General features: G+C 46.3%; 1 pseudogene; it reads left to right on the forward strand.

Annotated features, from left to right (window-relative positions):
* Window positions 1-43,266: 43,266 nt before the first annotated feature.
* On the forward strand, window positions 43,267-43,375 carry LOC137379304 (U2 spliceosomal RNA; annotated as a pseudogene).
* Window positions 43,376-72,089: the final 28,714 nt, after the last annotated feature.

Genomic DNA, 72,089 nt, shown 5'->3' on the forward strand with positions numbered 1-72,089 from the left:
CCATGACTCATGGCCCTCCTGCCTTGGGCGCTATGGCATGGGAAGGATGAATGAGAAAGGACAGAGACTGCTTGAGTTGTGTACCTATCACAACCTCTGCATCACCAACTCATTCTTTCACACTAAACCCTGTCACCAAGTTTCTTGGAGGCACCCAAGATCACATCGTTGGCACCAGCTGGACCTCATCGTCACAAGGCGAGCCTCTTTAAACAGCGTGCAAATCACACGCAGCTTCCACAGTGCGGACTGCGACACCGACCACTCCCTGCTGTGCAGCAAGGTTAGACTCAAACCAAAGAAGCTACATCACTCCAAGCAGAAGGGCCGCCCGCGCATCAACACTATTAGAATCTCTCATCCACAGCTGTTACGTAAGTTTCTAAATTCACTTGAAAAAGCCGTTCAAAACATTCCCACAGGAGATGCAGGGACCAAGTGGGCCCACATCAGAGATGCCATCTATGACTCAGCAATGACCACCTATGGCAAACGTCTGAAGTGGAATGCAGACTGGTTTCAATCTCACATTGAAGAGCTGGAACCTGTCATAGCCGCTAAGCGCATTGCACTGCTGAACGACAAGAAAGCCCCCAGCGAGTCAACATCCGTAGCACTTAAAGCTGCCAGAAGCACTGCACAAAGAACAGCCAGGCGCTGCGCAAATGACTACTGGCAACACCTTTGCAGTCATATTCAGCTAGCCTGTGACACAGGAAATATCAGAGGAATGTATGATGGCATTAAGAGAGCTTTTGGGTCAACCATCAAGATGATTGCCCCCCTCAAATCTAAATCAGGGGACACAATCACTGACCAATGCAAGCAAATAGACCGCTGGGTGGAACACAACCTAGAACTGTACTCCAGGGAGAATGTTGTCACTGAGACCGCCCTCAATGCAGCCCTGTCTCTGCCAGTCATGGATGAGCTGGACGTACAGCCAACAAAATCGGAACTCAGTGATGCCATTGATTCTCTAGCCAGCGGAAAAGCCCCTGGGAAGGACGGCATTACCCCTGAAATCAAGAGTGCCAAGCCTGATATACTTTCAGCACTGCACGAACTGCTTTGCCTCTGCTGGGATGAGAGTGCAGTACCACAGGACATGCACGATGCCAATATCATCACCCTCTATAAGAACAAGGGTGACCGCGGTGACTGCAACAACTACCGTGGAATCTCCCTGCTCAGCTTAGTGGGGAAAGTCTTCGCTCGTGTTGCTTTATGCAGGCTCCAGAAGCTGGCTGAGTGTGTCTATCCTGAGGCACAGTGTGGCTTTCGAGCAAAGAGATCCACCATTGACATGCTGTTCTCCCTTCGCCAGCTACAGGAGAAATGCCGTGGACAACAGATGCCCCTCTACGTTGCTTTCATTGATCTCACCAAAGCCTTTGACCTCGTCAGCAGACGTGGTCTCTTCAGACTACTAGAAAAGATTGGATGCCCACCAAAGCTACTAAGTATCACCACCTCATTCCATGACAATATGAAAGGCACAATTCAGCATAGCGGCGCCTCATCAGACCCCTTTCCAATCCTGAGCGGCATGAAACAGGGCTGTGTTCTCGCACCTACACTGTTCGGGATTTTCTTCTCCCTGCTGCTCTCACATGCGTTCAAGTCTTCAGAAGAAGGAATTTTCCTCCACATAAGATCAGGGGGCAGATTGTTCAACCTTGCCCATCTAAAAGCGAAGACCAAAGTATGGAAAGTCCTCATCAGGGAACTCCTCTTTGCTGACGATGCTGCATTAACATTTCACACTGAAGAGTGTCTGCAGAGAATCATCGACAGGTTTGCGGATGCCTGCAATAAATTTGGCCTAACCATCAGCCTCAAGAAAACGAACATCATGGGACAGGACGTCAGCAATGCTCCATCCATCAATATCGGCGACCACACTCGAAGTGGTTCAAGAGTTCACCTACCTCGGCTCAACTATCACTGGTAACCTGTCTCACGATGCAGAGTTAAACAAGCGCATGGGAAAGGCTTCCTCTGCTATGTCCACACTGGCCAAGAGTGTGTGGGAAAATGGCACAGAGGCACGGAACACAAAAGTCCAAGTGTATCAAGCCTGTGTCCTCAGTACCTTGCTCTACGGCAGTGAGGCCTCGACAACATACGTCAGCCAAGAGCGACGTCTCAATTCATTCCATCTTCGCTGCCTCCGGAGAATCCTTGGCATCAGGTAGCAGGACCGTATCTCCAACACAGAAGTCCTCGAGGCGGCCAACATCCCCAGCATACACACCCTACTAAGTCAGCGGCGCCTGAGATGGCTTGGCCATGTGAGCTGCATGGAAGATGGCAGGATCCCCAAAGATACATTGTACAGCGAGCTCGCCACTGGTATCAGACCCACCGGCCGTCCATGTCTCCGCTTTAAAGACGACTGCAAACGCGACATGAAGTCCTGTGACATTGATCACAAGTCGTGGAAGTCAGTTGCCATCGATCGCCAGATCTGCCAGGCAGTCATAAAGGCGGGGCTAAAGCGTGGCAAGTCGAAGAGATTTAGCAGTTGGCAGGAAAAAAGACAAAACGCAAGGAGAGAGCCAACTGTGTAAAAGCCCCGACAACCAATTTTATCTCCAGCACCTGTGGAAGAGTCTGTCACTCTGGAATTGGTTTTTATAGCCACTCCAGGCGCTGCTTCACAAACCACTGACCACCTCCAGGCGCTTACCCATTGTCTCTCGAGACAAGGAGGCCAAAGGCAAGGCAAAGGCACAGGATGTGGGCGTCGCTGGTCAGTCCAGGATTTATTGCCCATCCCTAATTGCCCTTGAGAAGATGGTGGTGGGCTGCCTTCTTGAAGCGCTGCAGTCCATGTGGGGTAGGTACACCCACAGTGCTGTTAGGAAGGGAGTTCCAGGATTTTGACCCAGCGACAGTGAAGGAACGGCGATATAGTTCCAAGTCAGGATGGTGTGTGACTTGGAGGGGAATTTGCAGGTGGTGGCGTTCCCATGCATTTGCTGCCCTTGTCCTTCTAGATGGTAGAGGTCGCTGGTTTGGAAGTTGCTGTCTAAGGAGCCTTGGTGCATTGCTGCAGTGCATCTTGTAGATGGTACACACTGCTGCCACTGTGCATCGATGGTGGAGGGAGTGAATGTTTGTAGATGGGGTGCCAATCAAGTGGGCTGCTTTGTCCTGGATGGTGGAGAGCTTCTTGAGTGTTGTTGCAGCTGCACCCATCCAGGCAAGTGGAGAGTATTCTATCACACTCCTGACTTCTGCCTTGTAGATGGTGGACAGGCTTTGGGGAGTCAGGAGGTGAGTTACTCGCTGCAGGATTCCCAGAGAAGATTCTCAGAGAAGTAATTCTGTTCGAGGAATTTAAAAACTCTCTCCCACTCTCAATATAGTCCCATGTAGAGGAGCAGCCGGTTCAGGGAGCCCGGCAAGCAGCCATTCTGTCCGATGAGTTTGCTTTGATATATCAGTTTCCCAGGTGAGAACCTTTCCTAATCACCCCCAGAAATCCGAAAAGGACAAAGGGCAGGAAGGTGATCTCCACCCAGGCAGTCCTGGGAGAGAAAGGAAAGCAGGAGACACAGGAGGCCCTCCTCCTGCCAAAATGGAAGGTGCTGTGAGCAAGAGTGAGTCCCAGAGACCTGTGTGCTTCCATTGTAATAAGGCAGGGCATTTAAAAGCTGATTGCTGGAAACTAAAGGGAAAATCTGTCAGGTTAATCAGGGCACACCCACTCAGTGAAGAAGGGGCCCTGATGTAAAGCACAGAAGAATCTGTGACTTTAACTGCAGTAAGGGTGCAACCCAGGAAGCTTACTATGGCCAGTACAAGAAATGTTAATAGGATTCCTGAAGGTTATCAGGGTTTTGTGTCTGAAGGGAAAGTAACCCCATACCTCTCGAGTGGGGCAAGCAAGCCCATAGGCGGAGATGCCTTCCAAGGCCTCAGGACATCCCAAAGTGCTTTACAGATAATGAAGTATTTTTAAAGCATAGTCACTGTTGTAATGTAGGAATTATCAATCAGATATTGCCTGATTTATTATTAATCATCAACATGTGATACCAACCATGTGCCCGCTTCAATTTGTACACACACTAACCAGTCTATCCATATGCATGCAAAGTTGATAACCACAGTGAGAGTTCTGCTTGGATGCCTCCTTAAACTCCGCAGCCTATGAACAGCACTGAGAATACTCCTTTAATGAATGAAAAGAGCTGTTAATTGAAATGAAGTATGAACTTCAGTCAGCTTCTGTACTTAATGAAGTGCTGTTCACTGCATTAAGTTTATTTCGTACCGAATTGTGATGTGTTAGGTGGCCTCCAACAGGAGAACATAATTAGTGGATTGGTGCAAATGTTGTCTCTAGTTCCTGTAGAATAAAGCAGGAACCATAAAGAATGCCTGTCTACATCTATGTGTGATCATTCACTAAACAAGATAGAATAGTCTTTGGAGTCCTTGTCTCGAGAGACAACAGGTATGTGCCTGGAGATGGTCAGTGGATTGTGAAGCAGCGCCTGGAGTGGCTATTAAGGCCAATTCTAGAGTGACAGACTCTTCCACAGGCGCCGCAGATTAAATTGGTTGTCGGGGCTGTTACACAGTTGGCTCTCCCCTTGCGCTTCTGTCTTTTTTCCTGCCAACTGCTAAGTCTCTTCGACTCGCCACACTTTAGCCCCGCCTTTATGGCTGCCCGCCAGCTCTGGCGATCGTTGGCAACTGACTCCTATGACTTGTGATCAATGTCACAGGACTTCATGTCGCGTCTGCAGACGTCTTTAAAGCGGAGACATGGACGGCCGGTGGGTCTGATACCAGTCACGAGCTCGCTGTACAATGTGTCTTTGGGGATCCTGCCATCTTCCATGCGGCTCACATGGCCAAGCCATTTCAAGCGCCGCTGGCTTAGTAGGGTGTATATGCTGGGGATGTTGGCCGCCTCGAGGACTTCCGTGTTGGAGATACGGTCCTGCCACCTGATGCCAAGGATTCTCCGGAGGCAGCGAAGATGGAATGAATTGAGATGTCGCTCTTGGCTGACATACGTTGTCAAGGCCTCGCTGCCGTAGAGCAAGGTACTGCGGGCACAGGCTTGATACACTCGGACTTTCGTGTTCCGTGTCAGTGCGCTATTTTCCCATACTCTCTTGGCCAGTCTGGACATAGCAGTGGAAGCCTTTCCCATGTGCTTGTTGATTTCTGCATCAAGAGACAGGTTACTGGTGATAGTTGAGCCTAGGTAGGTGAACTCTTGAACCACTTTCAGAGCGTATTGATGGATGGAGCATTTCTGACGTCCTGTCCCTTGATGTTCATTTTCTTGAGGCTGATGGTTAGGCCAAATTCGTTGCAGGCAGCCGCAATCCTGTCGATGAGTCTCTGCAGACACTCTTCAGTGTGGGATGTTAATGCAGCATCGTCAGCAAAGAGGAGTTCCCTGATGAGGACTTTCTGTACTTTGGTCTTCGCGCTTAGACAGGCAAGGTTGAACAACCTGCCACCTGATCTTGTGTGGAGGAAAACTCCTTCTTCTGAAGACTTCAATGCATGTGAGAGCAGCAGGGAGAAGAAGATCCCAAACAGTGTAGGTGCGAGAACACAGCCCTGTTTTTTTTTATTCATTCAGGGATGTGGGCGTCCCTGGCCAGGCCTGCATTTATTGCCCATCTCTAATTGCCCTTGAGAAGGTGGTGGTGAGCTGCCTTCTTGAACCGCTGCAGTCCATTTGGGGTAGGTAGACCCACAGTGCTGTTAGGAAGGGAGTTCCAGGATTTTGACCCAGCAACAGTGAAGGTACTGGCGAGATAGTTCCAAGTCAGGATGGTGTGTGACTTGGAGGGGAACTTGCAGGTGATGGTGTTCCCATGTATTTGCTGCCCTTGTCCTTCTAGTTGGTAGAGGTCGCGGGTTTGGAAGGTGCTGTCTAAGGAGCCTTGGTGCATTGCTGCAGTGCATCTTGTAGACGGTACACACTGCTGCCACTGTGCGTCGGTGGTGGAGGGAGTGAATGTTTGTCAATGGGGTGCCAATCAAGCGGGCTGCTTTGTCCTGGATGGTGTCGAGCTTCTTGAGCGATGTTGGAGCTGCACCCAACCAGGCAAGTGGAGAGTATTCCATCACACTCCTGACTTGTGCCTTGTAGATGGTGGACAAGCTTTGGGGAGTCAGGAGGTGAGTTACTCGCCTCAGGATTCCCAGCCTCTGACCTGCTCTTGTAGCAACGGTATTTATGTGGCTATTCCAGTTCAGTTTCTTGTCAATGGTGGCCCCTAGGATGTTGATAGTGGGGGATTCAGCGATGGTCATGCATTGACTGTCAAGGGGAGATGGTTAGATTCTCTCTTGTTGGAGATGGTCATTGCCTGGCACATGTGTGGCGCGAATGTTACTTGCCACTTATCAGCCCAAGCCTGGATATTGTCCAGGTCTTGCTGCATTTCTACACGGACTGCGTCAGTATCTGAGGCGTCACTAATGGTGCTGAACATTGTGCAATCATCCGCAAACATCCCCACTTCTGACCTTATGATTGAAGGTAGGCCATTGATGAAGCAGCTGAAGATGGTTGGACCTAGGACACTGCCCTGCCGTGATGTCCTGTAGCTCAGATGATTGACCTCCAACAACCACGGCCATCTTCCTTTGTGCTAGGTATGACTCCAGCCAGCGGAGGGTTTTCCCCCTGATTCCTATTGACCTCAGTTTTGATAGGGCTCTTTGATGCCATACTCGATCAAATGCTGCCTTGATGTCAAGGGCAGTCACTCTCACCTCACCTCTTGACTTCAGCTCTTTTGTCCATGGTCGAACCAAGGCTGTAATGAGGTCAGGAGCTGAGTGTCCCTGGCGGAACCCAAACTGAGCATCACTGAGCAGGTTGTTGCGAAGCAAGTGCCGCTTGATGGCACTGTTGATGACAGCCTCCATCATTTTACAGATGATTGAAAGTAGGCTGATGCGGTGGTAATTGGCCGGGTTGGACTTGACCTGCTTTTTGTGTACAGGATATACCTGGGCAATTTTCCACATTGCAGGGTAGATGCCAGTGTTGTAGCTGTACTGGAACAGCTTGGCTAGGGGCACAGCAAGTTCTGGAGCACAGGTCTTCAGTACTATTGCCGGAATATTGTCAGGGCCCATAGCCTTTGCAGTATCCAGTGCCTTCAGTCGTTTCTTGATATCACGCGGAGTGAATGGAATTGGCTGAAGTCTGGCATCTGTGATGCTGGGGACTTCAGGAGGAGGCAGAGATGGATCATCAACTCGGCACTTCTGGCTGCAGATTGTTACAAATGCTTCAGCCTTATCTTTCGCACTGATGTGCTGAGCTCCCCCATCATTGAGGATGGGGATATTTGTGGAGCCACCTCCTCCAGATAGTTTGATTTTGATTTATTTGATTTAGAGATACAGCACTGAAACAGGCCCTTCGGCCCACCGAGTCTGTGCCAACCATTAACCACCCATTTATACTAATCCTACACGAATCCCATTTTCCTACCACATCCTCACCTGTCCCTATATTCCCCTACCACCTACCTATACTAGGGGCAATTTATAATGGCCAATTTACCTATCAACCTGCAAGTCCTTTTGGCTGTGGGAGGAAACCACAGCACCCGGAGGAAACCCACGCAGACACAGGGAGAACTTGCAAACTCCACATAGGCAGTACCCAGAATTGAACCCGGGTCGCTGGAGCTGTGAGGCTGCGGTGCTAACCACTGCGCCGCCCTAATTGTTTAATTGTCCACCACCATTCACGACTGGATGTGGCAGGACCTCAGAGCTTAGATCTGATCCGTTGGTTATGGGATCGCTTAGCTCTGTCTATCGCATGCTGCTTACGCAATTTGGTATGCAGACAGTCCTGTGTTGTCGCTTCACTTGGTTGACCGCAATTTGAGGTATGCCTGGTGCTGCTCCTGGCATGCCCTCCTGCACTCTTCATTGAACCAGGGTTGGTCTCCTGGCTTGATGGTAATGGTAGGGTGGGGGATATGCCGGGCCATGAGGTCACAAATTGTGGTTGAGTACAATTCTGCTGCTGCTGATGGCCCACAGCACCTCATGGATGCCCAGTTTTGCATTGCGAGATCTGTTCGAAATCTATCCCATTTAGCACGGTGGTAGTGCCACACAACACGATGAACGGTATCGTCAATGTGAAGGCGGGACTTCATCTCCACAAGGACTGTGCGGTGGTCACTCCTACCAATACTGTCATGGACAGAAGCAACTGCGGCAGGCAGATTGGCGAGGACGAGGTCAAGTATGGTTTTCCCTCGTGTTGGTTCCCTCACCACCTGCCACAGACCCAGTCTAGCAGCTATGTCGTTTAGGACTCGGCCAACTCGGTCAGTAGTGGTGCTACCAAGCCATTCTTGGTGATGGACATTGAAGTCCCCCACCCAGAGTACATTTTGTGCCCTTGCCACCCTCAGTGCTTCCTCCAAGTGGTGTTCAACATGGAGGAGTACTGAGCTATCAGCTGAGGGAGGGCGGTAGGTGGTAATCAGTAGGAGGTTACCTTGCCCATGTTTAACCTGATGCCATGAGACTTCATGGGGTCCGGAGTCAATGTTAAGGACTCCCAGGGCAACTCCCTCCCTACTGTATACTACTGTGCCACCACCTATGGTGGGTCTGTCCTGCCGGTGGGACAGGACATACCCGGGGATGGTGATGGCAGTGTCTGGGACATTGTCTGTAAGGTATGATTCCATGAGTATGACTATGTCAGGCTGTTTCTTGACTAGTCTGTGGGACAGCTCTCCCAACTTTGGCACAAGCCCCCAGATGTTAGTAAGGAGGACTTTGCAGGGTCGACAGGGCTGGGTTTGCCGTTGTCGTTTCTGGTGCCTCGGTCGATGCCGGGTGGTCTGTCTGGTTTCATTCCTTTTTATTGACTTCGTAACGGTTAGGTACAACTGAGTGGCTTGCTAGGCCATTTCAGAGGGCATGTAAGAGTTAACCACATTTCACGCCACTCAGGATAGGAAAGGGGTCTGATCCGGCGCCCTAATGCTGAATTGTGCCTTTCATATTGTCATGGAATGAGGTGATGATACTTAGTAGCTTTGGTGGACATCCGATCTTTTCTAGTAGTCTGAAGAGACCACGTCTGCTGATGACGTCAAAGGCTTTGGTGAGATCAATGAAAGCAATGTAGAGGGGCATCTGTTGTTCAAAGCATTTCTCCTGTAGCTGATGAAGGGAGAACAGCATGTCAATAGTCGATCTCTCTACTCAAAAGCCACCCTGTGCCTCAGGGTAGACATGCTCGGCCAGCTTCTGGAGCCTGTTTAAAGCGACTCGAGTGAAGACTTTCCCCACTATGCTGAGCAGGGAGATTCCACGGTAGTTGTTGCAGTCACCGCAGTCACCCTTGTTCTTATAGAGGTTTATGATATTGGCATCGTGCATGTCCTGTGGTACTGCTGCCTCGCCCCAGCAAAGGCAAAGCAGTTCGTACAGTGCTGAAAGTATAGCAGGCTTTGCACTTTTGATTATTTCAGGGGTAATGCCGTCCTTCCCAGGGGCTTTTCCGCTGGCTAGAGAATCAATGGCATCACTGAGTTCCGATTTTGATGGCTGTTCGTCCAGCTCATCCATGACTGGCAGAGACTGGGCTGCATTGAGGGCAGTATCAGTGACAACATTTTCCCTGGAGTACAGTTCTAGATAGTGTTCCACCCAGCGGTCCATTTGCTTGCGTTGGTCAGTGATCGTGTCCCCTGATTTAGATTTGAGGGGGGCGATCTTCTTGATGGTTGGCCCAAAAGTTCTCTTAATGCGATCATACATTCCTCTGATGTTTCTGGTGTCAGAGGCCAGCTGAATATGATTACATCGGTGTTGCCAGTAGTCATTTGCACAGAGCCGGGCTGTTCTTTGTGCAGCGCTTCTGGCTGCTTTAAGTGCTACGGATGTTAACTCGCTGGGGGCTTTCTTGTCGTTCAGCAGTGCAATGCGCTTAGCGGCTATGACAGGTTCCAGCTCTTCAAAGTGAGATTGAAACCAGTCTGCATTCCACTTCAGACGTTTGCCATAGGTGGTCATTGCTGCGTCATAGATGGCATCTCTGATGTGGGCCCACTTGGTCTCTGCATCCCCTGCAGGAGTGTTTTGAAGGGCTTTGTCAAGTGAATTTAGAAACTTACGTAACAGCTGTGGATGAGAAATTCTGCTCGTGTTGATGCGCGGACGGCCCTTCTGTTTGGAGTGATGCAGCTTCTTTGGTTTGAGTCTAACCTTGCTGCACACCAGGGAGTGGTCAGTGTCGCAGTCCGCACTGTGGAAGCTGCGTGTGATTTGCACACTGTTTAAAGAGGCTCGCCTTGTGACGATGCGGTCCAGCTGGTGCCAACGATGTGATCTTGGGTGCCTCCATGAAACCTGGTGACAGGGTTTAGTATGAAAGAACGAGTTGGTGATGCAGAGGTTATGATAGGTACACAACTCAAGCAGTCTCTGTCCATTCTCATTCATCCTTCCAATGCCATGGCGCCCAAGGCAGGAGGGCCATGAGTCATGGTCGACCCGAACCCTGGCATTAAAGTCCCCCAGCAAGAACAGGTGTTCGGTATTGGGGATGCTACTAATGATATTATGGAGTTCCTCGTAGAACTGGTCTTTAGCTTCATGTGGGGAGCAGAGTGTTGGAGCATAGATGCTGACTAGGTGTACTGGACCAGAGGTGGTGAACAGTTGGATGGACAGTACGCGTTCCGAGCCATTTGAGGGTGGCTCTATCATGCTGAGCAAAGAGTTTCTGATGGCAAAGCCCACTCCGTGCTGTCTTGGTTCTTCAGGATCCCTACCCTGCCAGTAGAAGGTGTAGTCTTGCTCTCTTAGAGATCCGCTCGCAGGGAGGCGTGTCTCCTGAAGTGCTGCAATGTCCACATTGAGTCTACTGAGCTCGTTGTTAATGATGGCGGTCTTCCGAGAATCGTTGATTTGTGTAATGTCTTCCAACAGGCCAGGACACATAGTTCTGATGTTCCCGCTTGCAAAACGAAGGGCTGGTACCTTCTTTCCTTTTTTTGTCGTGCTGTTTGGTGCGGTGTTACAGTCCACTTCTCAGGCAATGACCCTGAGCTCCAAACACCCATTGAAGCAGGTGGACTGTGGCGGGACAGAACCTTACTGACCGGGGGCTGCCCGGCTTGAGGCGGGCAGTAGCTGTCCAGTGAGAAGCGATGACCTCTCCCACTGACAAAGGCAACCCGTGGCATCCAATCTCTACGCCAATTGAGCTGAACTTATAACCCGTAACTGCTGCCTTCCGTGTTGTTTTGGTCGCTGTGAGGCGACTATGGAGTGACCTCTCTATGGCGCATGCCTGGGCGGATGTATGGAGGTTGTGAGTTGCCCAAGCGTCAAAACCCCCCTCTCGGCCTTCCTGGTGGGGTCCAAAGGAGTGCAGAGAATAAGTGACAGAATAATAAATCTTCATCAGAGTGGCAGAGAAACTGCAACAAAGAGGATAGTGATTACCATCTCCGGCACAGCCCTGGTGTTGCACTAAACAGTTGAGTGAGGTGGTACTCAGAAGGAGAAGTTCTCCCATTTCACACTAAGAGCTAATGCCACATAAAATTTAAGGTTTCTTTTGGCTTATCAAATTACGAGCATCTCTTCTGTTGTGTATTATTTTTAAAAAGAAAATCTAAAGCGGATTGTAAAGTAGAATTAGATGGGACAAAAAGATTATTGAAACATTTCAAAATATTCTTGGATTAATCAGAAAACTGCAATGTTGCCATGTTTCTGGGGCGACCTTGTTTTTATTTGTTTGTGGGATATGGGCGTCGCTGGCTAGGCCAGCATTTATTGCCCATCCCTACTTGTCCTTGAACTGAATGGCTTGCTAGGCCATTTCAGAAGGCACTTTAAGAGTCAACCGTATTGCTATGGGTCGGGAGTCACATGTAGGCCAGACCTGGTAAAATGTCAGATTTCCTTCCCTCAAGGACATTAGTGAGCCAGATGGGTTTTTATAACAATCGACAATGGTTTCATGGTCACCATGAGACTAATTTTTAATTCCAGATTTATTAATTGAATACAAATTTCACCATCTGCCATGGTGGGATTCAAACCCATATACCCAGAGTATTAGCCTGGGCTCTAGATTACTAGTCCAGTGGCATGATGGCTATACCACCGCCTCCTCACAAAACAGGAGCTTTCTTTTTGCTCTCCTAATGGATGATCAATTTGTTTCTACATGGTTCTCCATCGAGAAAGCAGCCAAGAACCTAGCAAAGCCAAAGCAAGCATATTTGAATAAACTGCAAGCTTGGGACTCCTAACCTTCCAGTTGGGAGCCAAACCCTGAACTGATTGGTCGCCTGGGCCATCAGAAATGGTTGGGATTTGACATCACTCCGACTTAAACAAGAAAAGGTTCATTTAAATTCAAGCAAATTGGAGCATGCTGCAACAAGGAAGGTGAAACAGGCAGCATTAATTTGATCACTAGATTCTGTTCATTTATGCAGCAAAATTGTGGTTAATTTGGAATGCTGTCTGGCAAAAATTCACTCATTAACTAGAAAATAGTGTTTGTGAGAGCATTTCTTTTATGGTATTGTTTGTGCCTCAGAAACAGCCAGGCAAAACATGAGACAAAGTACCTGTCAACCAGGTGTGAACAGAAATTACTTTCATCCTTAATTACTAATGGCAAAGAAAGTGTCAGAACAAAGGTGAATCATTGTGTGACTCATGTATGGAAACACTGTTTAACTGGGTGGGAGTCAATAAAAGTGGTGAAATAGAAAGTGGAGTTAAGGAACAAAAATAATCTACAATCTCTCAAACAATCCATTGAAAATGCCTTTTGGTGAATTAGCTTTCAGGCTATCTCTCGTGCATCCGTAACTCCATTTTCTCCACAATTGCTGGCCGTGCCATCAGCCATCTGGGCACAAAGCTCTGGAATTCCCTACACAAACCCTTCAGTTTTTTTCTCTCTCCCTCTCTCCTCATTTAACACCTTCCTTAAAAGCAATTCCTTGAACTTTTAACTTCAACTTTTCACCTGGATGTTGCCTGGACTGGAGCATTTCAGCTATGAAGAGAGACTGAAAAGGCTAGGGTTGTTTTCCTTAGAACAGAGAAGGATGAGGGGGGACATGATTGAGGTATGCATTGATAGGTTAGATAGGAAGAGACCTTTTCCCTTAGCGGAGGGGGTCAATAACCAGGGGGCATAGATTTAAGGAAAGGGGCAGGAGATTTAGAGGGGATTTGAGGAATTTTTTTCACCCAGAGGGTTGTTGGAATCTGGAATACACTGCCTGAAGTGGTGATAGAGGCAGGAACCCTCACAACATTTAACAAGTATTTAGATGAGCACTTGAAACGCCATAGCAGACAAGGCTACGGGCCAAGTGCTGGAAAATGGGACTGGAATAGTTAGGTGCTTGATGACTGGCACAGACACGATGGGCCAAAGGGCCTGTTTCTGTGCTGTATGACTCTATGACTCAAATCACCTCTCCTAATATTTCCTTCTTTGGCTTGGTTTCAATTTTTATTTGAAGCGCGTTAGAATGTTTTCATAAATTAAAGGTGTTTCATAGAATCATAAAATGATACAGTCCAGAGGAGGCAATTTGGCCCAATGTGCCAGCTCTTCAGAAGAGATATCCAATTAGTCCCATTAATTTTCTCTTTCTCCATTGGCCCATAATTATTTCCCTTCAAGTAGTCATTCAATTCCTTTTTGAAAATTATTATTAAAGCTGCTCCACCACACTTTCAGGCAATGCATTTCAGATCACGACAGCTCATTGTCTAAAAATATTTTTCCTCATGTTGCCTTATGTCCCTTATATACTCTATCAAAATCTGGTGTCATGAAAACCCTACATGCCAAATGGGGAATATTAATTCATTGGTCGGAAACTTAAATTAGACTTTTAATGGAGAAAATCTTACAGTTAATTAAAAAAAAGTGGCAGCCAAGATGGCCACTGCAATTTGCATCAGGAACACCTTTGCACATTACAAGGCTCCAACTGAAGCCAGAAGTCTAACAAGAAGCCCAGCCAGAACAATGCTTTGGATAACTGAGTAGATTATCCAGATCATCCTTATTAGCTGGACATTCAAAGTCATCTCGAGGCATTCATAAGTGGAGACATCCCTCCAGGGGATTAAACATTGGCAACACCACCTGACACAGGTTTTGGGTTTTAGTCTTTAGACCTCATTAAAAACAAAGGGGATTGAGAGAACCATATGACCGTCTGTCCATCTCTGAAAAAACTGGGAGTTTTGTCACACTCAGACGGAGACAAGCAGTAACTGAATGTGCAACAGCAGAGAAAGCTGCGCCCCTCCCTTTCTTTCTCCCTCTCTCTCTCTCTCTCCAGAAAACATCAGATTTGAAAACTGTCTGCGACTGTCGACTCCCCAAGCCTACAGACTGCTACAGCCAGAGACCAGGGGAAGAGAACCTACCAGTCTGCCTTCAAGGAAACCCTGAGCAAAGCAGGCCAGCCACAAAGTACATTTTGACCAACTAACAACTTCAAGAGTATAACTCCAGTCGGACAACCACCGAATCATCCAACCTCAAACTGTGTATTTAACATTTATTTATTCTGGACTTCAATCCAACCAAAAACCTACTTTCCACTTTGTAATCTATTTGTGTGTGTGTGTGATTGTCATATGAAGGTGTGCATGAATGTGTAGCACATTTTTAAAAATTATTTTTAAATCAGGGTTAGATTGTTAAGTATAATAAACTTACATCTTTCTTGTTTAAACTCAAGAAAACCTGTCCGATTGGTTCTTTCAAGATCACAGTCAAGGAGAAAGGTAAAACACTCCACAGAGGTGGTAAGCACAACCACTGTTTAAAAAGAATAAACCCTGTTCAGGTCAGGAAGAGGAAGGGAAAGAGGGGAGCCTGAGACCCCCTCCTCAACTGGCCAAAACACTGGTTATGATTTTGAATACCATTATGAAATCTTCTCTTAAACCACTCTGCTCTCAGGAGAACAACACCAGCTTCTCCAGCCTCTCCACATAACTGAAGTCCCTCAGCCTTGTTGCATTCCAGTATAATCCATCTATTCCTTCTCTAAGGCCTGGATATCCTTCCTAAAGTGTGCGCCCAGACTTAAACAAAAGACTCCAACTAAGGCCTAACCAGTGTTTTATAATGGCTGAGCACAGCTTCCTTGCTTCTGTCCTCCATGCCTGTATTTATAAAGCCAAAGATTATGCTTTTTTAACATGTGTGATGATGATTACTCAAAGGATCTCATTTTTTTCTGAGGGTGCACTGTCACAGGACCTACTGCATGCACCTGTACAAATACTATCATTTTGGTGGCTCTAGTTAGGCAATTAGTAGGGTTTTCAACTGCTGATTCACAGTTTGCAAGCAAGCACAAGCAGACACCGGAGAGTGGTGCAATCCTCTCCAAGCTCTACTCAACAGGACACAGATGCTGAATCCAGGGGTCATCATTGAAAAGGAGATAGAGGTACAGCAGCACATTATCCACAAACGCAAAGAGGATGAGGCAGACCAGCTTCGACAGTAGTGGTTTAATGTCGCAGGTAATCGTGAGAATGTCTGCCGTGGAGGGAGTGGCTGCCCCCATGGAGCTGCAAGCACTGCTCTCAGTCACGGCATGCCCACAGCCATGCAAGAGATGTCTATCATCTTAAACTGGATGACAGATAGCTTATCCGTGGCCTTACAATGCGTTACTGATCTTCACCAAGTAGCTCTTCCGTTCAGCTATCCAGAGGGAGAATAAAGAGCCTTCCCCTCCTCCACCTCTGCATTCCACCCAGAGTTCCAATCCATGTGTTGATCACTCTGTGTGATGGACAGCTTCCTGTCATCATTGCTGAATTTGCCTTTCTCAGGCTTGAACATGTGCCCTATTATCCTTACTGTAATGTATTAATTTGAAGTAGCATTCTGGATATATTTTTTCTATACTGTTGACTGCTTTATGTCTCCATAAGGTCACCTCTCAGTCACCACCTTTCAAGGCTGAAAAGCACAAGTTCCTCCATTCGTCTCCATTCTACTTCCAGCTGGAGAAGAATACAGGGGAATCAATCACCCACAAGCATTGAAAATGTGAGGACAAAATACACACAGAATAATTTTAAAATAAAAATGCTAAAATAAAATATCTACCAACATTCAGTGAAATTGGAGAAATTTGCAATTATTTGAGCATCTTTGCAATTATGTCCCTATTCAGTAAATGCACTGTGCACACTTCCTATGTAATGTATAATGTAATTTTACCTTCTAACTCACCACAACAGCTGCTGTTAATTGGATTTCCTGTTCTGGCAGCTACAAAGCCTGAAAGCAATTAGCTTTTCAAAAATACATGTATTTTTTTCCGTCCCCCAACAACCCCAGTTTCCATTCAGTTGTTTGCATGTAAATTTGAATTTGAATGGCAAGAGAAATACAGTCAGACAAATCTAATCTGTATTTCCCCTGACTTTTAAAGTCATACTTGACTGTTATTATACAATATTTATATTGTACATTTCATTCCCAGGCTGTTATGAAGTTGTGTAAATGATTACACTGAAGTAAGTTGAGCAGTGCAAATACAAATATGACTGGAAGAGAAATTGTCCTTGTACAAGTTAACTTACAGTGAAAGATTACAGTGCAAGGATAGAACGAACACAATATGATACTATAATCATGCAACATACCAATCAGTAATCAACTAGTCATGTGCATCTCAGTGTCCTTAAATGACTGAATATCTGTGCCTGTGCCTGACCTTCTGAAATCAACTCGCTGCCATTCAAAAGCGGCGAAAGTGTAAAACAATGTCTGTCATTAATTTACACGGGACCAAAACTATCTATACTAATGAATTTTGGAGTATTGACATAGGATTCATCCACAAATGGGCGGCCCCTTCCAATGCTCTGGGCTCATAGAAATCAAACAAGACAAACTTGCCATTAAAAAAATATGTGGCCAAATAGGATCTGAGATGTCTGGGCTTTGTGAGCCAAATTGCCCTGGCTTGAAGAAAATAGCGTTGGAATGGCACACACTGCTCACTAGGTTTTCAGCTGCCCACAGACTTTTCATTGGCCTTCGTGGCAATTTGCTGTGATCAGGCCTCTAATACAGTGAAGTGCCCTCTACAGGGGGGTCTGTGGCATGAGCAAGCAGGGCAAGTAACACCGTTGCTTTTCAACCAATCAGATTGAAGAATATTCTCAGAGACACACAGCATGAATTAGAATATTTAATTCATTGTAAAATCATGTACGCAAAGCTAAATGAAGAGAAGGAAATAAAGATGGAATTAAGATAAAGAAAACAGGCAGAAAGTAAAAGTTGTTTTAGCATTTTTAAAAAATCTCCAACAATAATTAAATTCAGAAGGCATGAGACTCCACATTTGTTAAATTAATTTTTTTAGTGCCAAGGAGATGGCATGCAATCTTAACTTCATATGATATGCGCGTGCTCTCACTTCCAGCTATTGAATTCTGGACTTCTGAAGCTGAACTCAAAGCACATCCCTGAAAGAAATTTTCATTCTTATTTATAACATTCTTGAACTTTGAATTTTCCACCCCGTGGATTTATTTCTTCCAGTGTCGCTGCCATCTTTTGCCATGCGAGTTTTAATCCTCGGCACCTGCACTCAGGTGGGGCAGGAGAGGAAGGAAAGATAAAGCAAATCTACACCTTTCTTCAAGACACAGAAATATACAGGGCCATGTACACAGTCTAATACAATCCTAATACCATAATTAAAGATTTTAACATCAGGAAATTGCTTGCCACTGTAACACTAAACTACAAAATCGACATGCCTGGGTAAAACAGAACTACAATTCCCAAAGTGCTTTTCAGCTCAAAGGTAAATTAATTGCAAAGTTGTGCCAGACTAAACAGGAAAAGTGCTTTGTGCTAAATTAAAGCAACAATACATTACAGTGTGCACTGCAATAATTTCAATCTTCACATGGAATAGCACTTAAACCTCTGAGTACCGAATGTACTGTGCAACCATACAAATTACTTGCATTCCACATCCCAGTCATTTTTTTGCATGCAGAATGAAATAGAAAAGGAAAGCTGTGCGGAACCAATTTTTTCTTTCTTTTGCTGTTCCTTTTTCTTAAATCTCCTTTCAATCACTACAGCACCCCTGTTAACAAAATAATAAAAACATAAGGTGCGAAAATTGCACAGCAGGTTCACCAGCAGCTGAGTGACAAAGAGAAACTAATGTTTCTGAAGTGACCCTTCTGAGTCTAACAATTCGGCTAAAGATGAGTGACTAAGTGCTGGTATAAGTCACAATTTTCAATTTGTTCAGAAAAGGACCAGGGCCAGGGAAGAAGGACTATGTAGGCTGACAGCAATATTTAATGCACTCTTTGTGATGAAGGCCAAGAGACTGAAAATGCTTTCATTTTCTCTCCACTTATAAAGGTAACCAAGCCCAGGTCAGGAATGACAAGTCAAAGGTTCCTTCACATTGCCCTGACAATGTGACTTAGCCTCAAAGTTCAAAAATCACCACCCATCCCATTGGACTCAGACATTTGCTTATCCTACATTTTCAATCCTGGTGGCCTCATTGAGCGAAATTGTTGAATTTGCACCAATTAGTGTCAAATTTATGAGCAGTTTAATGCTGTGGACTCGTGCCCTTTGGGAATGGTATTGCAACTGCTGGAATTCATTTAATCTTGTGCAAGGCAACCAGTCGATCCTTTAAAGCCAATTGTTTGAAAGTGAAACACAGACTTTTTACATGATTGATTTTCCCAATAACTAGATCTAACGCAAGCAAAATAAATTCCACTGCTGGTCCTCAAATTACAAAAGTGCTCACTTAGTAAACTAAAGTTAGAATCTATTGTGTACCTTTACCAGAAGCCACTCACATTAGTCTTTAGGGATTTGGCTGTAACTTCTCAATGAAATACAAAGACCATGAAATTACACTGTGTAATATTAGTGAATGAGCTTTAATGCATTTAAATGCACCACTTAACCACCATTTTAATGGAGGCAACAACTGGTTTTAAATTGGTTACCACATCCAGTAAGACAGTGGGCTATAGAATTTCATACAAACATTTACAAGCTAGTATCACACTACACACTCACAAACCAAAATGTGCAAAACATTAATAATTTTTCACACAAAGTGCAGAACTTTAAATGAATAGGATGGGATTTTCAAAAGAAACATTGTGACTTGAATGGAAAATTTTTACTCACATATTTTAACCTGAAAATGGTCGTGAGAAAGTCTGAATCACAACTGCAAGACTGTTCTGTTCATAGGGGCCAATTTCCATCCCTGTTTTGGGGCAGGAATGGGGTGGTAGTTGTCCAAAGTTCGAGGCGCTATACCCCACTTCCATCTCCATCTACCCCACCACGATTTACAACAGGTCAGGATACAGGTGGGCAGCGCGCCTGCCAGAATGAGAGCCTAGCCTTTACACACATGCAAATTGAGGTCCTACGCTGTCTGTAGGATCGCTATGCTACCTTGGTTTTCCACCAGTCAGAGTGGACGTTCCACCCAGTGGAAAGGACCATTGAGCAGCTGAACCAACAATCTTTATAGCGACCACTGCAGGCCACTCAGAAAATGCAGCAAAAATTGTGATGGGATTTTTACATGGCCAGGAGGAGCACTTATGGTAAAAATCAGCACTCTCATTCCCAGTTTCTCTCACCCAAGTTCTGATTTCTGGCTTCGCTCCACCCTCCCTTATCCAGCAGCAGGCAGTTTGCCAGAGTTATTCAGAGAAATGCCTGGTGCCAATTCCATTGCCCACCATCTGCCGAATGTGATGGGATAAATGAAAATTGACCATTATAGTTATAGGAGCAGGTTTAGGCCATTCAGCCCCTTGAGCCTGTTACACCATTCAATTAGATCATGGCTAATATGTACCTCAACTCCTTCTAACCACCTTGGGTCCATAACCCTAGTTATTTTTTAATGCAGTCAAAACCCATCCATTCAGTTTGCCAAGTAACAACTTGCCTTTATGAAGAATTTCTGGCACAGAACTCATCTTTCTCCTGATCCCGATAAATGGAAAATCCTTCAAATTTGAAGGTGTTATAATTAGTGATTCAAGTCCTCCCCTCCCCATCTTCATTTTTGTTCAGCCTTTTAAAGACCTGTACCTGTCAGATTTCAGTTCTGACGAAGGCCCCGCACCTGAAATGTCAAATAATCTTCCTTCAGATGCTAACTGACCTGCTGTATATTTCTGGCATTTTCTAGATTTTTATTTCCATTGCCAATTCATTCCACAATCTGCTTCCGAATTAAAAGCAAGAAAATTTTTGTTTGAAAAAAAAGCTCTTCGCGAATAATTATGCCATATTTCCTCTATTACGTGGGCTAGACAGGGTGGATATGGAATATTTTCACTTGTGGGAGAATCCAAAACCAGGGGCATAAATACGAGATAGTTAATTAATGAAATGGGGAAATAAGGAGAAATTTCTTCACTCAGAGAGCAGTTCGATTGTGGAGCACGCTATCACAGGTAGGGCACGAATTTGGTTTCCATAGCGAAGCTGAAGTTGACATTATGAAAGCCTAGTGTCCTGATGGAGCACACTGCAACACCTACCACTTCTGGCATAGCTCACGTGGCACACCATCGTGAGAAGGGCGCTCACATGGGCACCCCTGCATGCACCAGAAGCAACTGATTTGGAGCTATCCTGACATTGCACAGCCCTACCAGCTGATGTGATGCCCATCTACCAAATTTGTACCACGCAAATCCATTGAACGAATTCGCACATCACTCCACAGAGATTCAGCATTCAGCTGCAAGATCAACCCTGTACCAATGCTATTTAAAGGGCCACTCAACAAGTTGCAGGTGAGGTGCTTTTGATTTACTTTTGCTTAGGCTGAGTTTGTGGAAGTACTACAGTGGATTTTTAAGTTGTTTTTTTGCCAGTTGGTGCTCATAGTCAAGGAGGGCAAAGGATACCTGACCAAGGTATGGGGACTGTGGTTGCAGTGCCTCTTAGTCTGCAACATGACCAGGACATAGAGCAGAAGATGCAGAGAGGGGCAGCTCTGCGAAGAGGGAGGAGGAGGTTGGATCTCCCCTACCAAGCAAGGGTTTTCAGAGAGCACCTCTCTTACCTTCAGCTGACCCAGGAACAATGAGTGAAGCAATTCAGATTCAGCAAGGAGGTAGTTTCTGAGCTGTGCCACGTCCTGCAATCCGACCAGAAGCCTCACACTAGGGCAAGGACGGCGCTGCCAGTGCTTGTGAAAATCACGGTCAGTCTCAACTTTTACGCCTCCAGATCCTTCCAGGTGGGATTGGGAAACATTGCCAATATTTCCCAGTACACCATCTGTTGCTATAGCTGGGAAGTGATGAAGGCCATACACACCAGACGGGAGGAGTTCATCGTCCTCTTGCTCAGGAGGGACAAGCAGAATGAGAAGGCATGTGGCTTCACCAGATGGTGAGATTCCCAATGGCGCAGGGCACCATCAGCTGCACCTATGTGGATCTGTGGAGCCCCCGCATGTGAATGGGGAGGGTTACAAGAACTACAGGTCTTCCATTCAATAAATGTGCAGTTGGTGAGTGACCAGTCCAAGACTTTCATCTTGATGAATGCCCGTTATTTTGGCGGCAGCCATGATGCATTTATCCTGTGCCAGTCGGCCCTACCCACTGTCTTCAACCTTCCACGAAGAACCAAAGGACAAGGCCACTCTACACATGGCTAATGACCTCTTCCGTTATCCCAGCATACGAACACAGTGGGCCTTTAACGAGAGCCACGGAGCCACTCAGAACATTGTGGAGCAGGCAATGAGTCTCCTTAAACTAAAGTTCCACTGTCCTGACTCCTCAAGGGGAGCCCTGTAGTACAGTCCAGAGTCGGTCTTGAAGTTTGTGGTGGTCTGCTGTGTCCTCCACAACCTTGCCATTATGTGAATGCAGCCATTACCTCTAGGGATCCGGAGGCTACCTCAGGAGGGGGAGAAGGTAGAGGAGGAGGCAGGCAGGAGGCATTTGGACCCTCTCAGAGAGTGATTATGAGGCTCCTCTTCTACTGAGACAACTACCGCACATCAACATGGACCCATCATTTCCCATCATCACATCCATCTCAGATGCCCCATCACAGTGTCTCCTTGGTCACCATTCAACAATAAAAACCACCAACAAAAACCTTTACATTATATCTTTATCCAACAACGCATCCAATTGTACAAACAAAAATGAACTATTCACCTTTGTGCATTCCCTTAGTGGCTGTCTTGTGGGTGACATTACCTGGCCCAGTGGCTGCAGCATGGCTACTGGATGGTTGCTGACTTTCACTGGCAGAGACTGCAGATGGCCTTGCAGGAAGCCCTTGAGCAACTCTGGGCCTTGAAGGCCCAGCTTCCGACTGCGCCACCGTGGAAGAAGTCTGGGCTGGCTTCTTGAAGGCAACAGGCAGAGTGGCAGTGTTCGGAGTAAAAATACTGTCATGCTGAGAGAGAGAACATCAGGTATGTGCTCCATGGCACCACTGCCACTACCATGGGGCAGTACCTCAGCAATCCTAGTAATCTGTTGGAGGAGAAATTACTGGACTGCTGTGAAACCCTGCAGGCCATTTTGAGCATTAAGATCCTTTGAGATCATGGCACCAAGCTTAGCTTCCATGGCAACAAACATGGTTCTCATGACCTCAGTCTGAGCTTCCACTTCTGCATTGAGACATTGCCTGTGCTACAGTGGAAACTGAGACAGCAGCCATCAGATGCTCCATCACAGTGGGGTTTGTTAGTGCTGTCATAAAGTTGCCCACACTTTCACAGTGGAAATCATGGACTTCAAGTTCTTCATGATGCCCTGTGCCATGTTGGAGCAGGAAACGGCACCGATACAGTCATCAATGTACCGGAAAAAGAATTAGGGGAGAGGGCCTGAGTAGGACTCGAACAAGGAATGTTCGACATATCCCACAAAAAGACAGGCATAACTAGGACTCATGCGGGTACCCATAGCAACACTTTTTACTTGGAGGAAGTGAGTGGAGTTGAAGGAGAAGTTGTTCAATATGAGAACAAGTTCAGCCAGGCAAAGGAGGGTGGTGGTGGATGGGGACTGGTTGGGCCTCTGTTCAAGGAAGAAGCGGAGAGCTCTCAAACCGTCCTGGTGGGAGATGGAGGTATAGAGAGATTGGGCGTCCTGGAAAACTTTATCAACTTTGCTTCTAATTTCCACCCTTCTCTCACCTTTACATGGTCCACCTCCGACACTTTCCTTCACTTCCTCGACTTCTCTGTCTCCATCTCTGGGGATAGGCTGTCTACTAATGGTCATTATAGGCCCACAGACTACCACAGCTACCTTGACTACACTTCACACACTGCCTCCTGTGAGGACTCCATTCCATTCTCCCAGTTTCTCCATCTCCGACGCATCTGCTCTGATGATGCTACCTTCCAATGACAGAGCTTCTGATATGTCTTCCTTTTTCCTCAATCGAGGATTCCCCCCCCAATGTGGTTGACAGGCCCTCAACCGTGTCCAGCCCATTTCCCGCACATCTGCCCTCACCCCTTCCCCTCCCTTCCAAAACCACAACAGGGTTCCTCTTGTCCTCACTTTCCACCTCACCAGTCTTCACATCCAAAGAATGATCCTCCGCCATTTCTGCCACATCCAGCATGATGCCACTACCAAACGCATCTTCCCCTCCCTTCCCCTGTCAGCATTCCGAATGGACCATTCCCTCCGCGACACCCTGGTCCACTCCTCCATTACGCTCACCACCTCATCCCCTTCCCACGTCACCTTACCCTGCAATCGCAGGAGGTGTAATACCTGCCCAAAACCTCCTCTCTCTTCACTATCGAAGGCCCCAAACACTCCTTTCAGGTGAAGCAGTGATTTAGTTGTACTTCTTTCAATTTAGTATCCTGTATTCGCTGTTCACAATGTGGCCTCCTCTATATTGGTGAGATCAAACGCAGACTGGGTGACCGTTTTGCAGAACACCTCTGCTCAATCCGAAAGTATGACCCCGAGCTTCCCGTTGCTGGCTGTTTCAACACTTCCCCCTGCTTTCATGCTCACATCTCTGTCCTGGGATTGCTGCAGTGTTCCAGTGAACATCAACGTAAGCTCGAGAAACATTTACCGATTAGGCACACTACAGCCTGCCGGACTGAACATTGAATTCAATAATTTCAGAGCATGACGGGCCCCCTTTTTATTTTTAGTTATTTTTTCTTTTTTATGTGTTTATTTTATTTTAGTTTGTTTCTACTGTGCCTACCCACTGTTTTTTTCATATTTGTGCTTAGGGCCAGGCTGCTCAGTTTTCTGTCCATTCACACCCTCTCTGTACTAACGCTCTGACTTTCACCACACCATTAACATACCCTTTACCTTTGCTCCATGACCTTCTGGTGAGTTATTCTCTGTGAACTTGTCCTATCAACACCTTCTCTTTGGCTATCTCTTGCCCCACCCTCGCTTTACTTGCTTAAAACCTTTTACATTTCTATAATCTGCCAGTTCTGATGAAGGGTCACTGACCTGAAACGTTAACTCTGCTTCTCTCTCCACAAATGCTGCCAGACCTGCCGAGTATTTCCAGCATTTCTTGTTTGTGTTTCAGAGTTCCAGCATTTGCGGTATTTTGCTTTTATTTAGGTTAATATGGCAGTTGTACCAAGCATTTTATGAAGCAACAAACAAAGCATTTTCTTTTTCACAATGACAGTATTTTCTTCTCCTCCTTCTTCTTCTTTGGCCTCCTTGTCTCGAGACACAATGGGTAAGCGCCTGGAGGTGGTCAGTGGTTTGTGAAGCAGCGCCTGGTGTGGCTACAAAGGCTAATTCTCAAGTGACATACTCTTCCACAGGTGCTGCAGATAAAATTGTTTGTCGGGGCTGTTACACAGTTGGCTCTCTCTTTTTCCTGCCAACAGCTAAGTCTTTTCGACTCGCCACTCTTTAGCCCCGCCTTTATGGTTGTCCGCCAGCTCTGGTGATCACTGGCAACTGACTCCCACGACTTGTGATCAATGTCACAGGACTTTATGTTTCGTTTGCAGACGTCTTTAAAGCGGAGACATGGACGGCCGGTGGGTCTGATACCAGTGACGAGCTCGCTGTACAATGTGTCCTTGGGGATCTTGCCATCTTCCATGCGGCTCACATGGCCAAGCCATCTCAAGCACCACTGGCTCAGTAGGGTGTATATGCTGGGGATGTTGGCCGCCTCGAGGACTTCTGTGTTGGAGATATGGTCCTGCCACCTGATGCCAAGTATTCTCCGGAGGCAGCGAAGATGGAATGAATTGAGACGTCGCTCTTGGCTGACATACGTTGTCCAGGCCTCGCTGCCATAGAGCAAGGTACTGAGGACACAGGCTTGAAACACTCAGACTTTTGTGTTCTGTGTCAGTGCGCCAATTTCCCACACTCTCTTCGCCAGTCTGGACATAGCAGTGGAAGCCTTTCCCATGTGCTTGTTGGTTACTGGTGATAGTTGAGACTAGGTAGGTGAACTCTTGAACCACTTCCAGAGCGTGGTCACTGATATTGATGGATGGGGCATTTCTGACGTCTTGTCCCATGATGTTCGTTTTCTTGAGGTCGATGGCTAGGCCAAATTCGTTGCAGGCAGCCGCAATCCTGTTGATGAGTCTCTGCAGACAGTCTTCTGTGTGGGATGTTAACGCAGCATCGTCAGCAAAGAGGAGTTCCCTGATGAGGGCTTTCCATACTTTGGTCTTCGCTCTTGAACAAGGTTGAACAACCTGCCATCTGATCTTGTGTGGAGGAAAATTCCTTCTTCTGAAGACTTGAACGCATGTGAGAGCAGCAGTGAGAAGAAGATCCCAAACAGTGTAGGTGCGAAAACACAGCCCTGGTTCACACCACGCAGGATAGGAAAGGGGTCTGATGAGGCACTGCTATGCTGTATTGTGCCTTTCATATTGTCATGGAATGAGGTGATGTTACGAAGTAGCTTTCGTGGACATCCGATCTTTGCTATTAGTCTGAAGAGACCATGGCTGCTGAGGAGGTCAAAGGCTTTGGTGAGATCTATGAAAGCATAGAAACGTAGAGGGGCATCTGTTGTTCACGGCATTTGTCCTGTAGACTGGCGAAGGGAGAGCAGCATGTCAATGGTGGATCTCTCTGCTCGAAAGCCACACTGTGCCTCAGGGTAGACACGCTCAGCCAGCTTCTGGAGCCTGTTTGAAACGACTCGAGTGAAGACTTTCCCCACTATGCCGAGCAGGGAGATTCCACAGTAGTTGTTGCAGTCACCCTTGTTCTTATAGAGGGTGATGATATTGGCATCGCGCATGTCCTGTGGTACTGCTCCCTCATCCCAGCACAGGCAAAACAGTTCATGGAGTGCTGAGAGGCTTGACACTCTTGATTATTTCAGGGGTAATGCCGTCCTTCCCAAGGGCTTTTCTGCTGGCTAGAGAATCAATAGCATCACTGAGTTCCGATTTTGTTGGCTGTTCGTCCAGCTCATCCATGACTGGCAGAGACTGGGCTGCATTGAGGGCCGTCTCAGTGACAACATTTTCCCTGGAGTACAGTTCTAGGTAATGCTGCACCCAGCGGTCCATTTGCTTGAGTTGGTCAGTGATCATGTCCCCTGATTTAGACTTGAGGGAGGCGATCTTCCTGATGGTTGACCAAAAGCTCTCTTAATGCCATCAAACATTCCTCTGATGTTTCCGGTGTTGGAGGCCAGCTAAATACGACTGCATAGGTGTTGCCAGTAGTCATTTGCGTAGCGCCTGGCTGTTCTTTGTGTAGCGCTTCTGGCTACTTTAAGTGCTACGGATGTTAACTTGCTGGGGGCTTTCTTGTAGTTCAACAGTGCAATGTGTTTAGCGGCTATGACAGGTTCCAGCTCTTCAAAGTGAGATTGAAACCAGTCTGCATTCTGCTTGTCACGTTTGCCAGAGGTGGTCATTGCTGAGTCATAGATGGTGTCTCTGATGTGGGCCCACATGGTCTCTGCATTCCCTGTAGCAGTTTTTTGAAGGGCTTTTTCAAGTGAATTTAGAAACTTATGGGTAACAGCTGTGGATAAGAAGTTCTGTTAGTGTTGATGCCCTTCTGTTTGGAGTGATGCAGCTTCTTTGGTTTGAGTCTAACCTTGCTGCACACCAGGGAGTGGTCGGTGTCGCAGTCCGCACTGTGGAAGCTGCGTGTGATTTGAAAGCTGTTTAAAGAGGCTCGCCTTTTGACGATGAGGTCCAGCTGGTGCCAAAGACGTGATCTTGGGTGCCTCCAAGAAACCTGGTGACAGGGTTTAGTATGAAAGAACGAGTTGGTGATGCAGAGGTTGTGATAGGTACACAACTCCAGCAGTCTCTGTCCATTCTCATTCATCCTTCCAATGCCATAGCGCCCAAGGCAGGAGGGCCATGAGTCATGGTCAGCCCCAACCCTGGTATATGACAGTATAATGATGAAATAAACTGGCACCAGATCAGTTCTGATGAAAGGTTACAGACCTGATACGTTAACTCAGTTTCTCTCTCCACAGATCTGCCTGACCTACTGAGTATTTCCAGTAATTATTGTTTTTACACCAGTTCAGGACTTGAGGAGGTGTAATCTCACATCAAAGAAGAAAATGCAAATACAAAGATTTGAAAAGTTAGATCTTTTATCATTTGAACAATGCAGATTATGGGGTGATATAATAGAAGTGTTTAAGATTATGAAAGGACAGATAGAAGCAGACTGCTTCCAGTAGTTGAGGGGTTAAGAGCAAGGGGCCATAGATTCAAGATGAAATGTAAAAAGGTTTAGAATAGTGGGCAGGGAAACCTCTTTACAGAGAGAGTAGTGAGGTTGTTAAGTTCAGCTGCAGAGTTTTATCAACATTCAGAATTAGGTTGGATAACTGGAAGATGGAAAAAGGACTGAAGAGATATGGTAACAGTGTGGGGAAATGCAATTAGAACTATTTGGTCCTGTGGAGGGTAAACATCGAGACAGACTGGTTGGGGCAAATGTCCTGTCTCTGTGCTTGAAGTTTTATGTATTTCTATTTCTCACTGCAGCTTCACATTGGCTGCAGCATTTCTGATGCAATGCATGCAAAGTAATTAAACTTTGAGCTGAGCAGCTTTCCTAACATGACAATCTTTTACCTTCATTTGAGTGCCTGGTTGCAGAGCTCACCACAAACGTCAGCATAATCCAGTTCTGCCCCACTCTGAAAGCAAGTACTCTCCCAAATGATACCCCAGTTTACAAAACCATCAAATCTGTTCTCCAGTTCTCCTGGTCACTTCTTGCAATGTATTATATTTTTTGAGCAAAATCTAGCTCTACGTTTCCCCACAAATGAAAAAATATATTTCATACAGTATGTGGAAATAAAGCATTAGCAGTTGTTAGTGCTGCATGTACAAGTGTTCAAGAGGAAGGACACAATCACTGTTTAGAGAGCTAACAAAATAGTGTTGAATGCTACCACCCAGTGATTATATAATGTAAACACATCCTTATTCTGATAAATTTGTTAAGGTTAGTTTGGCATCTGGTATGCAAAGCTGGGTTGATATGTTTGCCTGTGCATGATGATATTTTAATATACTGACAGTTTACGAAGAGTTTTTCTTCAATCTTGCATCATACCTCATCTTTCATAGTTCTTAATCTGTTTAGATTTTGAAACAGACAATACATTTTTAATTTTAAAAAAAGTAAGTGCTGGAAATACTCAGCAGATCTGACAGCACCTGTGGAGAGAGAAACAGAATTAATGTTTCAGCTCACTGACCTTTCATCAGAGTTCCATTTTTAAATACAAGAGGGTAGAAATCTCTGTCAGTGAATCCGTGAAATGCACTTGTTACCAAATCACATGCAGCTTCCACAATGCGGACTGCGACACCGACCACTCCCTGGTGTGCAGCAAGGTTAGACTCAGACCAAAGAAGTTGCATCATTCCAAGCAGAAGGGCCACCCGCGCATCAACACGAACAGAATTTCTCACCCACAGCTGTTACAAAAATTTCTAAATTCACTTGTAACAGCCCTTCAAAACACTCCCACAGGGGATGCTGAGACTAAGTGGGCCCACATCAGAGACGCCATCTATGAGTCAGCTTTGACCACCTATGGCAAAAGTGCGAAGAGAGATGCAGACTGGTTTCAATCTCATAATGAAGAGCTGGAACCTGTCATAGCCGCTAAGCGCATTGCACTGTTGAACTACAAGAAAGCCCCCAGCAAGTTAACATCCGTAGCACTTAAAGCAGCCAGAAGCACTGCACAAAGAACAGCCAGGCGCTGCGCAAACGACTACTGGCAACACCTATGCAGTCATATTCAGCTGGCCTTAGACACCGGAAACATCAGAGGAATGTATGATGGCATTAAGAGAGCTCTTGGGCCAACCATCAAGAAGATCGCCCCCCTCAAAACTAAATCAGGGGACATAATCACTTACCAACGCAAACAAATGGACCGCTGGGTTGAGCACTACCTAGAACTGTACTCCAGGGAGAATGTTGTCACTGAGACTGCCCTCAATGCAGCCCAGTCTCTACCAGTCATGGATGAGCTGGACGTACAGCCAACAAAATCGGAACTCAGTGATGCCATTGATTCTCTAGCCAGCAGAAAAGCCCCTGGGAAGGACAGCATTACCCCTGAAATAATCAAGAGTGCCAAGCCTGCTATACTCTCAGCACTACATGAACTGCTATGCCTGTGCTGGGACGAGGGAGCAGTACCTCAGGGCATGCACGATGCCAATATCATCACCCTCTATAAAAACAAAGGTGACCACGGTGACTGCAATAACTACCGTGGAATCTCCCTGCTCAGCATAGTGGGGAAGGTCTTTGCTCGTGTCGCTCTAAACAGGCTCCAGAAGCTGGCCGAGCGCATCTACCCTGAGGCACAGTGTGGCTTTCGTGCAGAGAGATCGACCGTTGACATGCTGTTCTCCCTTCGTCAGATACAGGAGAAATGCCGCAAACAACAGATGCCCCTCTACATTGCTTTCATTGATCTCACCAAAGCCGTTGACCTCGTCAGCAGATGTGGTCTCTTCAGACTACTAGAAAAGATTGGATGCCCACCAAAGCTACTAAGTATCATCACCTCATTCCATGACAATATGAAAGGCACAATTCAACATGGTGGCTCCTCATCAGAGCCCTTTCCTATCCTGAGTGGCGTGAAACAGGGCTGTGTTCTCACACCCACACTTTTTGGGATTTTCTTTTCCCTGCTGCTTTCACATGCGTTCAAGTCCTCTGAAGAAGGAATTTTCCTCCACACAAGATCAGGGGACAGGTTGTTCAACCTTGCCCGTCTAAGAGCGAAGTCCAAAGTACAGAAAGTCCTCATCAGGGAACTCCTCTTTGCTGATGATGCTGCTTTAACATCTCACACTGAAGAGTGCCTGCAGAGTCTCATTGACAGGTTTGCGGCTGCCTGCAATGAATTTGGCCTAACCATCAGCCTCAAGAAAACGAACATCATGGGGCAGAACATCAGAAATGCTCCATCCATCAATATTGGCGACCACGCTCTGGAAGTGGTTCAAGAGTTCACCTACCTAGGCTCAACTATTACCAGTAACCTGTCTCTAGATGCAGAAATCAACAAGCTCATGGGAAAGGCTTCCACTGCTATGTCCAGACTGGCCAAGAGAGTGTGGGAAAATGGCGCACTCACACGGAACACAAATGTCCGAGTGTATCAAGCCTGTGTCCTCAGTACCTTGCTCTATGGCAGCGAGGCCTGGACAACGTATGTCAGCCAAGAGCGACGTCTCAATTCATTCCATCTTCACTGCCTCCGGAGAATACTTGGCATCAGGTAGCAGGACCGTATCTCCAACACAGAAGTCCTCGAGGCGGCCAACATCCCCAGCTTATACAGACTACTGAATCAGCGGCGCTTGAGATGGCTTGGCCATGTGAGCCGCATGGAAGATGGCAGGATCCCCAAAGATACATTGTACAGCGAGCTCGCCACTGGTATCAGACCCACCGGCCATCCATGTCTCCGCTTTAAAGACGTCTGCAAACGCAACATGAAGTCCTGTGACATTGATCACAAGTCGTGGGAGTCAGTTGCCAGCGTTCGCCAGAGCTGGCGAGCAGCCATAAAGGCGGGGCTAAAGTGTGGCGAGTCGAAGAGACTTAGCAGCTGGCAGGAAAAAAGGCAGAGGCGCAAGGGGAGAGCCAACTGTGTAACAGCCCCGACAAACAAATTTTTCTGCAGCACCTGTGGAAGAGTCTGTCACTCTAGAATCGGCCTTTATAGCCACTCCAGGCGCTGCTCCACACACCACTGACCACCTCCAGGCGCTTACCCATTGTCTCTCGAGATAAGGAGGTCAAAGAAGAATCCATGAAATGCACTTGTTACCAAATGTTTTCCTCCACTATTTTAGTAGATTAAAATCCCTTTATTAAAGCAGCGGAGAAGCTTTTGGGAAAGGGTTATTTAATATTTGTACAATAAAATCAGCAACTTAAGCTTCTATCTTATAATTATTGTTAAAAGAAAATCCACAGAGAGTTTGGATATTTTGCAGCAATCAGTGCCTGAATTCTTAGAGATTTTAAGTTGCCGGAAGATCCTTTCATTATTTCTTGAAGGTCCAGTACTGGCTGAGCAGAAATTTTCTCCAACTGTTGGGAACACCGAAACTATTCATCTTCGGTCCTTGCCACAAAATCCATTCCTTTGCCTCTGACTCCATCGGTCTCCCTGGCAGGTCTGAGATTAAGCCAGTCTGTTCGCAACCTTAATATCACATTTGACCCCAAGATGAGCTTCCAACCACATATCCGCGCCATCACTAAGACCGTCTATTTCCACCTCTGTAACATCACTATCTCCGCCCTGCCTCACTCACCTGCTGCTGAAACCCTCATTCATGCCTTTGTTAGCTCTCGACTTGATTATTCAAACACACTCCTGGCCAGCCTGCCACATTCTACTCTCCATAAACTTGAGGTCATCTAAAACTCTGCTGTCCATGTCGTTACTCACAACAAGTCCAGTTCACCCACAACCCTTTGTTCGTTGATCTACATTGGGTCCCGGTTAAGCAATGCCTCGTTCTAAAAATTCTCATCCTTGTTTTCAAATCCCTCCATTGCCTCGCCCCTCCCTATATCTAATCTCTTCCAGCCTCATAACCCTGTGAGATGTCTATGCTCCTCCAATTCTGGCCCCTTGAGCATCCCCAATTTTAATTGCTCCACTTGCGGAAACCATGCCTTCAGCTGCCTCAGCCCTCAGCTCTGGAATTCCTTCCCTAAACTTCCCCATCTCTCTACTCTCGTGTCTCCTTTAATTTGCTCCTTAAAATCTACCTCTTTGACCAGGCTTTAGGTCATCTTCCGTAATATCTTTTTTATGTAGCTCGGTGTCACATTTTGCTTAGTAATGCTCCTGTAAAGTGCCTTAGGGCATTTTACTCCATTAAAGGTGCTATATAAATATAACTTGTTGTTGCTTCTGTTATCTTTGTGGCTACGTCTGTTTAATATCACTAAGCTGCACAGAAAGAACAATGCAGAATGGTGAGTGTTGATATAAGTTAAGCTAAAAACAAGCTTCAAGCTTTTTGTTTTCGTGCCAGTAGCCTCACTGCGGCTGACGGCTCAACTATTCAAAGGTGGAACACTGTCAATTCAATGTGTTATAATGAACTGGCTTGCATCAAAATTCTGATTTATTTATTTTAGCAAGATGTCATTCCTATGTTCAGCAAAATAGAACTTGGTAAAGTGCCCCCACAAGCAGTACATTCATTATGGAAATGAGTTGCTCTTAAATAATTCAAGAAATTAACACGGAGTCTGAAACAATGACTGTATGTTGCATGACAAAATAGGTGCATTACTGAAGAAGCTCATGATGACAGAAGTATAAGTACATTGAATGGTCTGGCAGGTTTCATGCTGAAAAGGGAATAGAAAGTATATTAAAGCCTAAGAAGGGACCAGAATGTTTTTATTAACTTCATGTGCCAAACTCTAACATTTACTTCAGATAAATATTCTGGTTTATTTTTCTTCCCACTTTGGACATTAAGAATGTTGAGCATTAGTATGAATGTTTGTTAATTATTTTCCTTCTGAACTCAAAATTGATTCTTTAATTCAAATAGTTTGATTAGAAATTAATAGTGGCTGGTTAATCACCTGGAACCTCATGTTTTACTCAACCATGTACGAATGCCTATTATAAACTGTTTCATATTGGGGAAGGGAACTGAAAGATGATTAGTGCATTAGGCACATTTGATAATCTTTTATTTGAATCACCTCAAGGTCCCCCATTCCTGATTAGAACACACCGAATGTTCTGTATCACCATTGATAGGTAGACTCCAGAAATCACAACAGGCTTTTAATCTACTTTTATGATCGTTCTATTGGCCAAGAACAGATTAAATTAATGATCCATTGACAAATATAGTACCATTCTAGCAAATGTTATGATACAATACAGGACCTAGAGCTGATTAAGGGAGGAAGAACAGACAAATATTTGATTTGTCTCAAAGCCCTCTATACCAGAACAAATCTCACCAGAATGTTTCAGAGTCGTGAGGAGATAACTGCTTCAGCAGTGCAGACTTTCAAACTACCTCAGTGCTGCTATCATTGGCTAATTAAATAGCTCAATTCATTTGTAATTCAACCTCTAACCATCATCAACGCCACAGAAAACACACAACAGTCAGTATGAGAAAGATTGAAATTGTGGAAGTCTCTTCAGCACAACCTTGAAAATTGGTCACAAATAGTCCGAAGGGCATCAACCTGAAACGTTAACTCTGTTTCTCTCTCCACAGATGCTGTCAAACCTGCTGTATTTCCAGCATTCTCTGTTTTTATTTTATATTAAATGGTCATAGTAACCTATTTTTACCTTTTTTTTCTTATTCATTCATGGGATGTGGACGACGCTGGCCAGGCCAGCATTTATTGCCCATCCCTAATTGTCCTTGAGAAGGTGGTGGTGACCTGCCTTCTTGAACCGCTGCAGTCCATGTGAGGTAGGTAGACCCACAGTGCTGTTAGGATTTTGACCCAGCGATAGTGAAGGAATGGCAATATAGTTCCAAGTCAGGATGGTGTGTGGCTTGGAGGGGAACTTGCATGTGGTGGATTTCCCATGCATTTGCTGCCCTTGTCCTTCTAGATGGTAGAGGTTGCGGACTTGGAAGGTGCTGTCTAAGGAGCCTTGGTGCATTGCTGCAGTGCATCTTGGAGATGGCACACACTCCTGCCACTGTGCGTCGGTGTTGGAGGGAGTGAATGTTTGTGAATGGGGTGCCAATCAAGTGGGCTGCTTTGTCCTGGATTGTGTCGAGCTTCTTGAGTGTTGTTGGAGCTGCACCATCCAGGCAAGTGGAGAGTATTCCATCACACTCCTGACTTGTGCCTTGTAGATGGTGGACAGGCTTTGGGGAGTCAGGAGCTGAGTTACACACTGCACGATTCCTAGCCTCTGACCTGCTCTTGTAGCCACGGTATTTATATGGCTACTCCAGTTCAGTTTCTGGTCAATTGTAACCCCCAGGATGTTGATAGTGGGGGATTCAGCAACCATAATGCCATCGAATGTCAAGGGTAGATGGTTAGATTCTCTCTTGTTGGAGATGGTCATTGCCCGACAATTGTGTGGCGTGAATGTTACTTGCCACTTACCAGCCCAAGCCTGGATATTGTCCAGGTCCTGCTGCATTTCTACATGGACTGCTTCAGTATCTGAGGAGTCGCGAATGGTGCTGAACATTGTGCAATCATCCCCACAGCGAACATCCCCACTTCTGACCTTATGATTGAAGGAAGGTCATTGATGAAGCAGCTGAAGATGGTTGGGCCGGGGACACTACCCTGAGGAACTCCTGCAGCGATGTCCTGGGACTGAGATGATTGACCTCCTACAACCACAACCGCTTTCATGTGTGCTAAGTATGACTCCAACCAGCGAAGAGTTTTCCCCCTGATTCCCATTGACTTCAGTTTTGCTAGGCAGGAATGTTATGCCACCCCAGCGAGCCGGATGGTGGTGGTGGGGGGTGGTGGTGTAAAAAACGGCCAAGCAGCAAGCAGGTGTCCTCAATCCAGGAAAGGCCGCCTGGTGAGAGCTGTCAGCCTCTCTGCGCCCCGGGGGGGGCGCTGACAATCGGGCACCAGGCGCCCGCCTTCCCCCAAACGACCACCCTTGCCTTGCCGGGACACGACTGATTACCCCCGGTGAGGCAACCCAAACTTACCTGCAGTCTTGGTTTCCTGTCCTCGGCTGAGCTACAATCCTAGCAGTAACCAGCACTCCCGATGGCACTGCTGGAACTAAGAGATGCCGACCCGATAATTGGCCTGCAGCTCAATGAGGCGGGACTTCCTCCCTTAAGCTGGTGGAAGTCCCGCCTCGGAACAATTAAAGCCCAGGAACCTGTAAAATACGGCACGGATCCCCAGGCTAGCGGAAGCGTGTGCGCCACCGAATTTTATGTCGGTGGCCAGCTCCCGGCCACCTGACATAAAATCCAGCCCTAGGGCTCCTTGATGCCATACTCGGTCAAATGCTGCCTTGATGTCAAGGGCAGTCACTCTCACCTCACCTCTTGAATTCAGCTCTTTTGTCCATGTTTGAACGAAGGCAGTAATAAGGTCAGGAGCTGAGTGGCCTTGGTGGAACCCAAACTGAGCATCACAGGTTATTGCTAAGCAAGTGCTGCTTGATAGCACTGTCGACGACACCTTCCATCACTTGACTGATAATTGAGAGTCGACTGATGGGGCGGTAATTAGCTGGGTTGGACTTGTCCTGCTTTTTGTGTACAGGACATACCTGGGCAATTTTCCACATTGCTGGGCAGATGCCAGTGTTGTAGCCATACTGGAACAGCTTGTCTAGGGGCACAGCAAGTTGTGGAGCACAGGTCTTCAGTACTATTGCCAGAATATTGTCAGGGTCCATAGCCTTTGCAGTATCCAGTGCCTTCAGTTATCATCTGGTCCTAAGAACTAGGAGCAGGAGTAGGCAATTCAACCACTTGAGCCTGCTCCGCCATTCAATACAATCATGGCTGATAGCATCTCGGCCTCAACTCCACTTTCCTGCCCGTTCTCCATAACCCTTCAACCCTCTACTAATTGTTTCTTGATATCACGCGGAGTGAATCAAATTGGCAAAAGACTGGCATCTGTGATGCTGGGGACTTCAGGACGAGGCCGAGATGAATCAGCAACTTGGCACGTCTGGCTGAAGATTGTTGCAAATGCTTCAGCCTTATCTTTTGCACTGCTGTGTTGGGCTCCCTCATCATTGAGGATGGGGATATTTGTGGAGACCCTCCTCCAGTTAGTTGTTTAATTGTCCACCACCATTCACGACTGGATGTGGCAGCACTGCAGAGCTTAGATCTGATCCGTTGATTATGGGATCGCTTAGCTCTGTCTATCGCATGCCGCTTACGCAGTTTTGCACACAAGTAGTCCTGTTTTGTAGCTTCACCATTTTGAGGTATGCCTGGTGCTGCTCATGGCATGCCCTCCTGCACTTGACATTGAACCAGGGTTGATGGTAATGGTAAAAGTGGGGGATATGCTGGGCCAAAAGGTTACAGATTGTGGATGAGTACAATTCTGTTGATGCTGATGGCCCACAACACCTCATGAATGCCCAATTTTGCATTGCTATATCGTTCAAAATCTATCGCATTCAGCACAGTGGTAGTCCCATACAACACGATGGAGGCTATCCTCAATGTGAAAGTGGGAAAGGCGTTTGATAAGGTTCCCCATGGTAGGCTCATTCAGAAAGTGAGGAGGCATGGGATACAGGGGAAGTTGGCTGTCTGGATACAAAATTGGCTAGCCCATAGAAAACAGAGGGTGGTAGTAGATGGACAGTATTCAGCCTGGAGCTCGGTGACCAGTGGTGTTCCGCAGGGATCTGTTCTGGGACCTCTGCTCTTTGTAATTTTTATAAATGACTTGGATGAGGAAGTGGAAGGCTGGGTTAGCAAGTTTGCCGATGACACGAAGGTTGCTGGAGTTGTGGATGGTGTGGTAGGTTGCAACGGGACATTGACAGGATGCAGGGCTGGGCTGAGAAGTGGCAGATGGAGTTCAACCTGGAATAGTGTGAAGTGATTCATTTTGGAAGGTCAAATTTGAATGCAGAATACAGGCTTAAAGACAGGATTCTTGGTAGTGTGGAGGAACAGAGGGATCTTGGGTCCATGTCCATAGATTGCTCAAAGTTGCCACCCAAGTTGATAGGGTTGTTAAGAAGGTGTATGGTGTGTTGGCTTTCATTAACAGGGGGATTGAGTTTAAGAGCCGCGAGGTTATGCTGCAGCTCTATAAAGCCCTGGTTAGACCACACTTGGAATATTGTGTTCAGTTCTGGTCGCCTCATTATAGGAAGGATGTGGAAGCTTTAGAGAGGGTGCAGAGGAGATTTACCAGGATGCTACCTCGACTGGAGGGCATGTCTTATGAAGAAAGATTGAGGGAGCTAGGGCTTTTCTCATTGGAGCGAAGAAGGATGAGAAGTGACTTGATAGAGGGGTACAAGATGATGAGAGGCATAGAGTGGATAGCCAGAGACTTTTTCCCAGGGTGGAAAGGGCTATCACCAGGGGGCATAATTTTAAGGTGATTGGAGGAAGGTTTCGGGGAGATGTCAGAGGTAGGTTCTTTACACAGAGAGTGGTGGGTGCGTGGAATGCGCTGCCAGCGGTGGTAGTAGAAGCAGATACATTAGGGGCATTTAAGCGACTCTTGGATAGGTACATGGATGATAGTAGAATGAAGGGTAGGCAATTAGTTTGATCTTAGAGTAGGTTAAAGGTTCGGCACAACATCGTGGGCCGAAGGGCCTGTACTGTGCTGTACTGTTCTATGTTCTATGTTCATCACCTGCCACAGACCCAGTCTAGCATCTATGTCCTTTAGGACTCAGCCAGCTCGGTCTGTAGTGGCGCTCCCAAGCCACTCTTGGTGATGGACATTGAAGTCCCCCACCCAGAGTACATTCTGCGCCCTTGCCACTCTCAGTGCTCTCTCCAAGTGGTGTTCAACATGGAGAAGCATTGAATAATCAACTGAGGGAGGGCAGGAGGTTGTAATCATCAGGAGATTTCCTTGCCCATGTTTGACCTGATGCCATGAGACTTCATGGGGTCTGGAGTCAATGTTGAGGACTCCCAGGGCAAGTCCCTCCCGACTGTATAGCACTGTGTCACCACCTCTGCTGGGTCTGTCCTGCCGGTGGGACAGGACATACCTTTTAGATACTGATCTGCTGTGCCTTTGCTGCATTTGCAATTTGTTTAACCCAATAATTTTAATTCATTGTTTGGATATATTTTTGATGTTTACTGCAATTGTGAGAAGTATTTCTACTGTTGGTCAGCATAAAGACTTTTCTTTTCTTTGGCCTCCTTGTCTCGAGAGACAATGGGTAAGCGCCTGGAGGTGGTCAGTGGTTTGTGAAGCAGCGCCTGGAGTGGCTATAAAGGCAAATTCTAGAGTGACAGACTCTTCCACAGGTGCTGCAGATAAATTTGGTTATCGGGGCTGTTACACAGTTGGCTCTATCCTTGCGCTTCTGTCTTTTTTCCTGCCAACTGCTAAGTCTCTTTGACTCGCCATGCTTTAGCCCTGCCTTTATGGTTGTCCGCCAGCTCTGGCGATCGTTGGCAACTGACTCCCACGACTTGTGATCAATGTCACAGGACTTCATGTCGCGTTTGCAGACGTCTTTAAAGTGGAGACATGGACGGCCGGTGAGTCTGATACCAGTGACGAGCTCGCTGTGCAATGTGTCCTTGGGGATCCTGCCATCTTCCATGCGGCTCACATGGCCAAGCCATCTCAAGCGCCGCTGACTCAGTAGTGTGTATATGCTGGGGATGTTGGCCGCCTCGAGGACTTCTGTGTTGGAGATACGGTCCTGCCACCTGATGCCAAGTATTCTCCGGAGGCAGCGAAGATGGAATGAATTGAGACGTCGCTCTTGGCTGATATACGTTGTCCAGGCCTCGCTGCCGTAGAGCAAGGTACTGAGGATACAGGCTTGATACACTCGGACTTTTGTGTTCAGTGTCAGTGTGCCATTTTCCCACACTCTCTTGGCCAGTCTGGACATAGCAGAGGAAGCCTTTCTCATGTGCTTGTTTAATTCTGCATCGAGAGACAGGTTACTGGTGATAGTTGAGCCTAGGTAGGTGAACTCTTGAACCACTTTCAGAGTGTGGTCGCCGATATTGATGGATGGAGCATTTCTGACGTCCTGTCCCATGATGTTCGTTTTCTTGAGGCTGATGGTTCGGCCAAATTCAGTGCAGGCAGCCGCAAACCTGTCGATGAGTCTCTGCAGACACTCTTCAGTGTGAGATGTTAATGCAGCATCATCAAAGAGAAGTTCCCTGATGAGGACTTTCTGTACTTTGGTCTTCGCTCTTTGACGGGCAAGGTTGAACAACCTGCCACCTGATCTTGTGTGGAGGAAAATTCCTTCTTCTGAAGACTTGAACGCATGTGAGAGCAGCAGTGAGAAGAAGATCCCAAACAGTGTAGGTGCGAGAACACAGCCCTGTTTCATGCCACTCAGGATAGGAAAGGGGTCTGATAAAGACTTTATTACTGTTAATATTAAGATAAAGATACATTGCACTAGAAAAAGTGCATTCCTGAGTTTAGTGCACAGATCCTCGTGAGACAGGGGTGGTAGTAAGATTCTTGTTCTGAGTGAAACTCACTGGGGGCTAAATTGGATGGTCCACAAAAACCGGTGCAGGGATCACAATGCGCGATTTTAATCCGCTCTTGTAGTTTGAAAATGAGGCAGCATGCCATCTTCGTGCTGCCTGCTTATTAGCACAAGTTCATCTTCCAGGCAAAACTAATCGCACTGTTCATTAGCTGTGCGTGTCAGCAGGGGGACCAAAATCTTAACTTCCTAACACTACTTAAAGCACGCCTGCAACTCTTAAAGGGGAGGTGCATTGTGATTGGATCAGGTGCTGGGAGTCATGCAGGAAGTGAATTGGACCTGGGAAACATTGAAATATGGCAGAGCATGGGATAGCACAGGCTCTGAGATTTTCCAATGCTGCATTGGGTGGAGAATATGGAGAGATATCCTATATTGGCAGGAGGGAAGGAGGCCCTCCCTCCAAACACATGGTCAAAAGGCAGTGAGAGCGGAGAGCTGAGGAGGTCAATGCCAGGAGCTTAGCCCAAAAAGCTGGCTGCAGTGGCGCAAGAAGTTCAATGACCTCACACAAGTGGTCAAGGTCAGTGACTGTATCTTCAAATGCCATATCCCACCAACTGAACTGCTAGTCTCTTCAATTCACCACACCCCCATCACTCCAACAATCTCTATCAATCAGGACTCATACCTAACTTTTATATACTTGCCTCACCCTCACATACTTAGCACTGCTGCAAGCCTCACACCCACCTCTCACAGCTTGCACACATTGACAGCTATTCCACCATGACAGCCACATCATGACCAGATAGACACTCAATGACACACTTCCCTTTTTCTTGCAGGACAAGATGGTGCATAAATGGAGTCAGCAAGTTCTAAATGGGGGTGGGGGGTTGTTGGGGGTAGAGGCATGCCTTATGTTCTAACCCTCAAGAAGGAGATGGTGCTGCCCATTATTTGAATGGCCATTACTGAGGCTCTGGTCAAAGATAGGACTGAAACCATTGAAGATGACAGTGTCCTTATCCCATTCCCCCCTCATCACACATGGTCTTCTGATTTACAAGCTGCAGAAGGTTTAAGGATGCATCTCTTATTTTCCCCCACTCCCCTCACTACAACTTAACCCTTGTACCTTTTACCACTCAGATACCCAAGAACTGCAACCTGACCAGGCAGTGGAGGAATAGCAAAAAGAGAGTAATGATGAAGACACAGCACCACCACTTGACTTCACACTCGTCGTCACCTGTTCAGATACTGATACATGCGTGGATCTTAGAAGATAGCACAGAGGTGGGATGTGCGTGTGCTGAGAGACAGGACACAAGTAGGCAGTAGTCAGAGCAGGGGGCAAGGATTGTGCTTGTGCCAGCTTGCCAGAGGGCATGGTTGCACATAAATTCTGCAGCAGGGGACTCAGATGAGAGCTTTGATGGGGCAGCCTACAGAGAAAATGCTTGGTGCATTGGGAAGCCTGCCAGAAAGCCTATGTTCAACATCAAAGGAGCACGAAGGAGTCCGACACCAAGTTGACACAGAGCTTTGCGCAGAGCTTGGAGCCCACCCATCCTTTCCAGCATGGAAGTGGTGGCCAACTCCATAAGCATAATCGTTGACCCAACTGTGATACAGTACCTGATGGCTGATGTCTCAGCTTCCATTGCAGCTCCAGCAGCATCTAAATGCTGCAAAGGAAGCTTGGACTACTGCCATCATAACCCTGGATACCAGTGTACAAAGGGGCATCCAGGGCATCACAGCACTCCGACAAACTGCTCTCCAACAGATCTGCTCCCTAAAGATCCTTTGCATTTATGGCCTCCTGCTGAGAGCCCTTATTTCACCCATCTCTCCTACCTTTTCTAGCAACTTGTCTGGCTCTGCCTGGCTCCTGCTCATTCTCCCAGTCATGCTCAATGCCAAAAGGAAGCCAAACTAGGCCACCCATATCTGGCAGTAACTGGTTTATGCAGAAGCCTTGCAGTCAACAAGATCTGCCACGTCACTCCCAGTAGACTTTTGCAACTTGAAACAACTATGGATATTACCAAATGATTGTAGAATTCCAGCAACAGGCAGAAGAAATAGACCAGCATCTAGCCTGTAAGTAATTGATAATCTCTTTAAATATCACTGATGGGAGTGTTGTTCATGCTACTTAACACATGTTCGACTCTACGAGGCTAAGAAATGGCATTAGCTGGAGCTCCAAAATGGCAACACATTGATCGATGTCATGAGCTGCCTACTCCTCATACCTCCAATGGATCTTAGCTGCACGCGCTAACACCCTCACAATATGGTGTCAACCATGATTCACCGCAGAAGTGTGTGCGCAGGCATTGGGTGCCATTTTGGTCTCAGAATGGCACCCAAACAACGGGCACCACTGTGCCAATTTTCACGCCCAGTAACTCGCAACCAACAGTGTAATATTTTATAAGTTAATTATTACATACTGACTGATTTCCGGTGGCACTGTTCATGATAGGTTGGAGATTATGCTGCTGTATAAGGACAGGAACATTTAAACATGCAGTGAGCAATATATTATTCTGATGTTAAAGTGCAGTTTAATGTGTCCCTTTTAGGCCAATAACTGTGTCTTACTAGGAAACTTCGAAGCTAATTGTTATTTGGCAGATCTTTGATCAGTTAGAGATCAAAGGGGTTTTTGTTTTGTAAATCCAGTTTAAATGTCATTCATGGCGATATTTTCTGTTTGGGAAGATTAAATTTCAGTTGGCAGCTCAGAAGCACCCAGCATTTCAAGACTGTTTCTCATTTTTAGGATTTTTAGCCCCCAACGGAGGCGAGCAGAGAGACAAGCGGGTGCTAAAAGCCACGGCCACTGGCTGGTCTGCCAATTTGCCAGTACCATCCTGCCCCTGGGCCATTTTCCTCGAGGCGGGATGGTGGTGGGGGGGTGGGGTGGGGGCAGCAGCAAGTGGCAGGTTGCCAATTAAGACTCTTCAAAGGCCTATTAAAACCTATTGTCTGGAAAGTTCCAGTCAGCCTCAAGGCCCCCAAGGCATCAGGGATTAGGCTGGTTGCCTGGAGGCAACCTTCCAGCGGCAGGGGCGTGGCCAGCACTCCAGGCAGGCTTTGAGGCCCTCCCACTTGCCTGGCTTCAGCTGCAGCCACAGGCCACCCTTTGGAGGGGTTTCCCACTCCACAATCCCCCTTCACAATGGTGGCCCGGCTGCTGAGTCTATTTTTTAATTAAAAGTTTAAAAAGTTGTAGAGAGGTCACCTGCATCTTGAGGCACCCGTGCTCTCTTAATTGAAAAGGCAACCTGCTGCTTCGCCAGTGTTGGAGGGCCTCTTATTGGCCTGCCCTCTGGCCACTAATTGGCCAAATCAGGGAAAATCACTGCTGGGTGACTCTTCCCCACACAGTGTAGGGTTGTGACTCCCATTAAACCCCAATGCCAAACACTGACCCAAAGACTCCTGTGGGGCTCCCTGACAACCTCCCCAAAATTTCTCGGCCTTTTGGCTAAGATCAAGTGTAGTATCTGTTCTTATCAGTGCGTACTTGGTTGAGAAGAGACCATGATCATTGCCTTTTGATCCTGGGGAAGCTTTGAGAAAAATGGCTATAACCAATCTTCGAGCTTCGGGCCAGGGAGTGCGGAACACCGTTCGGGTGGTCGTGAAGGACAAGGAAGGAGATGCACCGGTCGATCGCACCTTCTTCATCAAGAAAATTCTCTTCGATTGCTGCGGATTTCAAGCGACGGACGTCTTCTGCCTGCAGGATTTCCCCAGCAGCGGATACTTCGACGTGACATTCCGGAACGTGGCAGGATGCATCAAGTTCCTGAAGGCGTTCAAGGAGAAAGGGGACCGGGCGCCACTGTCGATCCTCACAGCGGAGCCGCTCTTCACGCTTCCGTCACAACGGGACCGGGTGGTGACGTTTCACCTCTACAACCCCCATGTTCCGGTGGTGGATGTACTCACCTTTCTCGCCAGATACATCGAGGTGGCCGGCAGCATCACTGATGTCAAGGACCCCTCTGGGATTTGAACCAGCAAGCGGCAGGTCAAGGTGACCTTGAACGTCGATCCCAGTGGAGCCATCATCCACCCTCCCTCCAGCTTCGCTATCGGGGGAAGTCGAGGCTTCTTGGTCGACGCTGGGAAGCCCAGAGTTTGCCGCACCTGTGGCAAATCTGGTCACGTGGCGGCCAACTGCAGCACGGTTGTTTGCAAGAACTGCAAGGAGGAAGGCCACCAGACCAAGAACTGTAAGCAGACTAAGTGTTGCAACTTGTGCGGTGCGGCAGGCCATCTCTACAAAACCTGCCCCAAACGCTGCCTCAGTTATGCTCAGGCGGAAAGGTCCAAGGAAAGGCCAGGAGAAGGTTCAACGAAGGCGTCCGGTGTTCGAAAGGAGACCAGCAACCTTCTCCGCAGTGAGGAACTTCAACCTGAGAAGGAGAAGGAAGGGGAGGCAGCTGAAATCAGCGACCCAGCACCTACCCTGCGCTCGGAAACCCCTCCTCCACAGACAGAATCAATGGAGGAGGAGGCAGCAGATGGACAAACAGGTCAGTGGCAAGTGGTCCAGAGGAAAACCACAAAGAAAAAACATCCCAAAGCGGAACAGGCCACCACCCAAACCAGTGGCAAGAGGAATCAGACTGAAACAGCTCCTCTTCACTGGACGAGGGAATGCTGGAACGACAGCCCCTTCAAAAGAGGCGGCAGAACTCCAAGGAGATGGAAGATAAAGCATCCCAGCCCCCGGGCACTGGAAGCTGTGATGGGCCCGGCGTGCCCCAACCCCAAAGCGCCACACGTAACGACATGGCCAACGCGTCTCAGCTCCGGGACACCGGGAGCAAAGACACGTCTGCCGCACCTCAGCTCCGGGAAGCCGGGAGCAGTGATGTTTTCGAGGAGGAACAGATGGAAGCAGCGGAGGACAACCCAATCTTTGCTGCCTACAAGACCCCCCCGATGTCACCCCAGCGGAACAAACACTGCATGAAAAACCAGGAGGGGTTTCTGAGCCCAACAAACGTGAAACTGCTTGCGCACACGATGGGTATGCAGGAACATCCCGAAGGACTGGGACTAGCAAGGACAAATGAGATGGGAAGCAACAACTAACTTTAAAAAATGGGAGTAAGAATTGCTTCCATTAATGTGCGTAGCATTAAATCTACTACGCGATGTGTTTCAACCTTGGATTACCTTGCCAAGGTCAAAGCTGACCTACTGTTTCTGCAGGAGTGTGGAATACCACACTTCAGCACCTACAGGCAGTGGTCGCGATGGTTGTCCCACGGGCCATCGATCTGGTTGGGGGGTAATGATTGCCGTTCCTCCGGCCTGGGTATTCTGCTGCGGGGAGGTAACTTCACCATCTCCGAAATTAAGGAGGTGGTGGGCGGTCGCCTCCTCGTAGCAGACGTGATGTACAACAACGCTCCGCTCCGGTTGATCAATGTGTACGCCCCGGTACAACGCAGCGAGCGGCTGACCGTCTTCCAGCAGCTCCCACTGCTCCTGGCGACGTCCAGGCCGGTCATCCTCGGCGGTGACTTCAACTGCATCATCGATGCGGCTGGACGATCCGGCAGTGACGACAGCAAACTGGACGCTACGTCCAGATTCCTAATGGAAACAGTTAAAGATGCCAAACTGCGCGACGTCTTCAGCAAACCTGCAGACGGAGCGCAGCGCAGATACACATGGTCAAGATCGGACGGGTCTGCCCGTTCCAGGATTGACTTCCTGTTTGTGTCCCGTGCTGTCACGGTCGGATCCACCTACGTCAATCCGGTGTTCTTCTCCGACCACTGCCTCTTACTGGCCGACTGTCACTTACAGGACGGCCAGCGGGTTGGCAGAGGGACGTGGAAGCTCAATGCTACACTGCTGACCCCAGAGAACGTTGAGGAACTCAAAAGGGATTGCAAAGGTTGGAGGACCATGAAACCCCTCTTTGAGTCTCCAGTTCACTGGTGGGAAGCGATTAAGGAGAACATCAAGAGGTTCTTCATCCACAAAGGTGTTCAGAGGGCGAGAGAGGGAAATGTCCCGACTCCAGAAAAGTATGCAAAATCTGCTCCGGTTGCAGTCAATGGGGGTCGAGGTCAAGGAGGACCTCCAAGAGGTGAAGAGCCAGCAGGCCTCGCTCTTTGCCAAGGAGCCCTCCAAGATCATCTTCCGGTCCAGAGTCTGCTCCATTGAGCAGGATGAGACGTGCTCGCATTACTTCTTCCAAAAGGTACACAGAGAGAGCTCTGTTATCAGCAGCCTGAAGGAAGAAGATGGCTCGGTAACGTCTTCGCAGTCCGACATACTAAAGGATCAGCAAATCCTTTTATGTTGGGCTGTATGACGCGAAGCCCACAGACAGCAGAGCCTCCCAGTCCTTCCTGTCATCTATCCCAGAGGTCTTAGATGACAGCAGGAGGGAGAGACTGGACAAGCTGCTAACTCTGGACGAGCTGACAAAGGCCGTCGAGTCCTTCGAGACGAGTAAAACTCCCGGAAGCGACGGCTTACCGGTCGAGTTGTACTCGACCCTGTGGGACTGGGTCGGCCCGGACCTGCTGGAAGTATACGAGAATATGCTCCTGGCTGGCAGGATGTCAGAATCCATGAGGAAAGGCATCATCACCCTCATTTACAAGCAGAAGGGGGAGAGGGTAGAAATCAGAAATTGGCGGCCCATCTCACTGCTTAATGTTGACTACAAGATTCTGTCCAAAGTCATAGCCAGTCGAGTCAAGTCTGCTCTGGAGTTGGTGATCCACCCCGATCAGACCTGTACTGTACCCGGCAGGAAGATCTCCGATAGTCTCGCGCTACTCAGGGATACGATCGCCTACGTGCGGGACAGGAGGGTGGACACCTGCCTCATCAGCCTGGACCAGGAGAAGGCTTTTGACAGGATATCGCACACCTACATGATGCACGTGCTTTCCAAAATGGGGTTTGGGGAGGGAATCTGCAATTGGATCCAACTGCTCTACACAAACATCAGTAGCGCAGTCTCAATCAATGGGTGGGAATCGGAAAGTTTCCCGATCAAATCTGGAGTCAGACAGGGCTGTCCTCTCTCCCCGGTCTTGTTTGTTTGCTGTATTGAACCCTTTGCTGAGTCTATTAGGAAGGATGTGAGCATAAGAGGGGTGACAATCCCAGGCAGCGGAGGCACTCAGGTTAAAACTCCCGGTACATGGATGATGTCCGTTTTCTGCTTGGACCCGCTGTCTGTGCGGAGACTGATGAGTATCTGCGACCAGTTCGAACTGGCCTCGGGAGCCAAAGTTAACCACAGCAACAGCGAGACCATGTTCTTTGGGAACTGGACTGACCGATCCTTTGTCCCCTTCACTGTTAGCTCAGACTACCTGACGGTGCTGGGGATATGGTTCGGAAGGGCCGGGGCATGCACCAAACCTGGGAGGAGCGAGTAGCCAAGGTACAACAAAAGTTGAGCATGTGGGGGCAGCGATCTCTCTCCATTGTGGGTAAGAACCTGGTCATCGGGTGCGAGGTGCTCACGTTGTTGCTGTACGTGACGCAGGTCTGGCCCATACCCCACTCCTGCGCTGTGGCGGTCACCCGAGCCATTTTCCGCTTCATCTGGGGATCCAAAATGGAGCGGGTCCGGAGGGACACGATGTTCAAACCTCTGGATAAGGGCAGGAAAAATGTACCCAACGTGGCCCTCATCCTGATGACCACCTTCGTGTGCGGCTGCATCAAGCTGTGTGTAGAGCTCCAGTACACAAACTCCAAGTGTCACTACGTGCTGAGGTTCTATCTGTCCCCGGTGTTGCGAAGGATGGGCCTGGTCACATTGCCGCGGAACGCTCCATGCAGTTGGGCCATGCTGTACCACCTATCCTTCGTGGAGCAGTTTCTGCAGGAAAACACCTTTGACCACCGGTCCATCAGGCAGTGGTCTGCATGGAATGTCCTCAAGGCCCTATGGGAAAAGGAGACAGTGGATCCTGTCGGATGGTTCCCCGAGCAGACCGTCAAAATCATTTGGCGAAATGCCTCATCACCAGAACTTTCAAACAAGCACCAAGACGTAGCTTGGCTGGTGGTGAGAAGGGCCCTCCCCGTCAGATCCTTCATGCACACCCGAAGTCTCGCCCCCTCCGCATAATGCCCCCGCGGTGGCTGTGGTGGGGAAGAGACGGTTGCCCACCTCCTCCTGGAATGTGTCTTTGCAAAGCAGGTGTGGAAAGAGATGCAGTGGTTTTTGTTGAGGTTCATCCCAAGCAGCTCTGTAACACAGGAGTCTGTGCTCTACGGGCTGTTCCCAGGGATGCACACCGAGGCAAACATCAACTGCTGCTGGAGGACTATCAATTCGGTGAAAGACGCCCTTTGGTCTGCCCGAAACTTGCTGGTCTTCCAGCGCAAAGAGTTGTCCACGACCGAATGTTGCAGACTGGCACATTCCAAGGTCCAGGACTACGTGCTGAGGGACACACTGAAGCTTGGGGCAGCCGCAGCAAAGGCTCAATGGGGAAGGACCACAGTGTAAGGTCCCCCCACCAAGCTGAACTGAGGGGCTGGATCCATGGGAAACCCCTCGAACTGTATCGGGAAAATTCTGTCACCGGTAAAATGTAAAAATGTATCTGGCACGAAAAATGTGAAATGGAAGGGTTGTGAGGCAACTCATAATTGTATAGAAGGAAACTGATCTCCCTTGCAATGTTTGTATTTTTTGACTTGGTGCTGTTTGTAACTGGTAATGTATTTTTCACAGATTTTTATGAATAAAGTATATTTTGGAAATAAAAAAAAATCTAATTGGCCAAATCAGGGAAAATCACTGCTGGTTGACTCTTCCCCACACAGTGTAGGGTTGTGACTCCCATTAGACCCCAATGCCAAGGACTGACCCAAAGACTCCTGTGGGGCTCCCTGGCAACCTCCCCAAAATTTCCAATACATGCTGCTGGCACATGGAAATCCATGGGGACGGAATTCAATAAAGCCTGCACTATGGGGTATATTTTCTTCCAGTCCGCAATGTTGACAACACAATTGGCACGCACATCAAGTGGTTGGGGTGGGGGGAAGCAATTATCCAGATGGTGCCTGCTCCAAAATAGGTGTTTTTAGAACTGCAAAAATCAGCAAAGTGGATTGTACGAATATATTTTGAAAAATAACATTCGCGACAATCTTAACCGAGTATCTGCTGCCTGCCTGCATTGAAACCACTTCAATGAACAAAATAAAATTGTTGTGCACGACTTTTATTATTTTTGTCTAATAGATGAGAGAAATCCTCCTCCTGAGCAAAACAAGAGGACAGGAAGTAAAGCTTTGTCCCACCTTTGTGTGTCTACAGTGAAGGCTTTCAAGATAAACGTTTGCAAAATAAACCAGATTCATTTGCCCCAGTGTATACGTGCTTGCATTGTTGAAATCACAAATCTTCCACCAATGGATTATAGTAACCATACTTTAAACCAAATGTTGGAATTTCTCAGATGCTACCTGACCTGATGATTGTTTCTAGTATTTACTGTTTACATTTTATGTTATTGTAATCTCTCTCTAAGTTGATGTTCTAACATTAGAAAAGGGTGGGAGTTAGTTTGCCAATGGAGCATTCCACTTCTAACCAGGTCAGAAGCTCCACTTCGTAGGCTGCTTTTCAATCAAACTCTATGCTCTGTTAAGTGAATGATATTCATTCTCTTTAGTCAGGTTGTTAAAGAGAGCATTAATGGAATCAGAGCATTCAGCCTCTCACCTAACAAGAAGACACTGCATGATGCAGTGGAAAACAAGCAAACAGTGGAAAAATAACCCTACAAATCTGCCACCAAATTCAACACCAACAAATTCACGTGTATTCCTAAATTGACTTTCCTGAGCATTCGAATGCTTTTCCATCTACGCTCTTAAACGTCTTGTGTTTGTAACAATGTATGGCTTGAGGTGGGGCATGGCTGCAGGTTGCTTGCGTGTTGTACCACATGGATAGCCTGAACCACATGTGATGAATCACACATGGGGAAACACTTGCAGAAAAATACACGACACAGGCAAATTACTCGCCACTCTCCTGCCTGGCTGTGCTCTCATCCCAATCAGCCTTTGTTCAGCTCACTGTGTGGCTTGCCTCTGTTCAGTGCTTTTAAACAAGGAAGGGGTACTAGGAGAAAATTGGAGCTGCAGTATCATGTGGACGCATAGCATTTTTCTGGTGCTGCAGCCCAACCCTTGCCCTTAGTTTAATGACCATTATTATGGGCTGCCTTCACCCTTGCTCTTCAGATCTTTTTGAGACTCTGGAACCATTTCCTACAATCCATTGCAACCTTCTCTGTTCACCATCTCAACGTGGCTACAATTGCAATAAAATAATTTACTGGATGGAGGTGTAAGGGCAGCTATTAAATAAAAATGAAAGACCATTATCTTTCAAATATTTAATTAATGTTATGTACTTATAAAAACTGCATTTAAAAAACATCTTCAATATACTACAAGTATCACCAGTATAAGATCATTCCTGCTGCTACTGACAAGAGATGGACCTGAGATATATCAAAGGTGAAACCACTTTGCATCATTGAAAACTGCATAGTATAATGAACATATAAAAAATGTATGGTTTCATATCTAGGGAGTTTCAGCCGTTGTACATCTCAAAAATAAACTGTTAGGTGCAACATTAGAATGGACAACTGAACTTGGTGCTGTGAGTACCTGACAATAATCATTCTAAAAGGCTGACTCCTGATTAATTAGCATTACAAACCATATCACTTTAAATGCTCGATGGGAGACTGTTTCCCTGAGATTGTCGTACACAACAGGAAGGTGTCCTGCTGTTTGGACTATGATTTTCTGCCCCATAAAGTCAGAAGTAAAATAAAAAATGCCCAATTAGATTACACAGAGTGATTTGAGTTATGGCCAAATTATGGTTGGCAGTAATTCCATGTAATGTCGAATAAATCAAAACCTAGACGCCTAAAAAAAAGTGAATTGATAAGATTAGTGCATTGCGCTGAGAGTGAAATGGTGAGACACATATCAACAAAACTGTTGTAAAAGACTAACAACCTCTATTTTTTTTCAGACTAACATTATCAAGGAACAGTAAACAAACCTACCAGCAGCATAGACAACCACTGCAGCTTAAAACACCATTATATCCACATATAAAAAAGACAATAATGCTTTCAACATTACTGAACTATGACTTGAATGTTTAAATTGATTTTTATTAATTAATTGTAGTTAAATTCCACCAGCTGCAATGGTGAGATTTGAACCCATATCTCCAGGACATTAGCCTAGGTCTCTGGATTACTAGCTCGGTGACATTACTACTACACCATCATCCCCCCCATGCACAGAAGGAGCCGCAATGAAATAAACAATGAAATGGAAGAATTCTGAATTTAAAAAGTTGGCTGTTAAACAAAACTACAAGAACATGGACACTTGTACCACAGTCAAAATGTAGTAATGGTCACATGACTCCCCATCTGTTTTGGAAATTAAGAAACCTGTCTGCAGAGATGGAACTATTTAATGACATCTGAAATAGCTCTGGGAAGAACCCCTTTGAAATTGAAAAGAGCACTATTCCATATTAATGACTCTTATAAACATGAATGAACTAACAAAGGATTCTGGAGACAGGCGGATAAACAGCCCAAACCAAAATTGAACAGGTGTGAAGTAGCATCATGTTAACAGAATGGTCCCCATTCAGACATCAATCGATAGCCACGGTCTTCATCCTAGTCCATTGTGTGGTCACATTAAGGGAGAAGGCCATGTGCCTCCTAACAGAAACGCTAATATGATGGATTGTTATCTTAAAAAGATAGCCCTCTGGAGAGGGGAGCTAATGCCTTCAGAAAGCAGTCCTGTCAGAGGCTGTGCAAGAGATCCAGCCAAACAAGGATGAAGCCCTTGCTAATTCTGCATTTCAACTTGCTGCAACAGAGAACTTAAAGTGACCACCTCCAGTCTGAAGTCTTAACCACCAGAAATCTACAGCACCGCAACAAGTTCAAGTCTACAAACACCTAGGTCTACACCTTTCAAAGAGACTGAACTCCTGAGAAAATTCATCAGGTTTACCATAAACCACGAACACCTACCTCACTTTGGACTACATCCTACACTTTCCTCTCAATCTATCTATTCTTGTGTATGTTTGTGTGAGTGAATGTGTGTGTGTGGGTGAGGTTGCAACCATTTTGGGAATTATGTGAAAATAGTTATTTTAGTAACCTACGAGAAAACCTGTCAGTTGTCTGCTTATTTCACTCCAAAAACACTCAAGGACTAAATCACCATTTTTAACAAAACTCGACTACAGTCAGTTGGGAGGTGAACAGTGGGAATCAGCCACACCCCTTACTACCTGTCCGTAACAATATAAAATAGTAACAGTCCACAGATTAAAATCTTGTTTGATATTGCTCCTGTGAAATGTCTTGAGACATTTTATTATGTTAAAATGCTACATAAATGCAAATTGTTTTTGTTCTGGTCAATGTTGACATCAGAATATTGATGGTTGGGACTTGGTTATAGTGTTAACATTGAAGGTCTAGAGTTAGTGAATGGGTCTTTTGTTAAAGATGGTCATTATCTGGCACTTATGCGGCGCCAATGATACCTGCCACTTGTCAGCCCAAGACCCAGTGTTCTGTTGTCAGTTGGCATGAACTACTTTATTATCAAAGAAGCTGTGAATGGAGGTGAACACAGTAGACTCATCAGTAAACATGTCCAGTCCTGACCTTATGATGGAGAAAAATTCCATGCTGGAGTAGTGGATGTTATTTGAAGGAGAGTACAATTCCCTGGGAAACTCCTACAGTCATGCCCTGCAGGGTGCAACACATGACATCCAACATCAATGGCCATCTTCCTTTGTGTCAGGGATGACTCCAGCCATTGGATGGATTTTCCCTTCACCCCCTTCACCTCAGCTTTGCTTGGGCTCTTTAGTGCCATCCTGTGTTGAATTATGCCTTGATATCAAGGGAAGATACTCCCACCTCTCCTCTGACATTCAGCTCTTTCATCCATGTCAAAATCAAGGCTGGAGCTGATAGGTTCTAGTGGACCCTGAACTGATTGTTAGTGAATGGATTATTGAAAATACCTGTCACTTGATGGCACAGATGATGTGAGCACAGTGGTGAGGGTGAGCCTGACTCAGGACTGGGATATGAGCAGCAGAGTTTTGGATAAGCTTAAACCTATGAAGGATAAAAGATGGGGCCAGCCAGGAGAACATTGGAATAATCAATTCTGCAGGTATAAAGGACACCCCTGAGGGTTCTGACAGCAGATGGGCTGAAACAGGGCTGGTAACGTTATGGAAGTGGAAATAGGCAGTCTTTGTGATGCAGAATCTGGAAATTATTTTCTGAACTATTTTAATGAGATGAGTTTCACAATTGTGGGCATTTGCCTTCAACAGCCAGCGTGACTCAATGGGGTCAGCAGGTCAGGTGAGAATCTAGTTGTCACCCATTAGCACATATAGTGGTGTCTTTCTATGTGAGAAATGCAGACGCTGTCCAACTGTGAAGTTCAGTGAACATCCAGCAAATCTGTGGCTATTAAACTTCAGCATCCATTAAAATTAATGGAGGGAAAATTGTGCAGGTCGCAAATGTGATATGCAATCTTGTCAAGCAAGGCTCTATGATGGGAGCGCTAACTCCTAAAATGTACCCAAACTCTTTCCCCATACAGATGTTCTAAATAGAAGTTGCAGAATAACGCCTGGGAAAACTATAAGAAAGATACATTCACTGATGCAGAACGAAGTTGATTGCCGATAAGGCACAGATCAGGAGGCTAGAAATTTTTGCACTCCCTAAGCTAAAAACACAAGGAAGCAAAACAGGCAGAAGATCAAAAGCAGATCAATGTCAAGATGACTGGAAGACATCAGCTAATGAATTGAATTTCTGGATATCAGCGAACAGTATGATTTATCATAAAATATGAAGAATGTATGAACACATAAACAACTGCAAAAATTAGCTTAGCTTTTTTCCCTTCAGATGCTGAAATACCTGATGTGTATTTCTTGCATATTCTGTTTCCATTTAAGATTCCAGCATTAAAAGATTGTCCGTTTATCTCATTACACCAGAAGAATCAACCCACCTTTACAGCTGAGGTTCACTGTATGTTAACAGGGGTGGACTTCCTTGGAGTTTTTCCTGCCCTGCCATCCTAACTTCAGCAAATAAAGGGCCCAATTTTAACTTTGTGTAAGTGAATGGGCTTTGAGTGAGTTAAAATCAGGCCTGGGGTCCCACAGTTATGTGCAGATGAGTGGCAGTTTAGTACTTTCTGTTAATGCAGCTGCTTTTACTTTTGGAGATTTTTCTTACCTCCAGAGGTGTTGATGTGTCAGTGGAAAAAACATCTGGGCATGTGCTGTACAACACAGGGAGATCACACAATGTTTCAGAGGAGTGCACTGAGAAAGTACATTACACAGAAATTAATATTAATGCATTCTCTGTGCAAAGCTTTCAGTGTAAGCAATGATTTGACCAATCATTTCATTCTAACCCATGAAGTTTCTTCATGGCTTCTTTAGCTAGTGTGATTGGGCAGTCAAATCTGTAGATGTATTGCAACATTGTCAAACTGATCCAGACGAACTAACAGCAGCCATGTTGGTTGTAAGAGAAACTTGAGATGGGCAATAAAATCCTCTGCCCTTCTGACACACTCCCATCATAACTATGACACAAGGGCTGGAAAGTAGCCAGACCCTTGATACGCTGGGTCCTGCTGTATGCTGCAAGTTCCTGTGAAGTCTTTTAAGTACAGAGCCCAGCAGAAACCTGGCAGGCAATTAAAATCAACCAGGTAATTCACTCATTGGTGTCCTGCTTGGATTTTGCCATCTTCAGTTTCAACCTGCCTTTCTGAGCAAACAGCAAAGCCACCTGTCTGAAGCCAGTGGAGTCCTTCTGTAAATATACAGACTGAGGTTCCATGACATCAGTGGGCCCTGACCTGAATGGGGAAGTGGCTGTACCTTTTTTGTGAAGTCAAGTCAGAAGAGGATTGGAAGCAGAAGAGTTAAATTCAAGGTAATTTTTTCCCCTTTTTTTGGTGCGGCCAGGCAGATCAGGAATACATTCTGAACTCCGCAAGGGAAGTTTAGGTTTTCCCAGCCGAGGACTCCCGCTGGTACTTCCATGCCATAAGATCTCCCCGGAACCTGAGTTTCCATACTTACTTGAGTCTCAGTGAATGTCGGAGGAACTCCCAAACCTCGTCATGGACCTATAATTATTTTTCTCCTTGGGTTAAAAACAGTGTGTGTGCCTTAAAGACTCTATTAAAACCGGACAGACCATATGGCATCGACCTAGGCACTGGAAATGACAACGGCAAACACAGCCCTGTCGACCCTGCAAAGTCCTCCTTACTAACATCTGGGGGCTTGTGCCAAAGTTTGGAGAGCTGTCCCACAGACTAGTCAAGCGACAGCCTGACATAGTCATACTCACGGAATCATACCTTAACGACAATGTCCCAGACACTGCAATCACTATCCCTGGGTATGTCCTGTCCCACCGGCAGGACAGACCCAGCAGAGGTGGCGGGACAGTTGTATACAGTAGGGAGGGAGTTGCCCTGGGAGTCCTCAACATCGACTCCGGACCCCATGAAGTCTCATGGCATCAGGTCAAACATGGGCAAGGTAACCTCCTACTGATTACCACCTACCACCCTCCCTCAGCTGATGAATCAGAACTCCTCCATGTAGAACACCACTTGGAGGAAGCACTGAGGGTAGCAAGGGCACAAAATGAACTCTGGGTGGGGGACATCAATGTTCATCACCAAGAGTGGCTCGGTAGCATCACTACTGACCAAGCTGGCCGAGTACGAAAGGACATAGCTGCTAGACTGGGTCTGCGGCAGGTGGTGAGGGAAAAACATACTTGATCTCGTCCTCACTAATCTGCCTGCCGCAGATGCTTCTGTCCATGACTGTATTGGTAGGAGTGACCACCACACAGTCCTTGTGGAGACGAAGTCCCGTCTTCACATTGAGGATACCGTCTACCGTCATTCGTGTTGTGTGGCACTAACACCGGGCTAAATGGAATAGATTTTGAACAGACCGAGCAATGCAAAACTGGGCATCCATGAGGCGCTGTGGGCCATCAGCAGCAGCAGAATTGTACTCAACCACAATTTGCAACCTCATGGCCCAGCATATCCCCCACTGTACCATTACCATCAAGCCAGGAGACCAACCCTGGTTCAATGAAGAGTCCAGGAGGGCATGCCAGGAGCAGCACCAGGCATACCTCAAAATGAGGTGTCAACCTGGTGAAGCTACAGCCCAGGACTACTTGCATGCCAAACTGCATAAGCAGCATGCAATAGACAGAGCTAAGCGATCCCATAACCAACTGATCAGATCTAAGCTCTGCAGTCCTGCCACATCCAGTCGTGAATGGTGGTGGACAATTAAACAACTAACTGGAGGAGGTGGCTCCACAAATATCACCATCCTCAATGATGGGGGAGCCCAGCACATCAGTGCGAAAGATAAGGCTGAAGCATTTGCAACAATCTTGAGCCAGAAGTGCCGAGTTGATGATCCATCTCGGCCTCCTCCTGAAGTCCCCAGCATTACAGATGCCAGTCTTCAGCCAATTCCATTCAATCCGCGTGATATCACAAAACGACTGAAGGCACTGGATACTACAAAGGCTATGGGCCCTGACAATATTCCGGCAATAGTACTGAAGACCTGTGCTCCAGAACTTGCCGCACCCCTAGCCAAGCTGTTCCAGTATAGCTACAACACTGGCATCTACCCGGCAATGTGGAAAATTGCCCAGGTATGTCCTGTACACAAAAAGCAGGACAAGTCCAATCTGGCCAATTACCGCCCCATCAGTCTACTCTCAATCATCAGTAAAGTGATGGAAGGTGTCATCAACAGTGCCATCAAGTGGCACTTGCTTAGCAATAACCTGCTCAGCGATGCTCAGCTCCTTTCCTCATTACAGCCTTGGTTCAAACATGAACAAGAGAGCTGAACTCAAGAGGTGAGGTGACATCAGGGCAGCATTTGACCGAGTATGGCATGAAGGAGCCCTAGCAAAACTGCAGTCAATGGGAATCAGGGGGAAAACTCTCCGCTGATTGGAGTCGTACCTAGCGCAAAGGAAGATGGCCGTGGTTGTTGGAGGTCAAACAACTGAGCTCCAGGACATCACTGCAGGAGTTCCTCAGGGTAGTGTCCTCGGCCCAACCATCTTCAGCTGCTTCATCAATGACCTTCCTTCAATCATAAGGTCAGAAGTGGGGATGGTCGCTGATGATTGCACAATGTTCAGCACCATTCGCGACTCCTCAAATACTGAAGCAGTCAGTGTTGAAATGCAGCAAGACCTAGACAATATCCAGGCTTGGGCTGATAAGTGGCAAGTAAGATTTGCGCCACACAAGTGCCAAGCAATGACCATCTCCAACAAGAGAGAATCTAACCATCTCCCCTTGACATTCAATGGCATTATTATCACTGAATCCCCCACTATCAACATCTTAGGGGCTACCATTGACCAGAAACTGAACTGTAGTAGCCATATAAATACCGTGGCTACAAGAGCAGGTCAGAGGCCAGGAATCTTGAGGCGAGTAACTCACCTCCTGACTCCCCAAAGCTTGTCCACCATCTACAAGGCATAAGTCAGGAGTGTGATGGAATACTCTCCACTTGCCTGGATGGGTGCAGCTCCAACAACACTCAAGAAGCTCGACACCATCCAGAACAAAGCAGCCCGCTTGATTGGCACCCCATCCACAAACATTCACTCCCTCCACCACCGACGCACAGTGGCAGCAGTGTGTACCATCTACAAGATGCACTGCAGCAACTCACCAAGGTTCCTTATACAGCACCTTCCAAACCTGCGACCTCTACCATCTCGAAGGACAAGAGCAGCAGATGCATGGGAACATCACCACCTGCAAGTTCCCCTCCAAGTCACACACCATCCTGACTTGGAACTATATCGCCGTTCCTTCACTGTCGCTGGGTCAAAATCCTGGAAATCCCTTCCTAACAGCACTGTGGGTGTATCTACCTCACATGGACTGCAGCGGTTCAAGAAGGCAGCTCACCACCACCTTCTCAAGGGCAATTAGGGATGGGCAATAATGCTGACATAGCCAGTGATGCCCACATCACATGAATGAATAAAAAAAAAGTGCACCTTTAAGGGAGAGACGGTTCTGGAGACACAATGTGCCACAGCTGCTTTTTGTGTTACCCTGGGCAATGGCAGGAGAGAGAGGTGTCACATGGCAATGTTTCCATTTGGCTGTGTGTGTGGAACTGGCAGAAACCAACTGAAACCAATGAAGCATACTGAAGAGAAGAAAGCTATTTCCTCTCAGCAAAAATTCTACAAGGAGCTACAAGCCATGTTAATTCCCTAAGTAAAGAAGAAAAGCCTTCTTTCTCAAGAAACTGCTTATATTGCTGTGCTTGTCATTCAAAGAACTGTTTAATGCTGTAGCTGCAGCTGAAGAGTTGAATGCCTATTTACTGAAGGACTATTTGCATCGAATCCACATGAATACTTTGAGTGACCTTTGACTATTTACACATTAGAATCTCATCCATCAGGAACGTAACCTACTTATTTTATTTGTTCTTAAGAGACAGCAAATTTAAAAAAAACTCCACTTTTAAAACTGGTTAACTGTTAGTTTTGAGTGTATGTGTTTGAATGTGGGAGTTAGGTTAAAATAAGTAGTTATAAAGTCTTTAGACATAGGTATATCTTAAAAGTGTTTATTTTTTTAAATAAATAGTTAATTTGTTGTTTCCTGAAGATACTTGGTTTGGTCTCTTTCATTCTGGGGTTACTAGAGTGTTTAATTTGGCTGTTTTCCGATTGAGTGTGAAAGCTTAATAATATGCTCTGACCTGTGGAGTGACGGGACTGAATTAACAGTGTGTTGCTCCCGCTGCAGTGGTAACAATCTCCACAGCCGGACAACTTCCAACCCACTCAGCAGGAAGTCGGGCAGTCGTGTGTTAATGAGGCTTGACGGTTAAAATTGTTCTGACCTTATTCATCCATGGGTAGGCAGAAACCTAAATTAAACTAGTGGTTTCCCACTGAAAACTCATTGGTAGTTAAAATCGCTCTAGGTTTTAGGATTTTACCCCAGCGACAATTAAGGAATGGTGATATATGTCCAACTCAGGATGGTATGCGACTTGGAAGGAAACTTGGAGTTGAAATTCACCTGCTGCTTTTGTCCTTCCAGGTGGAAACTGCGGGTTTGCAGGGTGCTGCCGAAGTGACAGCAGACACTACAGCCAGAATACGGAGGGTTGAGGAGGTGGATGTTGATGTCTGTGATTTCCATCATAACAAATGGTGTGACAGCCTAAATATACAATCTGAAACCATATGAATGGAAATAAAACTATCAAGTTACAAAGCTGCACCATTACATTTCATGAATCACCTTTCACACCACAAATATAAGCTTTGTCACTCAAAGCAGAACTCTGTGTTATGTATGGAACCAAATGCGAGAACAAAATCAAAAGATAGTAGAGGAAAAAGGTTCTGACAAAAGGTCATCAACCTGAAACGTTAACTCTGTTTCTCTCTCCATAGATGTTGCCAGATATGCTGAGTATTTCCAGCATTTTCTCTTTTAATTACAGGAGGAAGGTTATTTGTTTTAAAGGCATTAGGGTAGCTTGTCATCTTGCTAATCCAGTGCATTGTAGATTAGCCTTCCCTTATGGAAACCACCCAATTCCTTTGAAATCAATGGAATAGAAAATTAGGCAGTTGCTGTATGGGTGGCTGATCCGCAAAGCTATATTTTTTTAATATTCAATTATGGGATGTGAATGTCGCTGGCAAGGCCAGCATTTTTTATTGCCCATCCCTAATTGCCTTTGGGAAGGTGGTGGTGAGCTGTCTTCTTGAAACTGTAGGGTAGCTACACCCACAGTGCTGTTCGGAAGGGAGTTCCAGGATTTTGACCCAGTTCCAGTGAAGGAATGGTGATATAGTTCCAAGTCAGGATGGTATGCAGCTTGGAGGGGAACTTGCAGGTGGTGGTGTTCCCATGCATCTGCTGCCCTCATCCTTCTAGGTGGTAGAGGTTGCAGGTTTGGAAGGCGCTGTCAAAGGAGCCTTGGTGAGTTGCTGCAGTGCAACTTGTAGATGGTGCACACTGTAGTCACTGTGCGTCGGTGGTGAAGGGAGTGAATGTTTAAGCTGGTGGATCAGGTGTAAGATAGAGTTCACTGTTTGGTGTAATGTCTTAAAATGTATAAGCTTAATAAGAAGTGATTATGATGGGTAATAATGCTTTGAAATATCGTTAAAGTAACTACAATATGGGTAATAAAAACAAGAAATGCTGGAAGTACTCAGCAAGCCTGGCAGCATCTGTGGAGATAGAAGCCAAGTTAACGTTTCGAGTCAGTGACCCTTCATCAGAACTGGCAAAGTTACCTTCCGGGAGAGGAGCGGACCTGTGGGGAGAGCAGTCCAGGTGTACCGGAGTTTGAAAACTAAGTGGGCAATGACATCACAGGAAAGCTACAAGGTGATTGGTCGGTGAGTAACTGCTAATTCTAAATAGCTGGGTAAGTAAATTAAAGTAAAGGGAAAGGTCTACAGTTTCTTTTAATATAGTCGGTAGCATTTTTCTTTAGGGAATCAAGGTCCCCAGTGTAAATAATCTAATTTTTGGGTAATTTAAGGGGATAAATTAAGGGTAAGTCATGGCAGGGCAGCTCAGCAACGTGGAGTGTTCCTCCTGTGCAATGTGGGAAGTCAAGGACACTTCCAATGTCCAGGGCGAACACGTGTGGCCCCCCCTCATACAAACATTCACTCCCTCCACTACCAATGCACAGTGGCAGCAGTGTGTACCATCTACAAGATGCAATGCAACAACGCACCAAGGCTCATTAGCACCTTCCAAACCTGCGACCTCTACCAACTAGAGGACAAGGGCAGAAAATGCATGGGAACACCACCACTTGCAAGTTCCCCTCCAAGTCACACACCATCCTGACTTGGAACTATATCGCCATTCCTTCACTGTCGCTGGGTCAAAATCCTGGAACTCCCTTCCTAACAGCACTGTAGGTGTACCTACCCAACATGGACTGCAGCGGTTCAAGAAGGCAGCTTACCTTCTCAAGGGCAATTAGTGATGGGCAATAAATGCTAGCTTAGCCAGCAACACCCACATCCCATGAACAAATAAAAATAAAATTTGTCGTTTCCGGTGACTCGGTCAATGCTGGGTGGCCTGTCCAGTTTTATTCTTATTCAACTTTTCTCTAGCAGTTTGATGCAACTGAATGGCTTGCTGTGGGTCTGGAGTCATATGTAGGCCAGACCGGGTACAGATGGCAGATTTCTTTCCCTGAAGGACAGTAGTGAACCAGATTGGTTTTTACAACAATTCAGTAGTTTTATGATCATTATTGATGAGACTAGCATTTTATTCCAGATTTATTAATTCATGGAATTTAAGATTTCCCCTAGTTGCCATGGTAGGTTTTGAACTCATGTCACTGTCGCATTAGTCCAGGCCTCCGGCTTACTAGCCAGTAACATTACCACTATGATCCCGGACAGCAAATTGAAAACTTCTCCCAATGTCTGTTTGTGACACAGTGAATGATATCACTTCTCAGCAGATTTACTTATTTACTGATAATTGAAGCAAATGTTTGTCAGTATGGAAAATGAAACCTTCCCCTGGACTTGGTCAATGTAATCAGATCCCATCACAGCAGATGATGAAATTTGAATCCAATTAATAAATCTGGAATTAAAAATGATAACCATGAAACCATTGTCGATTGTTGCAAAAACCCATCTGGTTCACTAATGCCCTTTAGGGAAGGAAATCTGCTCTCCTTACCTGGTCTGGCCTACATGTGACTCTAGACCCACAGCAATGTGGTTGACTCTTAAACTGCCCTCTGAAATGGCCTAGCAAGCCACTCAGTTCAAGGCAATTAGTGATGGACAATAAAAATGCTGGCCTAGCCAGAGACACTCACATCCCACAAAAGAATAATTTAAAAAATCTCAAGCAGTGAGGGAGAGGAGTTTTAGATCTCTCCTTCAAGTGATAATCTGGAAATACAGAATGAAATCCAAGTTGGTGTTCAATCAAATTTTCATTTACTATTGGCCTGTTCTTAGGTCATACTAAGTCACAACATGATGGCCTTGACATTTATCAGATTGAGCAAAACAGCATCACTATTCAAAATGTAAAGACATATCCCCTCTGCCTTAAAACCACATTATCTTTTACATACGAGTAATTACATGAAATTCTAATTTAGCTAGTAGGGTAAAGAATTAGATTGAATCCTTTATGCAAAGCTTGTGGAGCTGTTGAAACATTTTTTTCAAGGCCATATTTGAAGGAGTTAACATTTCTAAACATTTCAATTATTCAGGTAATATTTTCTGTTTTTGTGAAAATGTAAGCCAATAAATCACTGCCATTCTGATTAAATCCTGGACTCAAAGCATATTATGTTACATTTAGTGAATTAAAGATTTAAATTATAATGTCTGAATGATTCAACAAGTTTAAAAATTAAGCCTGTTGGTAATTATGTGACCTGTAAAGGCCACCCAGAAATTATGCTGTCAGGGTGCAATCAAGCTGTTGGACCTGCCAACGAGATAACTCATTGAGCAGTAGCACTTTCAATTCAGCCCTTCAAACACTTGTCAAACGTTGGCCTGCTCATGTCTTAGAGGTTACTGAGTTAAACATCTGAACCTTAAGCCTCATTTGTCTCACAAAACAGGCTTTGGAAATTGTTTTCAACTGGAAGTCAATTTTTTGGACAATGTGGCTCTCAGTTCCAGATTGCCACGGAGGCTTGGGGGGAAAAAAGAGAAGAGATAAACTCTAATAAAGCAGAAAATGAAGAAATAGGAAGGGTTAAGTTGAGTTCACTGTTTATTAACCAATCGAAATTTTAGTGGGTGGGAAAGAGGATAACTGGGTTCTGTATCTGTTTCACTCCAGCCTGCCCAAATACAACATGCTCACACCAAAATGGAAAGGATATTCAGGGTCATTTTTCAAAAGGTTCTATTTTTGTTTTTTGAAATGTTTGGTCGCATAGGGTAATACAACTAACCCTGACACTGGAGTCAGTAGTCTGTACTATTGAGGTTGATAATAACTGTTATAAAAACAAAAAATGCTGGAAATACTCAGCAGGTCTGGCAGCATCTGTGGAGTTAGAAGCAGAGTTAACGGTTCAGGTCAGTGACCCTTCATCAGATAATAACTGTTCCCTTCAGGTGGGAAACAGGCAGTAGCACTTTGGCAGCATGTTCTAGATCCGCTTGGCATTTCTTTCCATTGAAGAAATATTGGGTGGGGGTAGAATAGGTGCCCGACCCACTGTTACCTGTTTCCAGCCCAGTGGGAACCATTAACATTGATCCCATTGCTTTTTTCTCACTATCACAACGCATTGAAGGTCATTATAAAACAATAAAGCAAGGACTTAGAAAACGCAGACAACCTGGAGTTGGGTGAAGTTTGTGGGAATAATATTTTTAATCAAATAACATTGGAAGTGACAATGCCATAATACAATATGGACTTGTGAACAGCCTACAGTAGTGTAGTGGCTATGTCGCTGGACTAATAGTAACCTAGTGGCCTGGACTAGTAATTCATTGAATGTGAAACTCCACCAAGGCTGTTTGGGAATTTGAATTCGGGTAAAAATAAAATCTGGAAATAAAAATCTGGTATCAGCAAAAGTGACTATTAAGCTGTTGGATTGTTGTAAAAACCTAACTGGTTCACTAACATCCTTCAAGGAAGGAAACCTGCTGCCTTTGCCCAGCGAGCATTGCATTTGCTGTGAAGATGTTTGGCACATTCCAGAGAGCTCATGGAATCGACAATAAAATATTGGATGATATAGATGAGGTGATTCTAGAATATTACTTCAGTGAGATAAGAGGGCATAAATTAAAACTAGTGAAAACTAGATTTAACACATTTTTTTAAGTGATATTTTTCTTTTCAGTTCCCATCCATGAGCTTGGTGGATGAAAATCTTCATTGCAAATTCAAGGAAAAGGTGTTCACAATTTGCTGTCCATTAAAATTAATGATAGAGAAAAATCAATAGCTTGCATCCAAATTTGAAATAAACATGTCTGCCATGACAAGCTTTTTATGTCCAGTGTTGAAGAGGAAAATCTGACTGAATGCCTTTACACAAAAGATGATAAATATTAAACGTTTGGAATAATTCACCAGGTGGTGTCAAAGACATTCGAGGATTTTGAAATGTAGCTGGATGTTAGGCTGAGTGAGTTAGTGTACTAGTGGGGTGACTTGCAGTGAACGAAGTGGCCTCTTCTTATGTTCTTATATATATCAAAACAAGATCAGAGTTTAGGCTGGCTTTGACACGCAAACAAGGTCAGGCTTTTAGAGTTCTACATTCTGAGTTTTGATAACTCCAGAGATCTCTTTGAGTAGCAGCTGATGTTGAAGATTCTGAAAGTTACTAAGAAAAGCAGCTGGAACAAAGCCAGAGAAAATATTCTTCCAGGGAAGGACATGAACTTGAAAGATATTTGGCAAGTTTCATCAGAACTTGTTGATGAATTACCCCCAGAGTGACCTCTGTTAATTGTGAACTTCGAATCAGAACAATAAGAAATGCCAGAAGGGATTTCAGGAATTATTAGCCAGGAGAACCCAGGGGAACTACTATCCTTATTCTGCTAAATTGTCTTCTATTAATACATATTATAGCCCCTGAAAATCCATGAGCCATTGATCCTGTTGTAGGACTGTAGGGAATCTCAATGACTGATTCCTCCAGAGTATCCAGGATCAAAAGAGGTTGCCTTAGTTACATATGGCCCACAGGTTATATGTAATATGGCTGCATTGGTGACACCAGAATTTAAAAACAAAATTGGGATAACCTTTGGCATCTGAGCAGGTGGCTAGGTCTTCTACTGATGTGCTAGTTTTCCTTTGGGGTCCAGAAGCTGATGCAGGTATAGACCTTCAAGTGGGCCCCAGCCAAACACCAGTACTCCTCCTTTCTCCAGGCACACTGGCTGCCCAGCAGCTGCCAGAAAGCAGCCCCTGGCGATACCCCCTCTGACACAGGGGAGTATCTGTGGGGCATTTGGAGGTTCTGCTACAAACAAAACCCTGTGGAAATGAGCAGAACGTGCCAGGAATCAACGCTGAAGCCAATTCATGGGTTTTCTGCCACACACCCTTTTGACTTACAGAGGGAACACATTCGAAGGCTCATAGAGTTTCAAAGACATACATTTTATTCTGACCTGGGTGGGGCTGAACATATTCAGTGTGTGGTCTTATGGCTGTTTCTGTTTTGAGCTTAGCTGATTAAATTAGTACTGGGTTGCTTAATTCAATGATGGACCCCTTCCTCCATTGCATGTCACATTTCAGTCACCCTTTTCTCTTGGAGGGTTGGTTGTGATGTAGAATTAACAGTTAATTAATTCACAAATTACAGTGTTGTGGAACTTGAATAAAAAGTATTATATGTAAATGGTCAGAACCTATTGAGATGAGCAGCATAATCATAAATTATATTAAAATGTCTTCAGTAATAGATGCAAGAGAATGACACATAAAATATGTTTGAACTACTATTTCAAGATGATTAGTGTGGATCTTAGAAGAAAACCTCTCCAGTGGTTGTTTGTTGGGGGGAAATTGCAGGATGTGGAAATATTGATTAACATAAATCTAATTTGATTTAATTACTTCACAGGGAGGGCAGTAAACGTATGGAATGGAAAGTCTAAGGAGGCAATGGGACTCAATGCATCAACAAATTCAAGGGACTGTTGGATAAGCATCTGGGAAAGAAATTGGTAGAAAGTATGAGAAGTATGAGTAAAATCTAATATTTCCTAAATCAGCCAAATGGACCATAATGGTTTTTCCCAGGCCTGAATATTCATGACTGTAAAATTGGACTCAACCACTAGTGGGAAACAGGCTCATAGTTGTTCCATCAACTTCAGTAGAAGAGAAAAATCCGGCACTATGTAAAATAGGTACTCAAAACCCAAGTACTCAGTGCAGCAGTTGGATTTGAGTATGATGTTTGGTATGCTGAAACTGAAGGGAATCTGTGTTAACTTAAGAAGAAATGAGCCAAGAGGGATTATGGATTAAAAGTGTGGAGATCATAAGTGAACCAGTCACTTCGTGTACCTAAAAGAATGGTGCACCAAAGCTCTACCATGATTTTTTTTTTAACAACACAATTTTGGGAGTAGACATTCCAAACATTGCTTTCAACCAACAACAACAACTTGCATTTATATAGGCCGGGATTTTACCCTTGGCGGACAGGAGGCGTCCACAGACTGAAAAGTCGGTGGCGACCCCGCTTCTGCCTGTCCTGGGGATCCGACCCGCATTATGCGGTTCCCCAGCCTTTAATTATTCTGAGGCGGGACTTGCACCTGCTTGAGGCAGCAAGTCCCACCTAGTACAGCTGCCATCCAATCAGTGGGCTGGCTGCTCTTAGTCCCAGCAGCGCCACCGGGAGCGGTGGCCTCTGCTGGGACTGCAGCCTAGCTTCAAGACAAAGATGTCAGGTCGACCCGGAACCAAGGTAAGTATTTGTTCCCTCGCCGGGGGTGATCGGGTGGGCCCCGGCGGGGCAAGGGTGGTCGATTGGGGGGACGGGGGGGGGTGTTGGGTGCTAGGAGTAGTTGGGGCAGTGGGGGCAGCTCTCCATCGGGCACAGGGTGCCCGATCATGAGGGCCCTCTCAGGCCACCAGAGAACCGTTTGCTTTGGTCAGGCAGCTTCTTTCGGGCCTGGGATGCCAGCTTGCCATAGGTAAAATCCCCGTGGCGGCGGGCGGAGGCCCTTAAGTGGCTGTAACGTGACCACTTAAGGGCCTTGATTGACTTGGGGCAGGCGGACCAGTTTCGCCACCACTGCCCTGCGTAAAGTGGCGGCAGAGGCGGGAGTGGATTGCAAAGGACCCCCCCAAGTCTCCTGCTCCATTTTACGCACCCCCCCAACTTTCCACTCCTTGGGGGGGGCGTAAAATTCCAGCTATAGTGTCTTTAATGTAGTAAAACATCCCAAGATGCTTCACAAGAGTGTTAGCAAACAAAATTTGACATTGACCCACATAAGGAGACTTTAGGACAGATTACCAAAAATCTTTGTCAAAGAAGTAGGTTTTAAGCAGCATCTTAAAAGGAGGTGAAAAAGGTAGAGAGGCGGTGAATTCCAAAGTTTAGGGTTTCGGCAGCTGAAGGCATGGCCACCAGTGAAGGAGTGATGGAAATCAGGAATGTGCAAAAGGCCAAAATTAGAGGAGCACAGAGAGCTCGTAAGGTTGGAGGAGGTGCTACTTTGGTGCCATGACCCTTACGATGTAAAGAACTGTTCTTTGTGATGGCCTTCAAAAGGCCTGAGTGGCTTGAGCTCTAGCAGTTTCTCTGCTGTTTATTGGTCAGCTTATGTCATCTTGTCATAGCTCCTCATTTTCAATCCTAGGCATTTCAATTTGTTGGAAAGAATGGCAGACAAAAGATTCAGAGCAATCTGGTTTAGTTTCTGTTTCTTCATATTAGTGATTATTCCTCAGTTATCATAGGGGTTGAGTTCTAAATCACTGTGATTAAAAATGTTTAGAAATGATTTAATCTGACTCTTAGTTGTGAAGTATTGATTTCTCTCAGATTTACAAAAATGACATTTAACCTAAATTTTCACATTTACTGCACTTACACATTCACATTAAAGTATAATGGCAGGAGTGTGATTCTGAAATATGACATATTCTCAGGAACCCTCTCCTTCAATCCCTTTGTCTTGCTACTTCTCTCTTCACCTTTAAAATCTTCCTCAAAGCATTTTTATGAGGCTGAGGGGGGACCTGATTGAGGTATACAAAATTATGAGGGGCATTGATAGGATAAATAGGAAGAAACTTTTTCCCTTAGCGGACGGGTCAATAACCAAGGGGCATAGAATCAAGGTAAGGCGCAGGGTGTTTAGAGGGGATTTGAGAATTTTTTTTATCACCCAGAGGGTGATTGGAATCTGGAACACACTGCCTGAAGGGGTGGTAGAGGCAGGAACCCTCACAACATTTAAGAAGTATTTAGATGAGCACTTGAAACGCCATAGCAGACAAGAGCTGGAAAATGGAATTAGAATAGACAGGTGCTTGATGGCCGGCACAGACATGATGGGCTGTTTCTCTGCTGTATAACTGCATGACTCTATTCAGCCAGGCATTCTGTCACCTCTTCTAACTCTTCTTCAACTCTTCCACATTCATGTATTCTCCATGAAGCTGCTTGGGTTGTTAAAGAGCTACATAAATGCATTTCATTGCTGTTGAAACAGCTTGGCTCAATTGTTAGTAGTATCACCTCAGAATCCAAACTCGTGGATTCAAGCCCCACTACACACTTAACAGGTAATCTAGGCCGACACTGGAGGTGTGCTACTTCACTGGGGGTGCCATCAATTGGACAATACATTAAACCGAGATCCATTGTGCCTATTCAAGTAGGTGCAAAATATTCCATGGTGATTTTTGAAGAAAAGCAGGGAGTATTCCAGGTGCCTTGTCCAACATTCGATACTTAATCAACACCACTAAAAAACAGATTATCCGGTCCGTCATTCCTTTGTTGTTTGTGGGATCTTGCTGTGCACAATTTGGCAGTTGCATTTATCTCCAAAGCAGCAGTGACTATATTTAAAAGTAAACCATTGACTATAAAGCCCTTTGGAATGACAGGCAAGTGTGAGAAGGCACTTGACAAATGAAAGTTTTGTCTTGGTCTAGTTTAAGATACATTAGGATTTTGATATAGTGACATACTGTACACCAGTTTGTGTCCAGTGTTTAGTTACAATGCAGGACGAAGGAATGAAAAGGGAATAAGCTATGAACTTTCATGGAGGTTGCCCTGAATTCCGTGGACAAACAGTGGTTTACGCATTTGTCTGTGGATTCTGTCAATCTCCTGCTGGAGTTTTGGAGGGGTGAAGAAAACCACACATTGAGACTCAGGGCCATGGTTTTGCATTTCATAGAGTCATAGTCTGGGATTTTGCCAGTGCATTGGAGACGGGCTAGGAGGTGGGGGAATGGGAAAATGGTGGCGAAAGGCATCAGGAGGGAAGCCCGACATATTTAGGCTGCCAGAGGATATTCCCAGAAGCAGCCAGGCTGGCAAGAGGTGGCCTCGCTTGAAGGTGGTGGGAAGGTAATTAAATATGTTAAACAAGCAATTAATTGCTATTTTACCAGCGGTTTTGCATTTTGCGAGAGGCAAACAAGAACAATGGAGCTTCAAAGCCTCGCCAGCTAAAAGGCATAAGCCTTTAGTAGCAGGTCAGTCTTGGCTGCTATTGGCAGCCATTCCAAGAGGTAGTGGCTTGGTAGGGAGGGTGATATTGACTAGTCAGCATCAGTAGCAATCTGGAGGCAAACCAAATGTGAATACCACAGTGGAGATATTTTAGTTGAGTGTCCTCTCCGACTTGGCACTTGTGTGTACAGAGTAAGGGGGCAGCGGGAGGCCTTGAAAAATGATTGCATCAGTTTGCTATGGGCCTCATTCAGTCAGGCACTGAGACCTCCAGTGAGGAGGTGCATCAGAGAGAGGAGCCACTGGGAGCGGGGCAGCAGCACCCAGAGGTGCACCAGGATCAGGAGCTGGAAGGGGGCATGGAGGAGAAGGGTGCAGAGGGGCTCGCAACAAGCCTCTTGCGCAAAGGACAGTACCAACCAGAGAGGTTCCATCATCAGGGACTCTGTTTCCTGCAAAAGTCAGAGCAGCAGTGTCACTGAAGACTGAGCCTGACAAGGGAGGCGGTCACCGAGCTGTGCACCATGATCAAGAAGGAGCTTAGCCCAATGGGAAGTGGAAGTGGAAGTTGAAGGTCACCGTGGCACTGAATTACTATGCCTCAGGATCATTCCAGGGATCATCTGGAGATATGAGTGGGATCTTCCAGTCTGCCGCTTATCATTGTGTCAAGATGGTCACCAATGCCATCTTCAAAAGGGCCAGCCAATACGTGCACTTTCACATCGATCCGGACAGTCAGACTGAGAGGACTGTAGGATTCAAAGCCATCGCTGGATTCTCCCAGCTACAGGGTATCATTGACTGCAGGCATGTGGACATCAAGGCTCTCACAGACCAAACAGCAGTCTTCATCAACAGGAATGGCTACCACTTGCTCAATGTACAACTGGCTGCGACCACCACAAACAGATCTTTCAGGTCTGCGCAAGGTTCCCAGGAAGCTGTCATGACACCCAAATTCTAAGGCAGTCCTAGGTACCAGACATTTTCAGGTCACCCACATGCCTTCAAGGATGGGTACTAGGTGATAAGTGTTACCCACTGAAGAGATGGCTGTTGATGCCTATCAGAATTCAAGCACAGAAGAGAGATACAACAGCTGCCACAGGACAACTCGATCAACCATCAAGCAGGCAATAGGGCTTCTAAAAATGTGGTTCAGATGCCTTGATTGATTTGATGGAGCCCTTCAACATACCCCAGCAAGGGTCTCGAGTATCGTGGTGGTGTGCTGTGCGCTGCATAACCTGGCACTAGAGAGGGGAGATGCTTTGAACAATGAGGACATCCTGAAGCACGAGGCCTCCTCCGAGGATGGAGGGGAAGGGAGACCAGGCTCAATATTAAGACCCTGAGAGACACAGAAGGGAGGCTTGTGACTCACTGATGCAGGCACATTTCTCATCAGCCTTCCTTCCACATCCTTGTAAGCAAATAAATCTTACACCTTCTAAAGCCTAGTTGCCCTTTCTTTGAGTGCCCTTACCATCTCCCTGGATCCGTCATCACATGAGGCCATGGCATGGGAAATGCACTGTCCTCATCCAGTGTGCTCCTTCCCATCAGACCCTTTGCAAAAAATATCCATCTGTTAATTACCCAGTAGTGTTTATATAACTGAAGGAATCTTGCTGCGATGCAGCATATCATAACTCATTACTGATAAATAAACAGCAATGTGATATCTATATACATAATTTAACCCTGTGAAACCCAAGTGCAGCTAGGGGGACTTCTTTACATGCTAGTGGGTGCTCCTATGTAGAGCTGCCCCTGCACTTTCAGTGGAGGTGGAGATAGGCTGCTGACCTTTCTACTCCATGACATTTGACAATTGCCTGAGGCCTTGAGGGCCCAAGCATATTATGGGCTTCCTGTGCAGGTGTCATCGTGCCATCATGGTTTTCTGAGGCATTGGTGTCACCATCAGTGGGGCAGAGAGCCCATCGTCCATTCCCGGAGCACCCTGAGAGGAGCTGCCAGATGCTTCACGATGCTGCTCCTCTACCTTTTCAGGGCACACTTGTCCCTCCCTGCTCACCTGAGGAGTTCAAGGAACTGGCAATGACTCCAGGTGTCTCACCTCCCTCTCGCCCAACCGTTGCTCCACAAAGCTCGTGGAGGAGGCGATGGCATGCATGTCCGTGTGCATCTCCAGCATCCACTCTGTGGCTTGCTGGATGTAGCTCTCCAAGAGGGTTACCACTCTCTCAATATAAAATGTCATGCAGCACACGCCAGTGTCATGGGTGCCTGGAGGGACTCCTCCATCATTAGCACATGGGTGCACATAGCCTCTGGAAGCTCCCCCCAGATGGTCATGCAACTCGTGCTGCAGCTCCAGCTTCTGCCTCCTTGTTGATGACTCCAGGGACATGTCATCAGCCTGAAGCTCAGCATCGTTATGCCCTCCCACAGTCCTCCGAATGTTAGTGGCCTCAACTGTCACTTTGTCAGCTGCTTGGGTGTGTCTGTGCAGTGCTCGCTAGATAGTGATCCTGTTACTACTCGTGCGCGACAAATCACCAATATGAGAGTATCTGTGTTAGTGGAGGGTGCGGGAGAATGATGTAAGTGTGCACCCTCTGAGGACTCCTCTTCTTCTTCAGAGTTGGAGGGTTGTCATGCAGGCTCAGCAGCTGGCTGTTCTTGTCCATGACGTGCAAGAGAGAGAAGGGTGATGAGAGGGCAATGTGCTTTCCAACACATCCTTCTGACTACTCATCATCCTGAACTCTATGTGACCAGTGGTGCACACATGGGCTGGAATTTTATGCCGACCACCCTTCCCCTCCCCCAGGAGCGGGGTGAGAGGCGGGGCTGGCATAAAATCAG

This window comes from Heterodontus francisci, chromosome 17 (assembly GCF_036365525.1).
Source record: "Heterodontus francisci isolate sHetFra1 chromosome 17, sHetFra1.hap1, whole genome shotgun sequence".
NCBI lineage: Eukaryota > Metazoa > Chordata > Chondrichthyes > Heterodontiformes > Heterodontidae > Heterodontus > Heterodontus francisci.